We start from the raw sequence: 60948 nt of genomic DNA, 5'->3' as shown, positions 1-60948 counted from the left end.
GCATCATTATTATCTGGAAGCTTAAAAAACAGCATTATAAAGAAGCCAAATAAAACATTATCCTTGTAAAAACAAAAGACAGCAAGTAATATAGTAAAACATATCAAGTAAGACAATAAAATTAATAAAAGTGATAAACAAGAAAGTAAAAGACCAAACATTTCAAAATAGAAAATAATGAAGGGAATCGAACACGTGGGAGAAAACTTATGGAGAAAACCGATGTAAGATGTTTATATTTATATTTATTTTGATACCAGCCGGAAGTGAGTGTGTGTCACAGTGAAGTTCCTCCCCTCGGTGGCGAAACGAGCAGAAAGACGTGCAGCGTCTCATTCAGGCTGGCGTTGTGTTGTGGTGTTGTGTTGTTGTGTTGTGTTGAGGAAACTCCCGGGATCAGACATGTCTGCAGGTTCGTTTCTTCATCACCTTCAAACCGCCCGTCGTCATAATTTCTCCTCCTAAAACACGTGGTTTCTCCTCCTTCTCCTCCTCTTTCCAGATTTCTGCTCCGGAGAATCATCGCGTGAAAACACAAAGTGAAGCAAAACAAACCATCAGCAGGAGCCGCGGACATCTTTTAACCAGACGCCTGTTGTGGGTTCGAATCCGCGTGGTGCACGAGAAGCTCGTCATGGCGTTTTTCGTGAAGAAGAAGAAGTTTAAGTTCCAGACGCATCTGACTCTGGAGGAGCTGACCGCGGTGCCCTTCGTCAACGGGGTCCTCTTCTGCAAACTGCGGCTGCTGGAGGGAGACTTCGCCGCCACCTCCTCCAGGTAAAACGCGTTTAAATCCACCGGGAAAACTGGGTTCGAGTCCCGCGGTCCGTGCAGAGATCACCATTCCTCCTGTAAAGTCCACCCAGGACTTCAAAGGAGATGAATGATGAATTAATTTACTTTTTATTGGACTTAATAGAGTTTAAAAGTTGTCTCTCATGTGTCTGATTTCATATATAGTGATTTCTCATGTTTTCATCCATTTATCTTCATTTGATTTATCTCCCTTTTTAATATTATAAAGATCTAAAATAGACTTAAATCATTTATTTTGGCATCTTTGACAGATTTACGATGCAGTTGTGGTTGATTCATAAAGTAAGAGGCTGAAAGATCTAGAATAATACATGTTTTATTCAACATTCACAGCGTTTACAAAGGGCTTTACAAACATGACAACAAGAAACACACAAAGAGACTACAAATGGAAACCAGTTCCTGCAACAACAATGGGTGAAATAAAGCAAACACCTGATTAAAAGCAATATAATAATATAAACATTAAAACAGAGCAATGAAACAGACAAAAGTCAGAAGTTAAAAAACGTTTTAAAAGAGGATTCTGTGATTGACAGAGGGAGTTTTTGACATAATAATTTAGCCGATATACTTTAGAAGATGTTGTAAAATGTAATTGAGGCTTTATATTTTACAGTTTAATCATAAACTTAATAATAATCAAACTAGGAATACAAAGAAAACCCCATTGTGTTGTGGATGTCTTTGGTTTTATAAAGAACTAAAAGGGACTAAACTCTCAGTTTTGCATCTTTGCTGTAAAGTTTCTCTGAGTTCTCGCTCCTCACAGCTCAGACTGTTCCTGAGTCAGATTTAAACGCTGGGTGTTGCCATGTTAAGTGGCCTCGGTGTGTATCTGATCTGTCGCCTCCGCTGGACCAACAGACCAAACACGACCGCGTCTGTGAAACCAGTTCCCACTGGGGGATATGATCTCTGTCGATTGGCTCTAAACGACTTTCCAAAAGACGACTCTCGTTTGTTTCCTGGACGTTTCATCTCCTAACGTCACGTAACTCCAGATTCTCCTTTGACCTCGATAGCATCGGCCACTTTCATCTCCTCTCCCTTCCCTCGTGTCTGAATCAGCGGATGAGATAACACATCCTGGAAAGTGACTTCAGATGTCAGTTCCAGAGGTTTACGTCTTTGGTTAAAATGTTAAGGTCGGGACACGCTGCACATCTGGAGTCAGTCTGACCTCCGTGACCTCTTTACACCTGTGAACTAACAGCTGCTGAAAGAGGCTCCAGGCTGAAGCACGACAGGAAATCATGACGTCTTTCAAAATTGACGTCTTCTATGTGACTCTGCTTTTTTCCATCCTGAGATATTTGTATTCTTCTGATTTCACATCCATCGCATGTTAAGAAACATCATCACTCGCTCGCTGAGTCCAGATATCAGATTCAGGAAAAAGGTGAAAATGGTAAGGGAACATCTCAGCCCCTCTGGAAACTTTCAGGATAATGTTTGAAACGGCTTCATCGTGGTGTTTCTATTTATTCTAGTGCACCGGCTAGAATCTCCAAACGGCCGGTAGATATGGACCTGATGTCCATGGGTCTGGTTTTAGATCAGGGCTGAGAAAAGATACTCCACTTCCAACTGTGTGAGTGTTTGTGAGAGTGTGTGTGTGAGTGTGTGGAGTTAAACATGAGTGAGTTTGCTTTCCCGTTTTCTTTTTATTGAGTCTCGTCCACACCCAGTATGTGTGGGCCTGTTAAACTTTAAATCCCTGAGGCTGACAGGCTGTGGACGTGGGAGAATGTTTTTTTTCTCCTGCGTCCTCAGTGAACGCAGATCCAGCTCTGGAGGAGCTCGACCTCCCGGCTCTCACGCAGCACCGTGATGGAGTCTGGTAGAAGGGAAAGTAAACACAGATCAGGATCATCTCTATCAGGTTCTCTGTTCTCTTTCATCTCACTGATGAGAGAGGAGATCAGAGTTTAAGTCGCACAAATACTTGAGTGAGGCAGAGATTTGGGATTTTACTGTTTCTTAATGGTGTTCTCTTGTTGTCGTGGAACATTCAGTTTGTTTTCTGTCTCTACCTCAATGTGTTCCTGGGTTAAGATAAAGATAAGATACTAAGAGCTCATCATGAATCCCCAGAACTCACAACCATGTTTCCTCTTGTGGAATATTTCCCTGCATGAGCTCATTGGTTTAAAGCTACTTGGTTTGACCTTCTGTCCAGATGTAAAAACCATGTGGATCTCTGGGTTTGGTTCAGGACCCGATCCAAAGAAACCCCTCCTCATAGAAACACCCAAATCTCAGATCAGCTGAGAAACAACAAATTGAGTTCCTCCTCCATCCGTCTGAGGTCCTGTCCTCTCTCAGGGGTCGTCCTGCTCTCCGGGGGGGGGGGGGGTTATGTAACAGATCCTCCCTCCCATCGCAGTTATCATCTCTGTGACGGAGAACAAGGGCCTCTCAGAGGAGGAGGAGGAGGTGATGGCGCGGGGAGGCTCCGCCGCAGCAGACCCAGATCCAGTTATGGCACAGATCTGACAGAGCCAGTCTTTGTGTGGGGGGTTGTGTTGTGGTCGATGTGCACTTTGCATCACATGCTGCAAATGTGACCGTCCAACTCACTGACCCAGGGACTGTTATCATTTGACCTCTGTGAAATCTGCAGGACATGGACGTGACGGAGGCTCAGCTGAAACATCTGGAGCACATCGCCTCACGTCCAGTGTGCTCATCGCTCGCTGCAGATGTTGTGTGAACTCTCAGGGCTGCGGAGAGACATCAGTGTCTTTTGGGAAGTGAAGTCTTTAACTGGGTTTCACTGGTTGCACATCCTGTATGACTTCTGTGTGTCAGTTGTTTGCAGCCTCAAGGATCAATGCTGTTATATCAGGACGTGAACTAAGGTCAGCAGAAAGTTTAACAACACAGTTTTTGAGTCAGAAGTTCTCATCTGGGTTTTTAACATCTGACAGTTTGTCTTCTCATTCCATGCAAAGGAACAGATTTGCACTGAATCAGACTTGAGGACAAATACATTGAGGACTAAATGGACGTCCCTGGTTTAGACCCAGCTGTCTGGTCTTTGATGATGTAACTGACTTCATGCTGTCGCCACAGACACACAAGACCTTTTGTTCTCGGTCCCTGTGGCTGAACTTGTGTGTGTTTTTTTTTTTTACAGTTGTAGTTATATAACATCGAGCTGTACTGTTGTTTTATATCCTTTAAAAAAATAAAGAAGTATTTGAATTACTAACCCACTCCTGTTAATTGGATAAAGTTGCGTTAAAGGTTGAGAACTTCAGACGTTGTTTGAATCCCTCTGAACCACTTGAATTGGTTCCACGTGTTTTGGATGTAATTGCTCACAGCGTTCGTTGTGTCTCGCCGGCTGAGGCTTTTCTTGTCATTAGACATTTTTGTGTTGTGTGTGTTTGTTGCAGAATGATTCCACTTCAGTTTGACAGTGTGTTTTCTAGCTGGTGCCTCTGAGGATCCAGGTTGGGTCACGACCCAAAGTGTTTCAGACCCTGCAGAGCGGCTGGATCACAGACGGTTAAATAAGTTGGTTGTTCTGTTTATCTCTATATCTTGTCTTTTACTCAAGTCATGCATCTTTTAGGAAGCTGTGGTAGCTTAACTTGTGTTGCAGAGATCAAACCTGTGACCCATCTCAGTGGCCACATCCTCCACAGCAGCATGACTGGACTGGCATTTCGAAAGCTTCTTTAAATGTGGCAGCCAACTGCTCAACGAAGAGTTCAACCTTCTTGGGCCAAACTATCCCAGCGATGAAGCTAACAAGCTAGATAGAAAACCATGGTGAAGCTCTGTGGAGCAGGTCTCATCCCGGGTCAGCCTTCACCATTCATCCAGTACATGGAGTCCTCCAAAGGATGCGACCCCATGATGTGTTCCTGTGCTTGAACCCTTCATCTCTTCTTTTAAGATACATTTATTGATCCCAATCACACGCACAATCACACAACATGCAGAGTAGGGAAATTTGTCTTCTGCTTTTGTCCCATCTGGTGGACATCACAGGACACACAGTGGGCAGCCATGCACGGCACCGGGGGAGCAGATGTTGGGGGAGTAAGGTGCCTTGCTCAGGGGCACTTAGACAGTGGGGGTAGGGAGAGTGTTCTTTGGACTTTGGAACAGTTCAGGGCGTTGTCCTGGCAGGTATGTTGTATTGCACCCAAGGAATCGAACCAGTGACCTTCCAGTCCGATGTCCGTAACTTTCTGCCCATAGTCAAATTATCCTGCCACTAGTCGACCACCGCGATGTGTGTGTCCTTGTGTGTGTGTGTCTGTGTGTGTGTGTTGACTCCTCAAGGTGTGTTTTTGGTCAGTTTTCATTTGATCAGTGTAAGAAACTAAATTGAACCAAATCCCTCAGACACTGAAGTAAACTTAGCTGCAGCTGTTCCGCCTCCATGGAGCACAGATCTGATTCTTCTTCACTGCACATTTATCTTTAGTAACAGAACATCAGTGTAAAGTATCTGAAGCGATACAGACATTGGGAAACACCCACTGCCCCCATCCAGTCAGATCTGCTGATGGATCATGTGACTACAGATGGTCTCTGTCCTGATCCAGAAACAGTTTCACTGCAGAAACGATTTTTCCACCTTTTATCAGCTACGTCTTGTTTTTAGTGTCACGTTTACATTTACAGATCATTTCTTATCCACACACTCCTCCGGACATTTCCACACCACTGCACGAAGGCCCAGTTGTGAAAAGAGCGAAGACACAACCACTACACCCCTGATTGCCCAGGGAGGGGAGAACGAGGATTTCTGTATTTATTATAAAGGTCAACCAAAAAAAAGCAGGAATGTTGGAGCAGTAGGAGGCAGCGAGCGGCTGAGAGGACGAGGTGGTCGGGTTCAGAGAGGCAGAGGTGAACGGCTGCTACAGGCAGCGAGCGCCTCTGATGTGGCAACGTGGTAAGATTGTGTTAATTTCCTGTTCTGATGATGATTTAGCGTTGGCGCTGCAGCAACACACACACACACGCACACACCAGACTTTCACATATCTACAAAGAAGCTTTAAACACACACCCCCGAGGTCGTTTGTGTCCAACTGTAGTTTGAGAAGAGCTGCCTCTAACATTTATTGTCTATGCTAAGAAATTACATTTGACATTATTGTTAATTCATTTACTTTACCAACTAACCTATTCATTGATTTATCGGCTGTCAGCATCAGGTGTCAGAGGGTTACCGTGGCTCAAAGCGTTGAGGACGAGTAGATCTTCTTTATTTGGTTGTTTTCTTCTTGAAGTCATTATTTGTATGCGGCTGTTTGGTGTGGTGTTTTCAGACAGTGCTGGTGTCAGAGCTTCCCAGTTGGCAGGTTCAGACGCCAGTTCTCTGGACTTTCAGGAGAACCAGGAACTCTCGGGTGGAGTTGGCCGAGCTGCTTCCTGAACCGTCTGATGTCAGGCGGCAGCAGCACTTCACTGGTTTGACTGGTTGTAAACGAACTTGTTCAAACTTTTTGGTGATCCCTCCTCTTCTTTGCACTATTCAACGTGAGTCATGATTCATGCTGGAAATGATGAAGATGATGATGAAGATGAAGATGGTGGTTTTTTCTCTCTACCAGGAACTTGGTTGTTACAGGGAACCCCCTTCTGGGACCCGATTGGCTCTTGAGGGCTGAAATGAACAGCGTGTTCTGCCCAGTGTGCGTCACATCAGGAGGTTCACATGTCCCACATGTCTGCAGCTGGCAGGTTTACAGATGTGTTGCACGGAGCAGATGAGAGAGTGAACGTCACAGCTGCAAAAATCATAACTCCGGGTTTTTGAGTTCACCACATGAAACTTGTTTTGCTACATGTTTTGATCTGTTGTGGATTCTGATGATAACAAACAGGACCAGACTCATCACCTCTTTTCTCTCAAACTGATTCTTTACCTCCGACAAACTCAGGTCGTGCATTTATTTACATTTTACACATTAAAACTGTGTAAATGGTTTTCTGCTTATTATTCAAAAAAAAAACATTTAAAACAGTTTATTTACAAACCAATGAATTGATTTACATCTCAACTTTTATCGGTTTAATTTTCAGTCATTTTACAACAACCCACTTTTGTCTTTCATCATTAACCTTCAATTTAATTTGACTTATAGTTTGGACTCAAAAGTTTAAAATTATACAATATCACATGAAGAAAAATGCCAATCAGCTGCCGCTCGTCTGTAGGAACAGTCCCATCGCATCTACCAGCAATCATCCAATTAGAATCATGGAAGTGCAACCTGATGGTCTCGTGGCTCAGACCCTGACTCGGCCTCCACTTCATTGCCTGACCATCTTTCCACACATTTCCTGTCAACATGGAAACCATCTCTGATTTGACAGTTTTCCAAAAACAATGGAATTCATTTAATGTTGTTTTTGAGCTGAACAGTGTCACTGAGAGCGAGAGCTGTCACTTTACATCACCTGGTCAGAGCTCTCAGGATCGAGGAGAGAGAGGAGGATAGAGCCCAGTGGAGGAAGGAGGAAGGGGGAAGGAGGAAGGAGGAAGGAGGAAGGAGGAAGGAGGAAGGAGGAAGGAGGAAGTCCAGAGAGGAGGGACCTCTTTGTGGAGGGAGGGGTTTGAAATCGACCGGGACAAGCGGATCCTCAACAGCTGTTTCCTGTTTTCCTCTCACTTCAGCGTTCTGCTGGGATGTGAGGGGAGATGTGGTGTGGATGGGCTGTGTGTGTGTGGGGGGGGGGGCTCCCTCGTTTCGGTGGAACACAGAGTCAGAGCTTCTCTCTCTCTCTGAGGCCGAGCTCCTGTGTTTTATCTGCCTGAGTTTTCCTTTCGCACAAAATGAGGATAAAATTAAATCCTGTGATTAAAAACTAAACAGATCAAATGTCCCACTTCCCGTTGTTTTTCCACCTCAGTCATCGTTAACTGCTGCAAACTGTCACGCTGACTCCTTCGTTTTCACTGGTATGGACCTTGGTTTGGTCCTTGCACCATCAAAACACAAGATAATTGACCGGTATTTAGCAACCTCTGACCTCAACAGCAGGGTTACACAAAAAACGACCACACAGATTAGGACACAACAATCCTCCCCATGAAGGAAGAGTGTCTGTTAACCTTGTTCTTCTCTGAGCCCGGCCTGAGATCACTTCAGTGACATCACTGTGAGATAGTCAGCTTTATTTTGACTTTACAAAGCTCCTCTTGTGCCGCGCACGACATCATATCCCAGTTCTCACGGCTACGCATATTTCACCGACTTCAAATGTGTGAAATTGTTGGTTCTCCACAGAAGTTACACAACATATTGTTTGTTCTGAAGGAGAACTGGAACACTTTCAAGCCTTTTTGATTCGTGCGGCACATTTCCAGTGAAGTTGAAGAACGCAGGGCGGAGGATGGAACACACGGTTTGTTTTAAGGTCACTGCTGATGGCGAGGATCGACCCTGTGACCTCTTTGCGGACGGGAACATCCTCGTGACCCCTCGCCCCTCCTGCTGCTGACTGGTGCGTCCTGACGTCACCCTCCCCCCCTCTGCAGGGGGGGGCTGTTTGCTTCCTCAGCACTCTGCTCTCGGCTGGTTTATCTGAGCCCTTGATTCGACCCGACCCGGCCAGGCCTGCTGTTTGTGTTCCTGCTGTGAACGGGGGGGCCCCCAGGAGCCACGCAGCCAGGATGGGAGATAAGGATCCTGTACTGCTGCATTGCTGACATGTTGAGTCATCACATGGTGGGAGTGCAGTGGGGGGGGGGGCAGCTCGAATCAGGGCTTTCATATTTACACTTCGGCCTTTCAGCTGAGGGATGAGCCTCCACTGTGGTTCTTCTTCTTTTAGTCTGAATTTGGCTGCAGGAGATTATTTTTTCGTGTTTCCCTTCGTAAGAATCAGCTCGGTTACAGATCCACTCGGACTCCACTCGTCTTCTTCACAGACTTTTGTTTAACTCGTCATTTTGAAGCCAGATTGAAGATTATTCTTTTGGCTGCAGGAAGAAAATCTAAACAAATCTGATTCCAGTTCCTGTAACTTTTAGCAGCTGGAGGAGAAATGGGAGAGAGTCTGAAGCATTGGTTTTTCTATTCCCCGGAGGAATGATTTCACTTTTCTGTTAAGTGAAAACGTATTCTTCCGTAAGAGCTTCATATCTTTGTCGTGGTGGTTTTGGTGGAACGTCCTTTTCTACTCAGTTAAACTGTCCTTTTGAAAACTCAGGTCAGAATCCATATGAGCGGCGTGTTGCACTTCAAGCTCCCGACATCGGAGGCGTTTCCACCGACTAAACAGTTTGACTTTATTCCAGAAGTCTAAACTTTATGAGCGGCTCGGAGGGAGAGACAGTTATCGACATGAACTCGCTCCTCTCTGGGAAACCGACTCTTAGAGATTCACTTTTTAAGATTTACTTTCTTTTAATAACTCAGAATTGTCGATTGGCACAAAGTGAAGATAAAAATAAATCCTGTAACACGATGCACTAAGGCAGGTAGTTCGAGTAAAGATGCTTCATGAGCTGAGAGGTTCAGGTGCAAATTAATTTAACTGATATTGTTGAAATTGAACCCCCTTTAGGCTGCAGGGGGGGGGGGGGTAGCCTCCGACCCCTGGGCTCTGGATGAGCACGATTTCTATCCTGCGATGTTATGAGAACTGAACTGATTTGAAACCAGCTCTCCACCCCCGCTCCGGGCTCTGTTAGGAAACATCTTCCAGTCAAACCTCTCCCCTCGTTTCCCGACTGTATCTCCTCAAATCATAATCTGAAGAAGGACGCCATCTCTTCTCTTCTCCCTCTCCTCTGTACTTGCTGATAAATCCTCTGTTCCTCAGTTCTCTCTATAGTCAGATGAGGATTTAGTTGCCTTTGAGTCTCGTCCCTGTTTCTTTAATTTGCGTGTAATTGCTCATGATGCAGGAATTTGAGCTTGTTCTATTTTTGTAGCGTGATTCCATTAACTGGTGAAGCTTCGGGGGAGAAGTCGACCTCGCTGCAGACTGTTCGCTCTGATGTGTTTTCACTTTGAGGTTCTGAGTCTGAGATCATTGTTGGATGTCCTCTCGATTGGGGATTGTTTTTTCGACACAGCTGATTTTGTTTTTTAAAGAACATTTAACAGTTAAGTGACAAAGAATCGGAGGCAGATGATCTCCTGAGCTGCTTCGCCCCAGGGACACAAAATAAATCTGATTTGACTGTTACTGTCATCGGTTTGGAAATGTTTGTTTGTTGGACGCAGCAGTTTCTCATCTGGGTCAACTGTACAGTGTGATGAAAGCCCTGGCTGCAGGACAGGGAAGAGGACACAGACACACACGATCATGGCCTTTGTGTTGTTTTTTTCCCCCTCATGTCGGAGCTCAGTCCTCTGTCACTGAGAGTCTGCTGCAGAAGAGCTGCTTGTGCAAGTGAAGTCTTTACACAGCTTGTTGTGCAAACTAGAAAGTTCAGAGAAAGTATTTTGAAAGCAAGCGGTGATTGATAGATTCAAACATCCCAGAGATTCCTCTGAATTCTAAGATGGATGACACGTCTCACTTATTCCCATTGTATCTGAATGAAGCTAAAATATCCCGGGTGCAGGTAAAGCCATCTTGCACTTTTAACAATCAAGTTAAAGGCTTCAGTGTCAACAGAAGTGATCATTGAGTGGAGCCACAGCGGGTTTGGACCATGTCCCATCTGCTAACGTGGAGGAGGCAGGGTTATTATGGTCTATACTGCAGCTCGCCACTAGGGGGTGAGATGTTAGATCCACGTAGTGTTGGAGCCTCACTTGTTAAATATGCAGTCTTTGCCCGAGCCCCTGTACTTCTTCATTTCACATCAGAGTTGTGCTTTAACAAAAGAGTGCTAACTTCTCTGTGACGCTGGCTGTAAGCTGACAAACACCACTGGTGTACGAGTGGTGAACAGGCCTCCTGATCCAGTGTCAGGTTTTAATCTGGAGCAGATCAGACTGGAAACTGGTTGTTTTGATAACACGTGTGAACAGAGGCCAGAATAAAAGCTGTACCGGAGGATTTCTGTAACGTGTCGCAGCCCCAGCCGGCTCCAGCACAGAAAGAAATACAAGCCAGGATTAAAAGAGGTGCAAAGGTTGCAGGTGAGATTGGAACCAAGCGTCCGGGGGCTTATAAAAACGTCCGAGGCTGAAAGGGAGAGTGTTGGTACGAGCGCCTCCTCCTCCTCTGAGCTGCTGGCAGAGCGCTGGTGGGTTCGAGGAGTGTGAGGTTTCCATGGAGCCTGAACAAAGCCATCTGGGCTGAGGAATGTGGTGTGGGAACGCTCGCCATTACACACTGGAGAACCGAGAGCGTGCAGAGGGGGGGGGTGTTCTGATAAGAGCGGAGAGAGAGAGAGAGAGAGTGCGTGTCTGCATGTGCTTTAGAGTTTCTGCTCTTCTGAGAACATCACTTGTTTCCAGGGATTGATGCAAGAGGACATTTCACCTCCTTCACACCCAAGTGTCCGTTCAGGGACGAGAAAGAACATCTACAACATGACTCAGAGTCTTTCCTGTGTTTTGAATCTGGTTCTAAATCCCCAAACAGGAAAAAAGAACAAATCCTTGTGAGGTTAGGAGGAGGAGTGTTGAAACTAATGCTTGTTTGCATCAGAGATCGATAAATCACTAATTTGTTATTTGTCATTTAGTCTTAAAATGTTCAAATTAACAACACAATGCAGACTTTCATTCTAAGAACCTAAAGGACTTTTCAAATTGGACAATTTAACTAAGCAACAGCACTAAAACACCCTGTACATTATCCATATTTATTATTTATCAGCTGAAACCGGCTTCAATTACATTGAATACAACAGCTGACACACAAACAAAGGTCTCCTCAATGTGGAATATTTAATAAATACCTTAAATGCACAGGATGTCAATAGTAGAATGTGTAAATATCAGTAGAGCTCAACTGGAAGTCGTTCAGCATCAACGTGTTTTCCCAGAAAAGTGTTCAAAATGAATGGAGGTGATGGGAGGAAGAGGAGGAAGGAAGGAAATGAAGTGGGAAGAATCACACAACAGAGAGAGGGTGATGATGAGAGGGGGGGAGGGGAGTGTGAAGAGCAGCTGCTAGTCTGTAGTTCACAATGTGTGCGTCTTTGTGTGTCTGTTGTCGTGCACGAGTCATTTGCACCGCCTGCCCCCGAGACCAAAACCCCGAGAGCTGCCTTGTGTGCAGTGAGGTTACTGCAGGAACAATGTTAGAGTCCAAACAGAAGAAGAAGAAGAAGAAGAAGAAGAAGAAGAAGTGCCGTACAATCATAACAAAGGAAACAGGAATAGATGAGTTTCTATCTGAGCAGCTCTGTGATTTGTGTGAAACCCGGTGAACTCAGCTGATCTCACGTCTGCTCATCACGACGCCGAGCTGTGACACAACATCTACACAAATTGCGGTGCTCTCTAACCGGACGGCATTTAACTGAATCACCGTCATTTTGTCGACCAAAACGTTTTAAAGAGCCGTGTGGATTCGTTGTGTCGTGCGATTGAGACGTCTCTGTTTTTGGGACGTCTCCCTGTTTTTAGCACCAGAGGAATTTATAATTAACTTCAAATAACCCAGTGAAACACTCCCTGTCAGCTGCTGACGGAAATACACAACCGCTCGAGTCTAACGTGTTGTTTTCACAAAGGATAAACATGTCCGAGTGTTTTATAGACGTTTTATGTCTTTAAAACAAGGCCGTCATTTGTACCTTTTAGATTTGAAGGCTGTGCACACACGTTTTCTTGTGTGTGTTTGTGAATCTGCGAGGCCAAAGCTTTGTTATCTAATAATATTTGAGACACAACATTATTCAAATGTCAAAGAGGTTGTTTTGCGGTTCCCTAAATCCCAGATTTTTAAGTTTAACCCCCAGAGATGCAACCAATGATCCAATTAAACAAAGACAAATCCACTAATTATTTAAATAACAGATTGTTAGATCTGCTTCTTCAGCTCTAAACAAGTGTTGTGTTACTGTATAGTCTTGTGTGGCTGCATGGGATCACATTTTGAAGGGAACGTTTTTTGGGAACATGATAAATATCACACGTCATATGTTCTCTGTTATTAAGCAATTTGGGATGTTTGTGTGTTTTTAGTCACGACAACACAAATCCACATTCTTCCTTCTCGTGCTGCTGCCGTGTCTCTACGACATTTCGTCTGGAATTTGTTGAGCTGCCTTTCACTTCAGCTTTTGTGTTCGAGGACAAACGGATCAGTGACCGGCTCAGTTTTTTATTTTTTTTACACACACCCCTTGTTTACCCACCAGCGAACCAGGATGCACGGACACTTAAAGCTTTCCCACTGACACTTGCAGTGTTTTCTCAGAAGCTGCACTGGTTTCCTCGAGAGGTTTTGCTCTCCTCAGTGAAGCAGGAGGGGGAAACTCCTCGGAGACAAACCAGTTGACACCATGAAAAGAATAACTGCCTCATGTACCTGCTAGAAAAAAAAAATACTGCCACGCGAGTCCAGAGCTCGTCCAGAGCTCGTCCAGAGCTCGTCCAGAGCTCGTCCAGAGTCCAGAGTTAGTTTTGGAAAAAGTTGCTCACAACACGTTGGCTCTGATGAACGTGATCCCCCAGTGGCCACGCTGGTCATGAGGCTGTGAGACAGAGATGACATAACTGGAAAAATCCTGCTGTACTGGAGTCGGGCGGCTGGAGCGAATCAAAATTAGAAGTGGCCGAGTCTTGAGAATGTTTGGGTTGGACCTTAAAGTCGAGAAGAGTGGAGGGGAAAACTGAGCAGGCGATTTGAGTAGATGTCTTAGAACCAGAGGAATCATATTCTCATTAAGACGTGAGGATGTTTCAAAGCAGAATAACAAACTTGTCATCGCAGGGATTCATGTGTTTGTGTTGTTCTGTTCCTCTCTCTTACAGACAGGAGGTTCAGGAGAACTGCGTCCGCTGGAGGAAGAGGTTCACGTTCGTCTCCAAGATGAGCGCCAACCCCCACACGGGAGTCCTGGACCCGTCTGTGTGCAGAGTGTCCGTCAGAAAGGTTTGATTCCCCACGTCTGCAGATAAACTTAGTCAATACTGTTGTCTCACACGGGCCTGGGAATTGAACCCCTGATGATTAGAAAACCACACGTCTGCTGAGTTCACATCCATCAGCAGTTCTGAATGTACCAGAGTCCACTCGTCCATTGTTTTAGAGACAAGAACACCAGGGGAAGATTCCATCGGGTCGTTATTAATATGTACTATGTATTATTCATGTACTTTAAAGACATTGTATGTGCTCAGTACTTAGATTCAGGTACTCGCTGATGTTCGAACTGGCATTTTCTCTCCCAGTATTGGAGCAATTTCTGATGCTGGTATTGGAACATCTCTTGTTTCAATGCCTGTTACGTCGAAAACCCTCCAATTGTTCAATGTAGTTTTATATAAGACCAAGAGAAGATTAATAGGCTTTTCATTGCAGCTCTAATAATTTGGATGGCTTTCTTATATATAGGAAACAGGACCTATAGTAAATTCTTTTAAATTATGATTTAACCATAGTTTACCTTTTGGGCAGGTTTTTGTATAAAATATAAATTCTATGCCCAACTTAGAAGAACATAACTGATGAACAAACCTCAGAGTTCATCTGGAGAGCTTCTCACGGAAGCTTCCTGTGTGGTGCTCAGGAACCATGAGTGTGGCCCGGTCTGTAATTCCCACTCTGTCGCTGGATGCCTATAATTGGAGGCCTCTCTAATATAAAGTTGGATCAGTTGAATCACTGGGTTCATTCCTGTCTTCCTGTTTTTCCCTGCAGGAACTCAAAGGAGGAAAAGCATACACGAAGGTAAGGGCTGGTGTCTTCCCCCCCACAAACACTTAGCCTCAGATGAGTGTGTGTCTGTCGCTGTACGTCCCCGATGGCGTGTCATGTAAATATTAGCATTTTCTCACAGCCCTGTGACGAGTCTGCCAACATCCCGACACAAACACCAATCATAAACCTGTTCGGCCATTTTCACGTTTGCCCGGAATCTGCAAACCCCCCCCCCTCCCCCCCAACAGATGAGTCACGTCTCCTGAATGAAGCTTGAAGGTCAAACTCCTCATGGAGGTGAACCTTTGTGGCTCCTTGGAACGCTGCTGCCCAACAGGAACCGTTTCCTCTGTTTTCACCCGCTCTCTGTTTAGATTTCCTTTCGGCTAATTTTACCCCTCGCTTCCCTCCTCAGAAGTCGGTTTCCTTAAATACACACCTATGAAAACAGGAGCGCCCGAAAGAAAGGGAAACCTGGGAGGGAGAAGAACCGGGAACCTTTCTCCTGAGAGATGCAGGTTTAATTTAAAATAACAACACAGACAAAGGCAGTTCCCACGTAGACATAAGCTGCTGTGGAGATGAAGCTCCTGCAAACGGACACTTCTCTGTTATCTGAGGCTGAGGAGAAACTCACACTCAGCAGGTCAGAGGTTTTCACATACTAAGAATAATGACGCCTGTGATTTAAACTCACAAAGCCCCCTGATCCAGAACCAGCCCAGAACTTATCAGGTTCTTTCCTTTTGGCACAATCTTGTTATTCTCTCCAGAAGTAACCACATTTGGTGGAACCTCCTCTTTCTTCAACCTGCACCGATTGGACGGCACTAGCTGTCAATCACACGGTGTCCAAACCACACTACACGCGGTGCTCTATCGTCAATTCAACCTCAAACTGTAAAAACACAGGTTCCACATCTTCGTCTGACGCTCGAGGATCAGACTGACGTGTGGTTCTTTGCTCTCTGTCATTCACTGAACCTTCAGAAACTCAGAGCTTCAGGAGCCTGAAGGTTTCTCATGGGCTAATTGAAGGGTGTTGCAGAAACAGGGAGTCGGGGATGAATGCCGTCCCGTCAGCGGCTCTAGAAATAACTCAAAGGTCCCATCTTCCTCTTCCTCTTCCTCAGCTGGGCTTCACAGACCTCAACATGGCGGAGTTCGCTGGCTCCGGCTCCACGGTGCGCTGCTGCCTGCTGGAGGGATACGACACCAAGAACACCCGGCAGGACAACTCCATACTGAAGGCAAGGAGCAGGGCAGTGAGGGGGGGGGTGATACCCTCCTGGTGTAAACATGAATTTGAATGTGTGATAAATTCACTGGGTCCCAGAGCCTGAAGCCGGCTCGACCATTAACTCTGAACCTTTGACCTTTGACCCATGACCTTTTCATTGATTGCTTCCACTGCACAAATTGAGTCTGAGGCGAACAGGAGTTGAAAGGTTGATGTGGTTCTGAATTATTTTCTACTTTTAAATATATATATACTTTTTAATTTCTTACAGGTGATCATCGGGATGACCCTGCTGTCTGGAGATCCGTGTTTTAAAACGTGAGTAGTTCAAATCTAGACCCAGGTCTTTGTGTGTCTGTGTGTGTGTGTGTGTGTGTGTGCGTCACAGGGAGTTGTGATAAGGTTTTAAACCCTTTGAGCTCTGCAGTCTGTGTGACGTGTCACATGCTTCATATCTCTCACGTCTGTACAGCCGAAGATAAACGATTAATTTAAATCAATAGACCAAATGAGATAAGATCGATTTTCAAAAGGAAGATGGAAACAAATCTCTCCGATGGCCAATTACAGGCCTCCACTCTTTTCTCTTCCTTCTCTTGTATTTCTTTATCGCCTTGTTTTTCATTATTTAAACTATTAGAAGAAATATCTGGATTTTAAACCAGTAACTAAGATCAAAATAATTATTCCCATCTTTATAAACAACAGATTTCCTGCACATCATATTTGTGCTAGTTGACATAACAGCATGTGACTTTGTGCGTTTGAATTTACAGTTAAACGTCAATCGCCATGTGCCCTTTGTGTGTTTTGTGTATATTTCCAACCTGTTAACCAGATTGTTCAACATGTTTGATGTTTGTGCGTCTCTGTCCTTCGTTGCTGCAGCGACTCTGTTTACTCCCGGTCGATAAAAATGAATCTTATCTTGTTGGGTCGAGTGAAGCCGAGCCGCAGCTTTGTGCTTCGTTTAATCTGTTCCGTACTGATAAGTTGTGTTGTGTTCCCCCCCCCCCCTCCGCAGGCCTCCCAGCACAGCGAAGTCCATTTCCATCTCAGGACGAGAACACACCCTGCAGCTGGACTGCAAAGGGGAGGGAACAGCCGAGACTGGGCCCACTGGTGGGGTTTCACTGGGCCGCTCGGCCAAGCCGCGACCCTCCATCGTCAGCTCAGGTACGACTGGGTTGTGCTTTTATAGCAGCTCACGTTTAAATCTGCGTCAAAAATGACTGTGACACTTTGCTCAGGCCAGTGGCTCCAGTACTGACCCACTGCAAGACCAGTACACACATGACCAGAGGGGAATGTGGAAAGTGGAAACAATGTGGAGCAATGACCTTATGATGAAGATCAGTTCTAGCCAAAATAAGCCTGTGTTGTGTCTTTTGTGTCTAAAAGACTAAAAGTTTGTAATATTAAATTGTAGATATCAAAATATATTAAAAATCCTGTATAAATATTTAGAGTATTTGAATGTTAAACTTTCAGCTTCGCCAGAATAGATTTGATCGAGTGATTAAAAGGATTTAAATTTAATTTGTTGCTGTTCAGAATCAACAAAAATCAAATCAAATCAATGAAAGGTGAATGAATCCAAATTAAATTCCTTAAATGGTAAAAGTTTGAGGCTCACAGTGATTTCAGATGAAGTTTAGACGGAGATCAGATCAAATATGGTTCTTTGAACTAATAAGCGTCACGTCGAGTGTGTTTTAAATCAGTTCACCTGTTTTTAGAACCATTATGTTTGATATAAATGTGATAAATCAGATCTGGAGTCCAGTCTTTCAGATCTGTGTCCAACCTGCCCCCCCCCCCCCCCCCCCCTCAACCAGATGTGTTTCACATCTTCAGCCAAAATGTTCTGGGAGAAGTTCTTGAAACAAAACCTGTTTTGGTTCCAACTTGGAAACGAGGAGAGAGGTTACGTTTACTGATCAGCTGGAGTGAAAACCAACGAACTCTCTAACTAACGCTCATTGTTCTGCTAATCGTGCAGAAGAAGTTTCATCTCCAATCAAATAGATATGAAGTGGTAACATCTGTGTTGTCCTTCTGTCTCGGCCTCCAGGTCTCCTCGATGAATCCGAGGTGAATCATCCGTCTGGTTCTGCTGAAGTCTTCCAGTCGGGTCATTCCCGTAACTCCAGCTACGCCAGCCAGCAGAGCCGGATCTCAGGTTCGTCCCAGCGGTCTAGTGATGTGTTTTTAAATTTCAAATTTCAGAAAAGTGGAGAATTTAACCCTAAATCTTATGGATCTTGTGATTTCCTAATCCAAATTCTAGTTTAAATATCAATAATGAATATATATAAGGAAACCCTCCAGATTACACGAGCCAGTCATCTAACTTTCTCTGTGTTAGTTCATTGTTAAATTCTAACACAACCAAACACACAACTTGTGAATTCCTCTCACTTGTGTTGTGCTGATCCCTGCAGGCTACAGCACGGAGCACTCCTGCTCCTCCAGCCTGTCGGACCTCACCCACCGCAGGAACACCTCCACCGGGAGCAGCACCTCCGGGTGCCTGGGCTTCACCGCCGACACGCCACCAGAGGGCGACAGGGACGCCGGACGTCCTGAGAGACCCCCCCGACCCCCACGGCCCCTCCTACCCCTCAACCGCCTCACCAGGTACACGGGACTGTGGGGATTCATATTCATCTTTATTTAGATCCAATAAAAGGACACATCTGTTCTAATGCCATTGTTTCTTCTTCTCCTCTTGTTGTTGTTGTTGTTGTTGTTGTCCCTCAGGAGGAAGCAGGACTCGGTGGAGACTCACCCTTCTTGGGTCAATGACACTCGAATGGACGCTGACGACATCGTGGAGAAAATCGTCCAAAGCCAAAACTTTGCAGATGTCAACAACACTGAAGGTAAATCGATAAGGACACCAGCCTTTTGTGTGTTTGTGAAGTTTCTGAAAAACGTTGTGTTGTCGTTGCGCCTCGTTCGTTTTCTGTGCGACTCAGAAGAGAAACGTTTGACAGTGATTTTCACAAAGAGCTTCTGCCAGAGGACGATGTCGTCTCCAGAGGCTTGATGGGAAACGCAGTCTTAATTCAGATAAACACCAGCTGAGGTGAAATCAGTGTTGTGCGTCTCGCTGCTCGACACGGCCTCGCTTGTTTATAGTGAGTCTGTTCATGTGAAGCTTCAGATGTCAGCGTATTGCACTGACATCTAAATAAGCGGTGAACCCTGCTCCATGTTTGGACCGAGCTCTGCTCCACTTTCTCCGCTCTGGGGTTCGTCAGCTTCTTTATTGTCGGCGCGTTGAAGCCGGTCTGGTTTCTGTCAGACGGCTGCTGACCTGGAGTCTGTGTCTCTGCCCCTCAGACAGTAACCTGCGTCTGTTCGTGAACCGGGACGGAACCACGGCGCTCAGCGGCATCATGCTCGGAAACAGGTGAGACGCTCGGCTCCTCGCCACTTCCTGTGTCTCTGATCACTTCCTGTGTCTCTTATCACTTCCTCCTGTCTGCGTGTCTCTCTCTCTTCTTCTTTTTCTCACTTTCATTTTAACTGGATACAGATTGAGAGTTAGTCAGAGAAACATTTACTACTCAACAGAACTGTTTGTGATTAGAGAAGGAAAACCTACAGTGCAGACCGGTCAGCTGACATGAAACTATGAAGCCACCATCCTCCACAAATGAGGAAGATGGTGGCTCTTTGTTCAATAATCCAATTCCCCTTTGCACAAACCGTATTGTCAATATGTTCCGGTTCCACGTATCTTCATAACGGAACAACAAATCTGTTCTGCAGGAAATCAGATTATTTGGAGTGAAACAAAAATACTTTTGCTTCAGGAGCGATTCAGTTTAGAGCTTTAGTTCATTTAACAGAACTCAGAGTTAAGTCCCAGTGTAGGAAACGATCAGACAATTCAACAATCAACAGCAAACAGTTCATCTCATGTTGAGAAGGTTGTTAAGACGTTAAAGTGACTTTTTGTCTGAGATGTTTATTTGTCATTGGAAGTTATAGCTGGCTTATAAAAAAAGCCGAGTAGGATTTGTTTGTTTGTTTGTCACAGAAAACAAACATCTTGTCAGACTGAGATATTTCAGCATTAGTGAGTAAAACCTTTTTAATGTTTAACAAAAGGGATAAAATAGAATGAACAGGTTTGAAGCTGCAGGATGAAACGTCACATCTTGACTCACACAGTTAACACACACTGATTGTTGTGCCTGGTTGTGTTGTTGCAGGGTGTCTGCCGGCGGCTACGAGCCCGTGGTCATCGAGAGCCATTAAACCCGAGCGGCAGGAACAAGGCGGCGAGACGTCCCGGGGGAATCGTCCCGTCTGTCTTTGTCCCTGTCTGTCCCCGGAGCTCCAGCTGGTCTGGACGCCTCTGGGTGGACGTCCCTCGTCTGTTTGCACTTTATGTGAAATGCGCGGCAGCACTTGCCTCCACTCCGTTCAGACGTGTTTGTGATGCTGAGGGCGACTCAGAGTCCAAACATCACGCCATGGTTCCATGTGACCTGTGAAGTGTTTTAGATACAGACGCCAGAACCATCCATGTGTCCCCTGGTCCTGGTTCTGACCGGTGCTTCATGCTAGCACTTCAAGACACCGCCGTTAAAAAGTGTGAAAGAGAGTTCATGTAGCTCAAATTAAACCAGGTCCCGGTCAGAGGAGAAATCTGGTTACTGCCCTGCTGCTCAAAGGAACCAGGTCATTGCATGTGTGATCTCCATTTACAAGCACAACCCGGTTCCTCTGAACAACCTGCAGAGTCCAGAATGGCTCAATGTTTGTGTTTCTTTTCCAGTCGTGAGCGGCTCCTGCATTTCCTTTCTTCCTCTTTGTATTTTTAAGTCTGAGACTTCAGCAGCGTTAAATCTCCACAGACTTGAAAACCTGCTCAGAGTCACTGTCCAATAGGGATCCTGGACTCAGCTGCTTGTGTCTGCATGAAGCTCAGATCATTTCATATCGTCTGTGCTCCGGAAGTAACCAGCAGCACATCAGGGTCTCGGCTGGTAAAACACATTTAGGCCTAAATGTAAACTGAGTAATTTCACTAACTGGCACATTTCATTCTTCACTCGTTTGTTTTTATTTCAGGTTGTAGTTTTCTTTGGCACTTTGACCTAATTCTAGAAAACCTAACGCTCAGTGAGATGCACATTAATCTCATTTACACCAAATGGATGAAGGAGTTAAAAGCAGAACGGTTGTGACCTGATTCTGTTGCTGTCTGAGCTAAAATAGAGAGTGTCCGTGGAAAACTGCCGTGTGAGTTATGGAATCTATATTAAAATACATCTACAGACAGAGAACAATTCCCAACTGCTATTAATAGAGGAAGTGAGGCTGAAGCTGAGGCTACCGGACGATCAGGGGACGTGTGGATGATTCCTCTGTTTATTCTCCCTCGTGGAAACAAACTGGTCCATTTGTTTTCCACGTGATTTATTCCCACAGTGTTTACAGAGTTGACACGTCACCTCCGCAGTGTCACCAGCCCCCAGTGGTTCTCCTGTGAACTCCGGTTCCTCTGTGAGTTACAGTCACGTGGAGCCGCAGCTCACTCTCATGTTTTCTGACAGTCTTTGATTGTAGACTGTAAAATCAAAGATGGACGACTCCACTAACTCTCACTGTCCAGAAGCTCATCTCAGACACTTCACTACAAACATCAGTGTGATGAGAAATTCCTCAAATGAACAAAACCATCTTTTTTAAATCTGGTTCCTGTCCCGTGTGCGAACATGGAGGAGATGGAGTTTATGACTTGTACTGCAACCAGCCACCAGGAGGCGATCAAGACCCTTTTGGCTTCACTTTGGGGAGCCGTCAGGTCGTCCATCTTTAAAAACAGTCTTAAGTTGATTTGTTTTATTTTCAAACCGTCTCACGTTTCAAATCCCAGTTTGGATTTTCACAGGTTTCCCCTCAAAACGTCTAAAACCTGTTGATTCCCAGTCTCAGCGATCATAAACACCACTGACCAACCGACTCACTCTAGATCTGCCCTGTCCCCTGTGGATCGGGGGGCAAGCGGTGGAGCCACTTTGTGCCTGATGTTCAGTTTCTCTTAAATGACCCCGAAGCACGATGACGAGGGCGACGACCGAGTGCTGCGATGGCGAGGAGAGAAATGTGCGTCTCCTGTTTGTGTTTGTGTAGTTTCTTCTCTTTTTGGTTGTGTTGTGGTTAAAACTGTGCTTGAGCATCGAGCTGCTGCTGCTGCTGCTGCTGCACCGTCGCTCCGTCACCACTGAGACAACAGTCACATGACTTCTCCTCACTCCCTCGGCCCTCAGGGGTCAAAACCAAATGTTAAATACTCTCAGCTGGGAAACAACTCGATCTGTTATACAAACTGTTCTGTGCTCAGTGATGAGGGAGTTCCTGCAGTGGATGTCAAAGTCTTACGTTGCCCCCTGGTGGAGCAACTGCCTGCTGAGTCCAGGTCCTCCTGTGTTTGCAGGGCGGTCACGTTAAGTCAGGTTGAAGCGTTTCCACGTCGTCAGATGAACGAACGCCAGGAAGAAGGATTCAGTGTCAGAAACCAGCCGGCTGGTTGATGCACTTCTTTTTTCTTTTCTTAGTTTCAGAAGTTTGAGGTTTTATCTGTTTTTAAGTATTTCCGACAATATGGAAGCATGAGGATTTTTATTTTGAGTCTTTGACATTTATTTTTTTGAGAAAAGCCAGAACCGACTCATAGTTGTGGTTCTATCTGCACAAATCTGTTGAATTGGGTTAAAAAACAAAATCCTCCTTATGTCAAAAACCTCAAAACTTTAAATGCTCACGTCTGAGAACTTGGAACCAGCTAATAATTAACAATTAGCGGACGCAAACAAATAATTTCACTCTCAGTTTATCTGCATCAGGAGAAACTCAAATGAGCCTTTGATGGCAGATCAAATCTTTTTATTAACGATGTTCTTCTCCGGTGACGCAGCAGTTTTCTTTTTTCTCGTTTAACGTTTTTTCGCCACTGGTTGATTTTTACACATTGTTTATTATTCTCACGTTTGGGGATGAACCACTGATCGTATATATTCTGAATTTGAGTTTATGTCACCACAGCCTTTAGTTTCCTCTTAAAGCATTTATTTATATATGTTTTATTTCTTCTCATTTGATCTTCTGGTTGTCGGGAGGTTGGTTATAAGCTATGCACACGACTCGTCTCCTGGAGCTTTTTTCTTTGTGTTCTAATAGTAAATCTAACAAATTATTCTACGGTAACAAAGCTAGTATAATCTAAATCTACCCGAGTTGGAGATGTTCCTCCAATCACCTCGTAGATACTGCCATCTTCTATTTTTTTTGCAGAAATTATTTCTAAGCAATAAAAATCTAATCTCAGTTTGTTTCTGTGTCGTGTTTTCAATCTTCAGCGTTGATGTGAATGTCTGTAACACCACAACAAGATTTAATATATTTAAAATACCATTTTTAATACAGATATTTGAACTTTACTTTACTACTTTTGAGTTCATCATGTCCTGTGTAATATTTCAGCGAATTTGAGGGATTTAATGGTGTAAAAAGGAAACTATACAATTATACACATTTATTATTTCAGATTAATATATAAAAATGAAAACATGTTAAAGGGTTTCAGTCTTGCAGGAGTTTATTTAATAAAAAAGCAGATACTTACAGACCTTTTACAAGTTTCTAATTAAACCATCATTTGAAGGTGAGGTACACACTCACCGGCCAATTTATTAGGAACACCTGTTCAATTGCTTGTTAACACAACAGCTAATCAGCCAATCACATGGCAGCATCTTGATGCATCTAGACGAGGTGAAGTCGACTGGCTGAAGTTCAAACCGAGCATCAGAATGGGGAAGAAATGGGATTTAAGTGACTTTGAACGTGGAATATGGTTTATTGTTCCAGACGGGCTGGTCTGGGTATTTAAAAAAAACTGCTGATCTAACTGGGATCTCTGGGTTTTACAGACAAAGGTCCGAAGAAGAGAAAACATCCAGTGATCAGCAGTTGTGTGTAGAGAAAATGCAAGATGTACTTTATAAAGTGGACGGTGAGTGTACATCCCCAGTAATCTTTGAGATACTTGTAATTCTGTCCTTTCAACAGTAGAGGGCGCTGTCACAACGTAATTGGATGGAAGCCCGGGTGCATTTAGGTATGCAGTTATTTTTCTTCTGATCATTTTTTAAAAACATCTCTACACCACAGGCTCAGTCTCTGGTATTTGGCATTAATCATCTAAACAAACACAAAACATATTATTTAACCTTTGTTTTGGAGCTGAATCGTTAATCTTCACATTATACACAGTTTTCTTCTTGCAATGTATATAGTAGTATTTTAATGATTTGTTTTAATTTGTTTTGGGTCGTTTTGCTCCTGAGTGTTAAGAACAGAGGATGTTGCTCCTGGTTAACATCTTGGAGACTAATTCTGATTAGTCAACGACACAAATGAAACTTGATTGATAAATATGAGACCGTGTTATGAAACGTCCACTGTGAATAAAGATGGCCGACCCGTCTCCACTTCCCCCTGTTGTACAGAATTAAAGCCAAAATGTTCCGGACACCGGCGACGCCATTTTTTCACTTTGAGAAATGTTCAGATCTGCAGTTCAAACAAATGAAAGTTTTAAAGTCTGAGAAGAAAGGTAAAAGAAAGTGTAGCTTGTAGGAATGATTATTGGAAAATAGAATTCATATTTCTCTGCATGCAATAGATAATCTGCAGCTTAATCATGTAATGAGTGGGCAGCAGTTGTGTTCCATCGAGATGAAGCTCTGTGATTCAGACTGCCACCCTCTGCTGCACTCAGCCCTCTTGTGGTTCACACCTCTCAATCATCGTCTCAAATCTTTACGTCTCTCGTGTTCGAAGCATTAAAACAAAGCAGCTTTTCCCCGGTGTCGTGTGAATCAACAACCCTTCTCGTTCTCACCTTTAAACCAACGGTTTACAGTAAAATAAGACGTGTGAGCGCTGCAGCGTGTGGTTGAGAGTTTCCTTAAAGGCAAAAAGTGTTTTGTTTCCAAGTAAAGCAACTACAAAAAGTGTGAGACTGTGATTGAGAGAGTTGGAGATTTATGAAAAAGGGGGGAAACACTGGGAATCGAACCGGGACAGAGTCTCTCCTCCTTCCAGCTCCTCTGGCAGATGATCAAGATGCAACTTCTAAAGTTAAGAGATTAAGATTAATTTATTAGTCCCAAACACATGCACAGACAAAGGCACACTCATGCAGGTAGGGAAATGTAACCTCTGCTTTTAACCCATCTGGTGCAGGACACACAGAGCAGTTAGCGACCATGTACGGCGCTCGGGGAGCAGATGTTGGGGGAGTAAGGTGCCTTGCTCAGGGGCACTAGACAAGGTAGGGAGACTCTTGGATTTTTGGACAGATCAATCCAGGTTCATCTTTTGTTGTCTCTCCGTTGAGTTGAACCAGAGACGAACCAGAGACCTTCTCTGCCCATAGTCCAAGTTTCTGCCACTAGACCACCGCCTCTACAGAACATTTCAACCTTGTAGATTTAATTAATAAACTGATAAATGCCTTAAAACCCCCCTTAAGGGAAAATAGATTTTTTCATGCAAACTTTCCGTTTTACAGAAATAGGTCTTGTGGCTGAGTTTGATCTCGCGGGCTGAACACTGTGTTTTGCTGTTGAAAGTCTGGAGTTTTTCAACCAGGGGTTTCCTTTGTTTCCTTTTGGGTTTAAGATACTGGCAGAGTGTGATGAAATGACAATGAGCACCCTAATATTAGAAGATGGCATATTCTGAGACGGGCAGTCATGAGGAAGTGTCTGCAGTGGGTGTGGGTGCAGGGGGGGGGGGGGGGGTAACTTTCCTTTTCTCAGCTGAATACTTTCTCTTCTGCTTCAGCGAAACTTCTCCTCGTGAATTCTGAGTTTTGTTTTATCTGGAAATTGAGGAGAAGTGAAATATAGTTTGTTTCTTCTTCTTATATATTTAGGGTCAAAGGAAAGTTTACATTGACAGTTGATCAGTTCTTCTCTTGTTTACATCGTTTACAGGCGCCTGGTTTTTGTGTCTGAGCTTCACAGGAGTTAGTCGACTGGGTTTCTCAGATCATCTCCTTCTCGTTTGTTCCACATCCAACATGGTCACTGGTCACTGGTTACTGGTCACCAGCTGCTCCCCCCCCCCCCCCCCCCCTCACCTGAACCCTCCAGAGGTTTCTGTGTCTTGGTGAATCCATCTGAGCTTTATTCACGACCTCTGCTGAACGTCTGGACCTGATTCTCTGGAGCTCATGTGTGAAATCATTTTTTGAGATAGGGCGAGACGTTGAGACGCCCAGAGGGAGTTGAGACATCCAGAGGGACTCGAGACGCCCAGAGGGAGTTGAGACATCCAGAGGGACTCGAGACGCCCAGAGGGAGTTGAGACATCCAGAGGGACTCGAGACGCCCAGAGAAAGTTGAGACGCCCAGAGGGAGTTGAGACATCCAGAGGGACTCGAGACGCCCAGAGGGAGTTGAGACGCCCAGAGGAAGTTGAGACATCCAGAGGAAGTTGTGACCCCCAGAGGAAGTTGAGACGTCCAGAGGAAGGGATGAACAGCTGAGTCCACAGTAATGACGCCCCTTACCTGTTCCCCTGCCCCCGGCTCCAGGAAACTACCTGAATCTTTTCTCTGGTGCAACATCTTACTTCTTCCACTTTCTGTGCTGGAGTCTGCTCCTCTACTGTCAATTAAAAATGCACATCCCTAAATATTATTTCCAATATTTCATACAGGACTCAGATTTAGAACATGGACTCTCCGTGTTAATTTTTTTTTTACGACATATTGTTTTAATTAAGTGGAAATATAAATATTTGTGGAAATCATGCAGGAAAAATTCACCAGAATCCTGTGCTGGATGATCAGGGGGTCTTCAGTGTGGTCTCAGCAGAGGTCAGTATTTAATTCACATGTCAATCAATCAATCAATCAAATGTTATTTGTATAGCCCATATTCACAAATCACAATTTGTCTCATAGGGCTTTAACATGGTGTGACATCCTCTGTCCTTAATCCTCAACAAGTAAAACTACTACAAACCCTTTTAACAGGTAAAGAAGGTAGAAACCTCAGAGAGACACTTGTGAGGATCCGTCTCCCCGGACGGACAGACGGGAGGTCATCTAGTTCTAAATCTTGAAATATACATCACGATTATTGTCATCAACAGGAACAAAAGTAGATAACTTACCAGAAAGGATGGGGAAGAGAACAGAAATACCACCCCTCTTGCTTCTCCAATATGTAAATATTTGTCTGTTCCTGATTCAAACTGGGATGAACGCACAATCTGTCCCCGGCCAAACTTCACTGTCTCCAGTGGTTAGAGTTTCTACAACTGTAGAATTCAATGGTTCTTTAATATTGAAAAGTCTTTTGAAGTCTTAAAACCTTCCTTTTGGATAAAGCTTATAGTTAGAGCCGGTCCAGGTTTGTCTTAGACCTGCTCTTTGTTCTGCTGATGTAGGTCTGGAAGGTCGGGCGACACATGACACACAGAGCTTCTCCTTCCTCTTCTCAATCGTTATGATATCAAAGTAATTCATATCTCATCAATACATGTTACTGATTTGAATTCTGCCCCGGAGTTCCTTTGCCTTATCGCCGCATTGCCAGAGCCGAGGCTGTGGCCACATCGTGGACCGCGTTTCAGAGGTCGTAATGGTGGATCCAGTATTGTGCTGCCTGATCGTCATAATAATGCCGGATCTTTTATCGTGTTGGCATCAGATAATGGTGAGGGACCACACCCGAGGTGGCAGCTGAAGGTGGATCCAGTGGACAATGACTGTGGGCTATAGTGGATCCGATCCTGATGGTGGATCATGATCTTGCTGGCTGCTGATCATGGACTATGATCACTGCAGGACTGCCTGACACGTAGTATTTTTCCTCAGATACTCGACCATTACTGACAATAATCCATAAATTCAGGGACCTTCAGTTATGCTTCAAAATGTTAACCCTTATCGATGCTGCTGAAACTTTTATCCTGATGATGTCCTCCTCTACCCGTCTGTCCGTCCGGGGAGAGGGATCCTCACATGTGTCTCTCTGAGGCTTCTACCTTCTTTACCTGTTCAAAGGGTTTTAGTAGTTGTTCCTTACTCTTGTTGATGGTTAAGGACAGAGGAGGTCTCACCATGTTAAAACCCCATGTGAGACAAATTGTGATTTGTGAATATTGGCCATACAAATACAATTTGATTGATTGATTGATTTTCTCACTAAAAGCTTAAAAAAGTGACTTTTACAGACTTAACTCAACCTGAAACTGCAACCAACTAGTGATCAAATAAAAAAAAAAATGTAAGAGCACGTTTTATTAAAATTGCAGAGATGGGTACCGGCCCACATGAGGAAAACTAAATCCAGCTTACTCAGCAAAAAATTGCCTGGAAGTGATCATTTTTTAGATTCTGTCGAGTCAAGAGGAGTTTTTTCCTCCCCACACTTCCTTCTCTGCAGCTTTATAAACCCAGAGCTCCTGTGTCACATCCTCACTGGTACTGAGCGATCAAAACAGCCGCCAAGATGATGATGCTGCAGAAACCACTGCTGCTGCTGGCTGCCCTGACTCTCTGCTGCTGCATCACCTCCCTGCAAGGTAACAGCTTCCATTACTGTTAATAACATGATGACCTTTTATCTGTTTAATCAACTCTAGGAGATATTGTCTTGATTAGTTTAATATTGTTGTACTTTTTAGTAACCTTAATGAAACAATAAGGTGTCATCTGCATAGAGGGATATTTTTCTACTTTTAAGACCTGTTTATTTATAGTATATTTATAGTATTGCACACAGCTATTGTTCCCATTACTAATATAAACTATTTTCTTTTTAATTATTGTGTCTTGAAAACAGGGTTTTTAATGAATAATACTGTTACATGCAACTTATATAAATAAAAGTCCAAAACCTAATTAATCTTGTAGTTTCTGCAGCTTCCAGTAGTTCATCAGACCCCCTGTGGACCGAAGTTTCTTGAGTTAACTCAATTTTAAATTTGAATTTTCTCGCAGCTTATCGCAAGCGCGGGTGTCACTGCATCCAGATGACCACCAAACAAGTCCCTCGATACTGCATCAGGAAAATTGAGGTGATCCCTGTTTCGGGTCAATGTCGCCAGACTGAAATCCTGTGAGTAGTCGTGAATGATTTCAGATAAACTACTAAATAATGCCGCCGCAATAAAACTGTGGGTATCAGAAATAAAGAGTTTTATTTCATGTCATCACAATGAATGAATGATCTGCTGTTGTGGAGTCTTACTCTCACTCCTGAGGAAAGTTCATCACTCTTTCATTTCACTTGTCTCTCACCAGGATCACAAGGAGAAACGGCCACAGGGTGTGTGTGGACCCAGAAGAGAAGTGGGTCCTCGACCTGCTCACAAAACTGTACAGGTGAAGATTTTGGTTTCTATGAAAGGATTAAATGATTGATTCAGGTTTCAGAGTTTATAGATAAGATTAAAAAATAATCATTACAATTTATTTTTAAAGTCACGTTTAGCTGTTTGTAAGTTTTTTTAAGGATGTTCCTCTCAGTTCATCTTCAACAGACACAATGATGATGGTAGTGTTTGTATCCAGGATGTTTTGGTTTCATTTCTTTATAATGGGAGGAAGTGGGATGTTATCGTCCATCTTTATTTACAATCTGTGTGTTCAAAGGTCGGGTGCATCAGTGGGAGGGCGCCCTCTAGTGCTGACCAGTGATAATTGCAATAGCAGAAATGTTGCCCTCTGTTATTGTTTAATACCGTATTTATTTAACATTTCATCCCCGATCACAACACAATAACACATTACTACCTGATCACTTAATAATTAATTGATCTCTTTTTGTTTTAATTCCAGTGAAAACGAGACCTTGAGCAGAACCAACGCTTCAACCAACGCTTCTTCAAAACTCGATGCCTGATCACATCCTGTGGTTTCGTGTGACTTGAGGGATTAACTTCAGGAGAGTGGATTCGTGGTCCAACTTAAAAAAATGAATTTTTCTACTTCAAATTTGCCAATTTTGCCATTTTATTATCAGAAAATGTAATTTGATGCAAAAAATGGATTATTTAAATAAACATGTGATCTAAACATTCTATAAAACTGTGACTCTGAATAATTCCTCTTGGTATAAATGAACAACACAATCCAGTTTGTCCACAACGTGCTGGTTACTGCTGAGTGTGGTTTTCAGGGAAGAAATAAATCACAGACGAAAAGTCTCTTCGAAAGTGACATGTTTATTGCCAACATGAGGAGAGTGAGTGTGTGTGTGTGTGTTTGAAGTGAAAAGCTCACATGTCAGATACAGCTGTAGCCTTTGTAGACGTCCATCACTTCATACATGTAAATATCAACTCATATTTCTAGTGTATATATATAATGAGTGTTCAATTAGCAGTTCTTAATCAGTTTTTTGTCATTTATGCCTCGTTCGGATCTTATTCTAGTCATATTCATACAGCAGAGGTGCCTTACAACCAACTTAGGAGCAGTGCAGGGGCCCCCAGGAGCCACCGAGCACCCCCCCCCCCATACATCTAGTACGTAAGTGTTCTCAGTGGAACAAATTGCCATCTCCAATGTGGCATCTGAGAGAAAACTGTTTTAATTGGATTAAAGATCACGAAAATGTGTCTTAATTATCTAATTATTGTCTTTACTGTTTATATTTGGCATTTCTTTATAAAAAACGCTCTTAACTTCAAGAAAAGAAGGAAAAATAACATCATAAAAAGTTAATTCACTTATTCATACATTTAAGTATTTGGAATCACCCTGTAGGATTTTAAGTAAAATATATTTCATGTCCAGTTAAATTACATTTTTATAAAAAAAACTTAATTTAGGGACTTTTCATTGATTTTAAATCTCTTTATTTATATATATTCATTCATTTACATGTATCAAGTTCTTTGGGTGAAGTTGTTAAATGACCTGATGACACAACTGAGAACAACTTCATTCGTATGCATTAGACTGCAATGTGCAGCGGGAACTCGGCTTTCAAAATAAAAGAAGGACCTCTACAAAGGCTAAACCTGTATTTTCTTTGTCCTGTTGTCGAGTCAGAGAAACACAAAGTCAGCGCCTCCACCGACACAACACAACAACCTCCACTCGTCCCCACAAGCCAACGCATATTTTGTCTTTGTGACGTTTAATCGCCAAAACACGATGCACACATTGAATCCACAGAACAAAACCCGCTGTGTCTGATTCAGCTCGACTCCCCCCCCCTGACACCTCCCGTCTGTGGTGGAGGCCGAGCGACTGAAAACCAGTTTGGTGAAATGGAAACTCAACATGCGAGACACACAGATCAGGTTTGAGTGCAGCTCTTTCAAATCCTCTGGAGGAGTAAAGTAGCACCTGGAGTTGGTGACTGCTGGTGGCGGCTGAGGGACATCACCCGGTTTCACTTCACTGCACTATTAACACATGGATAAAATAAATCTGCTGAAAGTTGCTGGGAAGCAGCGACTTTAAAATACTTAAAATGTTTGCAGGGGCAGAGAGTTTACAGAAATACCAGCCGGGGGGGTTTCCTTAAATCTTCTCTCTCTTAAAATTGACAGATTCCCAAATTACAATTTTTATTTATAAAGTCAATCTGACTTTTAAAACGTTTTTACCTTTTCTCGTTTCCCAAATCCGAAATATATATTTTTTTATTGGCCAGATTTCCACAAATTAACCAGAACACCAACCTGTGCATCGTCAGTGTTGTTAACGAGACGTTGACATGATGAACAGGACACACCCTCTACACAGCAGCATTCTAGAGGTCGTTTCAAACTCAGTTCAAGGTCATAATCTCGGTTTTATCAGTCTTATCTGGCTTCAGTGTTATTTACAGGTTAATACACTGCGAGGGGAAAACATTTACACGATATCCTTTGAATTCATGTTTCCCGGTTTGGCTGCAGCGAACCGATTGGACGCCGTCAAACACGTGAGAGCAGCTTTGAGACAACGGACAACTCTTCAGATAAATCCTGATGGACGCGTGTGTCTCAGGACCACGCTGCTGTAAACCTCAACAAACGTAACAGTCAAAACAAAAAACAAAAACAAAAACCAGGGCCAGGTAGTGAACGACAGGATTCTTCTTTTTTACATTCAGAACTTGCATGCAATGGCAGTTTAGATAATCCTGTGGAGAACACAGCTCGTTTATCTGCAGCAGAATCAGCAAAAGAAAAAAGGAACAAAAAACACAAAACGGGTGAAAGTGTGGATTTCAGATCTGCGGCAGAAATGAAGGATTTGTCCTCAAACTCTGAAGTGAGCGATGATTCTTCAGTTTGGTTCGGGAAGGAGTGATGGATGGATGGATGGATGGATGGATGGATGGATGGATGGATGGATGGATGGGTGGATGGATGGATGGATGGATGGATGGGTGGATGGATGGATGGATGGATGGATGGATGGTGGATGTATGGATGGGTGGATGGGTGGGTGGATGGATGGATGGATGGATGGATGGATGGATGGGTGGATGGATGGATGGATGGGTGGATGGGTGGATGGATGGATGGATGGATGGGTGGGTGCATGATGGCGCTGGGTTACTCTGAGCGTCTTCGTCTCATGGGCAGTGCTGCTGTTGGAGGAGTTGTACAAACTAGGCACGTTGTTTGTAGAAAGGTCACGTGACGCTGACTCTACAGAAACGAAGCCGCGAGGTATCGATGGTTAACGGAGGAACTGAAGGAGCCGAGCTGATGAGGACGCGTGAGGACGAAGCCAAATGAACACGTCAAATAAAAATCAAAATCAAAATCGTCTCGAGAGAAAAAGCTTTGAGACGATGAGAAATAAAAGCCATCAACACAAACTGCTTTTAAACCTAGAGCTTTGATTTTCCTCTCGAAGACCCGGTGATACTGAGTCGTACAAAGTGCCAGTTGAAAGACTAAGTTCGACAGAGGGACGTTGGTTTTTGTCTTCAGGGGTTTTCCAGACGGGTGGAGGTATGGTATTCACATATGCACATATGCACTGGGAGAAGGAAAAAGTATAACAAGTACATCTACGACTTGTGACGAAGACAAACGCCCCTTTGTCTGGAGAATGGTACGTTCCCCTCTCGACATGTGAAAGACGCCCCGTCCCCAGAGACTAACCCTAACCCTAACCCAGCGAAGGGTTTCATTTCTGTACAGCTGTTGTACAAAAAAACAAAAAGTCAGAGAAGCCCTGTGAGGTGAGTTCAGGAGTGAAGTATAAGCCTCAAAATGCTCACGGGGATCGATCCCTCAGGAACCAGAGGCCGACTTGTTCAAGTCAAATCACATGCAACCCGAAGCAGCAGCCGACAGCGCCCCCTACAGGCCAGTTCAACTGATGTGAATACAAACACTCGAACCTCAGCTTCTTCTCTTCGTACCAATCAATATGATTTAGAGTTTTCTTGATCGCTGCCTCATTAATTATCTCACGACGCTGATCTCACATTCTGGAGCCACTGGTTTATACTTAACTATTTTAGAAGTTTGGCTTTGAATTAGTTTTTGTTCTTTAAATAAGTATAAATAGGTCCTGGAACTAACCATCTGATACTTGTCTCAAACGTCCTAAAACAAAACCAGATGACCAAGATGTTTGAAAACCTTTAAAGAGTCTGAACCAAATCAATTTCTACACTTTTTTGCATCGTACTCGTTTAATTTGCCAGATTTGGGGACTGGATCATATGTGCGCCGGTGGTTTTATCAAAAAGCACCAGGACATGGGACTTCTACTTCAACAACATATATGCATGTACGCGCATACCTGTGCTTATAAAGGATTTTCAGAACAGCTTCCTGAACGGTTTTGCTCGTGTGACGCGACTCAGAGAGTCTGGAGTTTGAGAGGTACTGCTCGATGCATAGAAGAGCCCTGAGTCCCAGTGTACGTAGAGGGCTCTGGGTTCTAGTCCCCTGACACAAAGACACAGAGTGGAGAGGAACCTTCTGGGAAATACATTCGCCTCCTGCTCTCGAATCAGAAGCAGATTCTTTGCAGGAGCTTTTAATTTTTTTGCCTCTGGCAGCAATAATTAAATATAATCTTAATATCTGCAGAGTGTAAGTCACTTGTTGTGTGTGTGTGTGTGTGTGTGTGTGTGTGGGGGGGGATCTTTGGCCAGTCAGGTGCTGGGAGTCAGGACGATGCTCTGAAGACGCCGCTCACGTGCAGAAGCTAAAGGGCATTGTGTGTCTGCGTCTGGACTGAGGTGCTGATATATTTCCCGTCTTAAAAACAATTCAAAGTGTATCAGGTGGCGGGGGAGGGGGCAGGGCGTGGGGGGGGTGGGGGGGGGGGGTAATTTGGTGGCAATGTTAATCACAAGTTGCATCTTTTACACTCGTCCAGATTAACACGATACGTCTGTGACGATCGAGGAGAAGGTTCAACATTCATGGAAGTGAATGGACCTGAGGGGGGGGGGGGGGGGGGCAGTCTGAGTGCCCCCTGAACTGCCCCCCCCCTAGTGCTGTATTCACCAGTGGTTCATCAACCTGTGGCGTGAGGTGATTCCAGCTTCTAGTTCCCATGAAACAAACCAGTTTAGCGTTACAACAAAGTTATCTTGTGGTTTTTTTTTAAAAAGCCTAGTACTTTAAAAAGTATTTTCTCTCGTATCGTCGGCTTAAGTATTTTAGAGTTTTCTTGGCTGTTCAAAAATATTAAAACATACACTGATGTAAACAAACCTTTCACGTCCTCCTATAACAATCTGAACTTATTGTGGTGATGTGTTTGTAGTGTGTGTTTGGGTGTTGTTTAACCCAAATCAAATTCAGAGGATAATTCTTAAAAAGGTCGACGGCAAAAAGAAAGCAGCTTCATCCCGAGCCCAACATTTGATTTCTAAGGGGGAGTTGGGGGGGGGGGGAGAAAATCAAATACACAAAGAGGAGCAACAACCAGGGCGAATACTTCACTCCCTCTGGGTCAGTGTGTCTCAGGGCTGGAGAGGGTTGGATGGAGTCTGAGGTCTATCGTGATCGGTAAACTGTACAGGGTCCTGTAGAAAGCTGGAGAGGGGGGGGGGGGGGGGGGGGCAGTGTTTAAAAGGTGGGACAGGACGGGTGGGCGGGGCCCCGTCAGGCTGCACTACCTGTTGACGGGCAGGTGCAGCCCGTTGAGGGGGTTGAGCGGATGGGGCAGGGAGGGGCGCAGCTCCAGCTGGGCCAGCAGGGAGAAGTGGTCCGAGGGGATGTGGGGGTGGGGGCACCCCGTGATGTTGTTGTCGGTGAGCCACTGGCTGTCCAGCGGGCCCAGGAGGCCCAGGACGCTCATGTGGTTCCTGGAGAAGAAGATGTAGTCGATCACGCCCTGAAGACACAAACACACAGAGTCAGAGAAACGGTCATATGGTCGTGAATCACATCAGAGAGCAGGGATAGAACTTTTCCTTTAGAGCAAAGCGGCTGTGTAACTTTATCTAAACACAAAATAAAAAACAATGGACAGGGATGTGAACATAACCTGAAACTGTGGGTTTGATATTTTGTTTTTTATAAAGATGAATTCCTCTGAAACATATTTATCATGTTAAAATGGATAATTCAACGATGGTTTTAACAACCTCTCCGTTTTCCGTCTCCTCTCACACACAGCTTTGTGTGTTCGTCTGTCAGATACACAAAAGTTTCCTGTTTTTTGTTATTGTGATGTCTTATTAATCGAAACTCATTCTGTTGTCAGAGTCTCCAGCATCACAGCGGATGTCTTCCCACCAATGAGTCGACTCATCTCTTGTTATTAATCATCGTGAATCATGATCTGATTTGTCATCACTGATGTAAACGCCCACAAACCGACCTCAGTGATCATATATCTGTAAGGACGCCGCGGTGAACAGGAAACTCCACAGAAAACACTGTTGAGCTGCGGGTGGTTATTAGTTCAACGCCCTTGACACTTGTTTCCAAACCTTTGACACAGAATGGGCGAAGTGTGGTTTCTACACTTCAAGGCCACAAATCAACATGAAGAATCCCCCCAATTTCCATTATTTGCCATCAAACTGAATTTGAATGTATTCTTAAAAAAAAAAAATTCCAGTATCTATTAGTATCTATCACCATCAATCTATTAACAGCCTTTTGAAAAGTGCTTACTCTGTAGAATACAATACAAATGGTCCCAACTTATTAACAGACTTTCTAACGTACTGAAATGACATCATCTGGCAGCTTCTGGCAGAAGAGCAACTGGAATCCGAGAGTCTCAACACAACAGAACGTACAATTTGCTTTGATAAACAACCAGCACATGAAACACGTTCACCTTGAAGTCGTAGGTGTAGTTGGTGTAAGGCATCAGGTTGCTGTCGTAGGCGCTCTTCAGCTGGAAGCTGTGAGTGATGCTCCCGTCCGAGGTGCCGTTCTTGCCGTTGCAGTTGAAGTTGGTCAGAGAGTCGCTGTAGAGGAGCTCCTTGAAGTCCTTGTGGTTCTCAGCCACGCCTCCGCTGCTCAGGAATTCAACCACACCTGCACAAGAGTAAAACTTCCATTGCAAAAGGTGCATCACGTGAATCCGTCTTAATTTAATACAACCACAAAGAGACTGTGTCGATCAAACTGTTAGACACAGTTTAAACACAACAAGGGAACCAACCAACCAGAGTGGGAGGCTCAAATGTTACAGGGGCTCGGGGCCTACCGGAGTCGGGCAGCGAGTTGAGGTCGGCGCACAGGACGATGGGGACGGAGGAGGGGTCGGAGGTCGGCGAGCCGGTGGAGCCCGCGGCCCTCTCAGCGATGCTCTTCAGCTCCGACAGGAACATCATGGTTTGGATCAACTTCACGTCCGAGTACTCGGGGTCCCAGTGCATGTGGGCGTTGGCCACCAGGATCAGCTGCTTCTCCTGTGGAGGCTTCATGCCTGGAAACAGAAGAACCCACTGGATTAGATCGGGGGGGAAATCAGGACCTGGACAATTACAACCGGATAAAAAGGCTCAAATGTTAATGAGCAAAAGTGAAAGGAATTTGAAAGGCGCTATAAAAAACATCCAATCCCGATAAAGCTTTACATTTACGAGAATGAGGAAGGTATTTAAAACTAAAGCCCGAACGTGACCTTTTTTATGCAAGTTGAGAAACTCAAAAGTGCTGAGACAGTAAAATAAAAACCATTACAAAGAGATTTAGGGAATTTCAATACATAGAAATCAAACCACAAAGAGGAAGTTCTGGCTATAAATCGAGTTTCACATTGTCAAGTGAAATGAATGAACTGATAACAATTGATCATGTGATCAAACCCCAACACAAAGAGATCTGTGAAACAACTGCCCCCTTGTGGCGAAATATAGAATAACATATTAGATTTATCTGCCACAGTGCAGGTGGGTAGATTAAATATAACTCATAATATAAAGATATGATATTTTGAAGACAGTTGAAAGAGTAAAAGTTGATCTGTCTTTTAAAATGTTTAAATTTAGACAAAAGGAACAAAGATGACATCACCTGGAGATTTGAATATGTTAAACAAATAATTGAAATAACAGTTGTCAGATATATTATTAACAATTATATATATAACACTGGAGCAATCTGGTTAAACTGGGGAGAAGTAGGGTGAGTGTCTGTGTAGCTCTGAGGCCTAAAGGGTCTCCCTCTGGAGCTCAGAACCAGAACCAGAACCAGAGCAGTGATGTTCCCTCCTGGGTTCTGCTCTGCACACAGTTCACAGAGCGGCTCTTACCACCGGAGAACATGTCCTTGTTAACCTCGAGCAGCACGGCCACGCCGATGTTGTCTTTGGTCATCACTCTGTTCAGCATGACCTCGGAGCCCTCCGAGTTGGCCATGGCCACCTGGTTGAACTCCACGGTGTGTTTCTGGATCAGCGTGAACCTGCAGGAGGGAACACCACCAAGCATCAATATCCAGGGAGGAGAACTTTGAAAACTCCCATCATTCAATAAATCATTTCAATTCCTGCTGACACCACCTGCAGGCACAGTGTGGTCGGATCATCTGAGTTCGTTTTCTACCGATCTGAACGTGTTGCACAGTGTAAACTCACTTCTCAGTCTTGAAGAACACAGCGCAGCCGTCCACGTGTTTCCTCTCCTGCTCAGAAACCAGTTTGGCGCGAGACTTTGGACAGAAGTAGCCGTCGTAGCCGTGCTCCTTTAGCGTTTCCAGAAACATGGCGTAGTACTGCTCCGTCTCCACCTCCTTCACCGACACGGGGACGAGAGACGACAGGAGTGAGTGAAAGGAACAGGATGTGTGAGGGAGAACATTTCTTATTTTCTCGATGAAGTTACTTCCTCCTTAAGATGCATTTTCATAACACTAGAAAGAAAGTTTTAATATCCACAGATCAGCTCAGCTCATGAAGAGGAAGATTCACTCTGGAAAAGCTTTAGACACTTGATACACTCTGCTCTCATTGTCGTCTGATTAGTTTTCTTTATTCCTGCAAAACTAAATTCAGCTTAATATTGCAGATGTTCCAGGAGCCTCTTTCTTTACCTGGAGACTGATGATGTCAGCGTCACAGCCGGTGATGTCCTCCATGATGCCTTTCTTCCGGTACTCCCAGTTGAGGGCCCAGGACGGACAGTAGCCGTACAGCTGCCGCGTGGCGTACTTGTCACACAGCACGTTGTAGCACATGACCGTGAACACGGCTGCAGGACGGACACGTGAAGGACACATTAAACCGGATGACAGAATAACGTGTCACTTACAATGAGACTGTAAATGTGGTCTTGCCTCCAACAGGCTGAAGGTGGTACTGCTCCCGTCTTACCTGCCGGCATCATCTGGTCTCGCTCCTTCAGCGCGATCCAGGGTCTTTGGGGGAGCTGCTCTGGGTGCACTGGAAACCGGAGGAAGAGGAGGATTAGTGCTCATTTGTCCATGACAAACACAGCAGTACACCAGCTGTTGTGTACCTGTGGTGCTCAGGTGTACAATAAACCGCATGGTTAAATATGCATGAGTTCCAGTAAGCACTGGTGAGGTGAGGTGAGGGGCCCGAGCCGCTTACCGGCCAGATTGTCGAGCATGTAGTTCAAAAGCTTCCTGGTTCCGTCCGGCTCCTGGTACAGATTCAGGATGTCTTGGGACAAAGGATTTCCTGCACAACAGTCGCATAAAGAAATTAACTAAATATGAAACATGCAAAGAAGGAAACACACATTAATGTCGGATTTTACACCGAAACAGTGCAAAGTCCAAAAGTTAAACACAGATTAAACCAAGTTGTTTTTCCCACATGATGGAACTAAGATCAGAAAGCACTCACCTTTCAGCCCCAGGGTTTGTAACTGGAACAGCCTCCCAAGCTCGTAAGGCAGAACTCTCAAAAGATTGTTGTTTAAAAGCAATTCCCTGCAACACACAGGACACACACGTCAACCTCTCTAACACAAAGTGGTGAGTCCTCGTCTCTGATGCAACTTCCATCGTCTTTCAGTCAAAATGCTTTGTCCCTGCTCCTCATATTTGTTTTTGTGTTACATTTTTGAGGTGAGTTGTGTTTCGGAACACTTTCGCAATCTCACCCACAAATATTTGTATCTTTTCCATCACGTCTCTTCTATGCTTTGGGAAAGTTTGTCCCATAATCCTCTGAATGAACAATTTATCTTTAAAGAAAGAACATGCACCGTTTAGTAAAATGAAAGTTTTAGATCATAAGTGTCAAATTTGAAGCAGGGGGGGGGGGGGCAGGTATGATACCTGGAGAATATCTTGAAAATAATTTTGAACATTCAGGATTAACACATCATCGCAGTGAAAGGCTGTTTGGTTTTAATGCAGGCCGTTGCTTGCGGGGACGCTCATGTGTCCCTGATGTCCCTGAAGGTGTCTCTGACCAACCTGAGAGCGACCATGTTGCCCAGTTCGGCGGGCAGGCTCCGCAGCTTATTGGACGACAGGTTCAGGTAGACCAGGTGTGGCAGCTTGGCGATCTCCGGCGGGATGCGGCTCAGGTTGTTGTCGTTGATGTGCAGCGCTGTCAGGTGAGTGAGCGTCCACAGCGAGCTGCTCAGACTCCTCACCCGCCCTGCGTCCACACACACACACACACACACACACACACACACACACACACACACACACATCAAGTTCACAGCTTGTTAGAGGAAAAACCTTCTGATCGGCTCAACACTAAACAGACTGTTTTCATTTTTTGACCTTTTCAGGACAGAACAATATCTGATTCAGTTCTTCATTTGGCAGATTGATGCTTCACACAGGGAAAAACCACATGAAACAACAACCGGAAAAACATGTGACTGAAAAACACACAATTAAACCAGGCTGAGAGAATCCAGCAGAGAAACCCGACACTGGTGGAGAACTTTGGGACCAGTTTAAACAGCTGAATTAAACCAGTAGAAAGAAAAGAGATAACGTCAGTAGCTTCATTCAGAAATAAATCCTTGTGTTTACACCGGATTACAACAGAAACCTGATGAGCATCTACGCTAAATTATATTACTAACCCGTCTGATCGATTGGAAGTTCATCGTATGGTTTACACATGTTCCTCGAACCAGTAGGAGGAGAATCTATCTTTTTAATGGGGGCTGAGAATCAGCATTATTTATTATTAGTCGTTTCCTCTGAGCAAGAAATCAGACAATTCAGCTCCGCTTCAGTTTGAACAGAAACTAGAACACTTATCTGACAACTGAATTTATTCTGAATAAAACATTAGTCCCATTACGAAGTTTACGAGAGTTTCTAATCGAATATTCCAATCATTTCCCTGTTTATGTCTTACAGTCAGATTATGACTCATGTCGACGTTCCCGACACGATTTTAAAACCACAACCCGCTCAGCCGGGATGTTTCTGTGGAGGCAGAACCAGAAGGGAGTGAGTTAGACTGACCAGAGATCTCCAGCTCAGCCCAGTAAGACTTCTTCCCATTGGCTACGTCCTCGGATGACATGATGGTGTAACATCGGCGGGGATCTGGAGGGTCATATTTTTCCTTTGGCATACCTGTTAATCTGAGAGACGGGGGAAGAACAAAGAGGTTTTTAAGTTTTAATTCAGAAACCGATGAAAAGCCACGAGCAGGAATCGGTTCTGCAGACAAATAATAATAAAAGAAATTAAACAAAGAATAGAGCCGCAATGATTTATCAATGAATCAATATCAGATCGGCAGACTCTGGATTGTGGCATTTATAAACTATTTTCTGAAAACATACACCAAAAACAATGAATCAATAAAACAAAAAAATTACTACAAAATAATCAACGGAATAACATTGAAAAATAATTATAGCCAAAAATAAAAAGGTTTACACTTAATAACAACCTATGTGGTTTAATTAAGATTTTTTTTAAATATTATATACAAAATAAATTATTTGAATGTTAGCAGAACATATAAAACATTTTCTGGTTGTGTAATAATGACGTGTTTGGTCTTGGGCATTGTTTAAAAGAAATCTGCAAAAACATTTTGTTTGAAAAACGTCTTAAATTTCACAGTTTAAAAGTCAAACATCCAAACTTTTAAGTTTAAAACAGATAAAGGCAAAAAATCCTTATTGTTGTATAAGACTAAATACAAAGTTACAATAAAATACAAATAAAAAATTGCATGGAAACTTGCTCAGGTTGTTGACTGTCAAGATGAATAAAGAAAAACCAAGATACATCCTCTGTCCGAAGAGGACGTTAATTTAAACCTTTATCTACAAACATCCGATTATCAGATGAACCAAATATCAATACTTATTGTTGTATATTAACAAGATTCATGAGAAAAGAGTTTTCAAAGTATTTATACATAAGAAAGTGTCTGACGATGAAAATAATAATACAGGTGGTATTTCCAATAGTACTTAATTTGAGATATGCTGTGAATCTCAGTGATCAGGTTGTAAACACAACGCACTACGATACACAATGTGTGCGATTCTGGATCTGCAGTGACACGTCCAAAGGAAACAAAAAGTATAATAACAATGAACTCTAATTTTATACATATATATATATTTAAACACGGGGAAACACTGAACCTGCCGCTCATGCATGAAGAGTTAATAATGCTATATATTACACATGAGACACATTCTCTGCACAATGTGTACTTGTACTTTTAAGTACTCTGGGGTACGTGTTGCCCTGTACTTCAAAGCGGGGGGGGGGGGGGGGGGGCGTACTTGTGACAGAGTATTTTTACATGAAGGATCCCAGTGGCTCGTATTGGAGCTGCTCAGTGGGGGGGTGCAGAAGTTTCTTATATAACCTGTTTACACGGGACCGGGTCACAAGTTGGCGGCTGCGGGCGGACACACACACACCGAACACACAACCCCACACAACCACACACTGATCACATGTGAGGGGTTTAAACTCTGGGACACTGAAAGCTAGAAGCAACTGGGAGCCTGCTGCTGGGAGAACTGGGCAGCTGCTGTGGTTTAAGACGTGTGTTGGTACTAGAACAGCTGAGAGGCTCCAGACACAGCTGTCATGTCAGAAGTGACAGGGCCCCGTGCGCGGGGGGTCTGAGCAGCTGTCACGCCGGGGTGAGCGCACTGTGGAAGGGGGGGGGGGGGGGGGGGGGGGGGGGGTCCGTCTCCACGTTATCTGACGGTACACGGTTTTAAAGACAGCGGCGGTTCCCGGTGCGAGCAGCCGCCCGGTGAGCTCCGATCCCCGGCGCCGGGTGAGTGCGGCTCGCGGCGGCAGGAGCGCACACCGCCCGGGAGCCAGCGAGGCGGAGCGCGGGGTGGGGGGGGGGGGGACACACACGAGTCAAGCGAGGGAGCGAGGGGGGGAAAGCGGGGTTAAGAGCGTGACTCTAACCCGGGACAGTCCCGGGTGAAGGGTCCCGGACCCGAGGAGAAGCTGCGGAGGGACGTTACCTGCATGCGGGGCCGGAGGAACACGGGTCACTGGCGGAGCCGGAGGAGACATAAGCGTCGAACCCGCGCAGACCCTCAACGTCCCGGAAGCACGGGGAAGAACAACAAATGCAACTTCCGCTCGTGCCCGCGGCGCGCCACACCGATTTCCACCCCCCCTCCTCTCCTCTCTCTCCTGTCACCACCTGTTCTTTCTTCTTCTTCTGTTTATTTCTAATATTGGAAATAATAAAGTGAAAACATGGGGCTGACAGGCAATAATACATATAATATATATAATGAATACATATAATGATTAACCTCTGATGGAATTAAACTGATGCTTCACTGATGGAACACACTTAAAAGTATATAACTACTCAGGTGTATCATATATCTAGGGTATTGAACTAATATCATAGAGGTATTAGTGTTGCACAAAAAAATGTTCATATACATTTATACTTAGTATTTAGCAGATTTTTTGTACTACTATATTCTACTGAATAATCATAACACTTAGAATATATGTATATGACTGTACTAATGTGTATCATATTTCTAGGGTATTATACTAATATCATAGTGGTATTAGTGTAACACAAAAACTTAAACACAAAACATTAGAAGAGTTTGCTGCCTCAGATTTGATGGAGTTATAGTTAGTTAGTGGAGAATCCGGCACAAAGAGATTTCACCAAGTAAAACATTTTCAACAAATGTTCTTTAATTGACCTAAAACTTCATTGTAGGGTATTAAATCAATTTCCCCCATAACTCGAAAGAAGCAGATGACCCTAATGTGACCCTAAAATCACCACATAGATAGTTTTTATTCATATTAAAGATGTATGTGTTTTACTTCACACGATATGAGTAAAGTCTATACAACTTAAATTCACCATCTATTATATTAGATGATCACCCTTTAAGATTTGTCCCTCCTCGGTCGGAACCATTCTCACAGCCTCGCTGTTTCCACCCGGAGCAGAGAAGTTCCCAGACATGGCATCCTGCACGCGGACTGTGTGGAAAGGTCAGCTGCTTCAGTTTAATTCACTTTAGTGGAACTGGTTTTAAACCAGTTAATTTATAAGATAAGAGAATAATAAAATGTCTATTTGTGTGTTTACTTCTGTGTTCGCTAGCTCACCTAGTTGACGAACACAGAATGTCCGAGCCCCATCGGGGAAATGTGATATTCTGACTTTCCTCTAATTTACTGAACAATTCCACAATTTGAATAACATCGCGTGAGGTCATTTCAGAGTAAGTGACATGTTTTGTTTAATTCGGCGTTAATAGAATCAACACGGCAGCTTTTAATTCACCGCTAATAGTCGTTTTGTGGATGGAGTGCCCGGTCTGTGCTGTGCGTTCCTGAACCACAACACGTCGTGGTGGTCGGCGGAGAGAAGTGCTAATGAAACAAGAATAGTGGAAGTTTAGCTACATTAAGATCACGTGTCATTGATCATGTGCTGCCGAATTGAAGAGTTAATACAAATGATTGAACTTGTCATTGAAAATGTGTAATTTTAATATGCGTGTAATTGTTCATAAGAATGTTTGGCTTAAACAGGCAGATTTCTGAACTAGGTTTCGGGTTTAATAACTATCAACGCGAGAGGCTGTAGTTTCAGCCTGTTGTGTTTATAGGAGCCATCATTTACTTTATTTACTACAGATAAACAAACTGTTAATTTTGCATTATGATCTAATTTACAGATGTCAACATTTCCTCATTATAGTTTGATTCAAATCCACAACAACCTCCTGAATCTGGCTCTGCTGCAACGCTTCACATCAGCTGGCTTTCCTTTTTTAAATTCTAGCCTTTGTTTCTTTTGCAGTTTTGTCAGGATGTCCGAGGCCTCTGCTTGGTGCTGCTGGTCCCAGCTTCACGGGCGTCTCACAAGCTGCACAGAGGAAACTCCCCGTCAGGACCTTTGCAGCCATCAGGTGAGTCTTCAAGATCTTTTCATCCAGAGTTTGGAGACGTTGTCCGTCTTCCACCTCGAACAGTCTGGAAGTAGAGCTCGTTGTTATCACACAAACCATAAAATGAACACAAGGCCTGACGAACCTAATATTTTTCGACTTGTTTGTCAGGACGCAAAAGAAAGACAAGAAGGAGGAAGCGGAGAAGGAGGTGAAGAAGGAGAAGAGGATAATCGATGATGCAGACAGACACAAGCCCTATGGCCGGACGGCGTGGGCCCCTGTGGATGACGTGTACGTTTTGAGGCACTACCCCAGGACCACGTACAACCCGGTGGAGGCCATCGAGCTGCTGAAGAACTTCCAGGTGTTGGACTTCACTCCGCTCAGCCAACCCGTTTACATCGACCTGAAGCTGGACATGAAGCTGGAGAAGAAGGTAACGACGCTGTAGCTGCTCTCCTTACGATTCTGGAGTGAAAAATTACTAGACCTCAATTAATAATTGACAAATCAATTAGTTGATTCACAGAATCTATTATATGTATTTTATTTAAGCAGGAATATAGAAATTGACAAAAATACACAATAATGGCTGATGAACTGCTGCTTTTCTTCAGTATTGTTGTAAAGGGTATTTTTAACCTAATAATTACATTTTATAGAATAACAAGAGTATAAAATAGCAAATATGCTAATTCACATCTGTCGTTCATTGGCAGGTTAAAGAAAACTAACATGAGCCAGATACAGAACACATAACAAATACAGAGTCCAGTATATAAATACACAAACAGAGGACTGGACATGACACTGAAGCCCAGATGTAAAGTGACGTCCCTTTGCTGACAGCACAGTCTGTTCAAATGGAAACAGCTTCCTGATAATCTCCTGGAGAAGCAGCTGGATCCTCACTATAGACGCTGTGGTCCCGCCTGCGTCTGATCAGCTGCCAAAGTGTCTGTTAGAGACAAACGGTTTGAGACTTGGCAGGTTCGTTTGGCTCCTGTTCCCCTGGTACTGTTATCAGACCTCACACCTCGCCTCCACAGCAGACGGATATTCACAGCTTCAATTTCAACAACACAGGCAGGTTCAGGTTAATCAGCTGAAACAGCTGTGAGACGGAGGAATCAGAGGCTCAGGAGTTTGTTGTTTCCACAAAACGATAACCTGAAGTTTGTTTGTGATTGGCACGTGTCCTTCTTAGTGTGTTCTCCCAAAATTGTGTATTTTCTCTGAATAAATATGTTTATTATTATTATCAATATCATCCTCACAGAAAAAAGTGGACTCCTTCGTGAGCACCGTGCACTTACCTCACCCCTTCAAGACGGAGATGAACAAAGTTCTGGTCTTCACTGAGGTAACTCTCCTCTCTCTCTCTCTCTCTCTCTCTCTCTCTCTCTTCCTCTCTCTCTTCCTCTCTCTCTTCCTCTCTCTCTCTCTGTCTCTCTCTCTCTCTCTCTCTCTCTCTCTCCACCCTCATTGAATCTTAATTTTATAGCCAATTGATCGTGAGTTGTTGATGAATTGTTTTAGTATCGTCTGAGCGTGATTCAGATGTGCAGCGTCACCTTTTCATTTGTCACCCGGCTCGTCGGTGCTGAATGGGGCCGGGCTGGTGGCGGTTCTGGTCACAGAGACCCGCACCACAAGATTAATATTCCTGACAAGCAGCACAAGTTGTGGCTTTGAGACATAGAAGTGCATTTTAACGACCGTAATGAACGAGGCTGTGGTGGTCGGCCAGACGCCGGCAGACCCCAGGTCAGATCCACATGGGTAACAACTCTGCCTCTCTCTGCAGGATCCTAATCAAGCTAAAGTTGCCCAGGAGAACGGGGCCATTGCTGCTGGAGGAGCAGAACTCATACAGCAGGTGAGTCGGACATCACACAAGAAGTTCCTATGGAGACTCATTTTACGTTCTCACTTTTCTATTTGTCGGATTGTAATGAATTTACTTTTAAAATTTGTCTTTCCAAAGTCCATGCAAAGTTAAAATGACCAAAGAAGAAGCCATAAATGTTGTTTGGTGTTGTAGGACAAAGCAAATAGTCGTAAAAACAACAGTTCATCCCAGAGATCATCAGTTTCTTTATTTTTTATGTGCAGGTTTATAACATTTAACTTAAAAACGATGATTCAAACAAGTTGGTGCCTTGGTATTTAGCTCGTGTCGGACCACACAGTGATCACTAACTGCTGCTCAAGAGCACTGAGAGGAATTCATCTCGGCAGCGACTGAAAAAACAAACTTCAAACTTTCTGGCAGCCGCGGTGACGTTGTTAAATTCAACCTTAACAGTGGTCATCACTCAAAATGCTGTTATCCTTCGTCTGTGTGGGGGGGGGGGGGAGACAGCGCTCTGTAAGAGACGTATGTGGAGCTGGAAACGATGAAAGAGACGTTCATCATCTCCTGACGGATTAATTCTTAACTTATCCGTTAAGAAATCCCTGGAATAAGATCCAGTAGAAGAGCTGAGGACTGAGGAGCTGCGCATCGGAGTCTGTGAAGTTTAATTTAATCCGATCGGACTTTTCTTTTCTCCAGATCTTAGACGATGAGATTTCAGCCGACTTCTACGTGGCCGTTCCCGAAATCCTGCCGAAGCTTCTGCCGCTAAAAAACAAACTGAGGAAGAAGTTTCCAAAGAGCAAGAGAGGTGCGAGAGGCGGAGCGTGAAAAACACCTCGTCCTGTGTGTTGACAAATTGAGACTGAACTTTGAAGAGGAAGAAGTTCGAAGGTTTGTTATATTAACTCATTAGACTTGTGAATTCTCTCTCTGTTGTCTCCCAGGTTCCGTTGGCGTGAACATCCCCAAGATGTTGGCGTTGTTTAAAATGGGTCACGAGTACATGGTGGAGGGCGACCGCTTCGTCAGGACCCAGATCGCCACGGTGAGTCGTAATATATCTGCTACCAAATACAACAACAAACAAAATGAACCCACAACATCTCAGATAAGAGCGCTGTCGTCTCAAATGCTTTCATATCGAGAACATTAAGTTTAAGTTTCAGTATTCAAACTTTCTCTCCTCCTGTTTTCTGGCCCCTGTGCAGCTGGACATGCCCAGAGAGCAGATCTTTGCCAACCTGCAGAGCATCCTGATCGATGTCTGCTCCCACCGACCGGCCAACATGGGTACGCCCACTAAAACCAGTCCACACAACATGCTTGACCACTGACACAGAACCACTGCTCCCCCTTTGTCAACAGGAACTGACTGACAGCTCTTTAGAATGAAACTACACCCGGGTTATTGATTTCCTTTTGCTGCCAGAGAGGAAACGCGTTGAGCTCACACCAGCGTTTGTTTACTGGTTTTGATTTCCCTCTCTGGTGGAGCCCAGCAGAGTCAGTCCCTACATGAGGCTGCAGGGGGCGCAGTAAAAGAGTTCCACAGCTTTGCTTTAACAAGGAAAATATAAAATCTAGGTGATTTGTAGCTGCAGAGTTTTCCTGTAAACACAGATTTGAAACGACCTCAGCTCGCGACCTGCAGGGGGCAGCAGGCTGAGCGAGGACTTCATTCTTTTCTCTTCATTTTCTCCACTTTCCTTCAATAACCCGGCGCCGAGGCTAATCGTCGGTTAATGGAGCCTCATTAGAGCGAGAGGCTTAAATGATCTAAAAAATAATTGATTCTGAGCTTCGCTAAACAAAACGCCATTAACCGCGCCCCGACTGGAGTGAACTGCGGCGCTCTCAGTAAGTCTGATTGAGGAGGCTCGTGGAGCAGCGGCCCTTTGTGACCGGGAACTCCTCACATCAAGAGCTCTTACATTTCCCATTCATCTCAAGTCCCCCCCCCCCCCCCCCCCCCTCTCTCTCTCTTGAGGACCAGATTGCCGTTTAAGCTTGTGTCTCTTCAGCAGAAAACTGGAAATCAGTGACTCTGGACTTTCGTGCAGGTTGAGGGCTGGTTACAAGGGGGGGGGGGGGGGGGGGGGCAGCTTTCCCAGCAGCCCTGCTGTCTGTGCTCAGATGTGTTTACTGCTTTGTGCTGTGGTGGCTTCACATATGTTGTCCCAGCTGCTCGCTGTTTTGAGGGATGCTGGGAAAGTGTGGCGAGGTGGTGTTTGTGCAGGATCTGTCTCGTCCTCGGCCACATGGGAAGTTCCAATGGGTAAAATCTTTCTTCACATTAGATCTGCACACATGTGTTGAAGTCTGGTGGTTATCCCTGTGGGAGTTCTCACCGCTCGCCCTACAAGTGTTAACGCTCTACTGAACCCGCCGGGACGCACTGTGTCCTCCAGGTCACAGTGTCCTCCACACCACAGTGTCCTCCAGGCCACAGTGTCCTCCAGGCCACAGTGTCCTCCACACCACAGTGTCCTCCAGGCCACAGTGTCCTCCACGCCACAGTGTCCTCCACACCACAGAGTCCTCCAGGCCACAGTGTCCTCCAGCACACAGTGTCCTCCAGCACACAGTGTCCTCCAGGCCACAGTGACCGGAACGTCCCGCTCGGTGCCTCGTTTCCACTTCTGTAATTTGAAGCTGGTCTGTTGAACCGAGCCCCCCGGGGCCCGTCTGATGGAGGCTGACTCTCTCTGAGATTGGGCCAGCGACCATTACGCAGCAGGTCCCCCCCCGACGAGAGGCCAAATTTGTGAACTTGATTTAACTGCGTGAAGAACTGAAGTAATTTGCATCAACATCTATTAAAGAGCGGTTTGGACAGAAGCTAATGGCTGCAGCAGGAGCAGAACCAAGAGGAAACCTCACAGATAAACACTTAAAACCGAGAAAGGCAACGTGTGGGTGAGGAAAAGTAAAAAAAAAACAAGTTGCCTTGTTGGAATTATTCATGACAAAAGCACTTATGCACTCTGATAAATAAAGACCCGGGTGCAGAAAACAGTAGACATCAGGGGAAATGCTGCTGAAATTAGGATTCATAAGTAAAGACGTGGGACACTGCAGGGAATGGGAGCTTGTTTAAAAATGAAAGAGAGACGGAGGGTGTGTGGGGGAGAGACACTGGAAGCAGCTGTTTAATAGAATCACATTCAAATTCATGCTCAGCCTCATAATGGGACTTTAAAGTTTTCAAAAGCCTCCGAGTTGTTTTGTTTTGATCGTTTCCAGCTTCGGGAACAAAGCCGGGATTATTTCATGTTGTGAAGTTTCTCCTCAGTCTGGATTCAGGTTTATCACGAACACAGCAGCTTAATACGAGAAGGTAGAAGAAGAACTCAGTTTCTCTCTGAAAACTGCTGAAGAGAAAACTGTTGATTTTTAATATTTCACCCTTCTTTTATTAGCTCTTCATTAAAAAGGATTAATTTATTCAGTCAAACTTGGTTTCTGTCATTTTAGTGTTCATGTTTCTTTCTTAAGAATATTCTTGTTTTTGTCCAAGTTTTGAACATCTTCTTCTCTCCTCCTCCTCCTCCTCCTCCTCCTCCTCCTCCTCTCTCTTCCTCCTCTTCCTCCTCTCAGGACCTTTCATCCAGCGAGCGATCATCGGCAGCCACACCAGTGAAGCTCTGTGGTTCAGAAGTGAAGACGTTTTACCCAAACCAGTGGAGAAGAAGGAGGAATGAGACGTGTTTCCCATTGTATATAATCATTGTACTGAATAAAGTGTTTGTTCTCCTGAGTTGTGATCCAGTAACTATTTTCAAAAACAAGGACAGAGGACAGAAGGTGACTTTATTCATATTCACCCACAGGAAACTTATAAATCAGCTGATACTGTTTTACATCTGGAAGTCCAGTGAGGTTTCAGTGTGTGAGCTCTGAATTATTAACATATTCAAATCCAAATCTTCCATTCCCCCTCGTTCAATCAGGATCATCCTCATTTTGACCAGTTCATTTATTTTTACTCTACATGTTTCTAATACTAACGACAGTATAAACTATCGTGGATCCTTTCGTCATCCTATAGTTTGCTGCCCTTTTATTAAATATCACAAAAGTTATTCAGACGTCACAGAAGAACCACTCTGTTCATCATCATTCAGTTTGAAACTGTTTTTTCTATAAAACGACAGAAAAAGCCCAATTTAAAATATTCACCTCGATTAGTTTGTGAACAGTAAAAATTCCAAATCAGAAACTAGCAAATATTCATGTTTGAGTTCTCACTGCAGCTGGTAGAACCCAGGTGTGGTACTGCCGGTTGAACACCAGGTGGCAGTGTTGACTGAGGCCGTGCTGCTGAGCTCATGTAGAATTGCACCGAGGATCTTCCTGTTGCAGCTGAAAAATCTTCACATTGTCACCAGAGGAGAAGCAGAACATCTCGAAACTAACATCCACATTTACTCAGATCTATTTTATGATTTATGAGAGAGAGAGAGAGAGAGAGAGAGAGAGACTTCTTCCTTCTTCTTAAAGTAATTCATCCCGTCTGCAGGTGTCCATATGTTTCATTAACTTTATTTATTCTTATGCCTCTTGTATCTTGTGTCTGATTCATTTTGTATTTTGTTTCTGTTCTGTTCTAAATGAATCATCCACAGTGGGATTTAAATAATAAAGTAGTTTGAATCTAATTTTTAAAAGCAAAGTCCAGCTCTACATTTAATCATCTCTGTTTATTTATAAATCCTCGACTGTTGTTTAAATCTATTTCATTCCTTCATTAAATTATGAATTCATAAGTTTACTTTTCACTGTAATACCTGACTTTTTATCTCTGGTTTTAATCATTATTCTTTTAGTATTTTATTATTTTAACTTTATTATTTTATATTTATTTAGCTGCCTTTCGCTTTTTTCATTTCAAATGTATGAGGTTCATGACGTTTCCTCACTTTCTGTTAATATTGTTTTGTTTGTGTGTGGATGGGTGGTCTAATCAGTTTTTATTATTTATCATATTTGTACTGTTTAAATTGCTGTTATTCTTTAAATCACTTTGTGTCACATTCAGATGTGTTGTACCACTAAAGTCTGATTGATTGATTTACTCCAAAAAGTTTATTTCACTTCAGTTTTCATTTCTTGAGTTTGAGCTCCTCCAGCTCGTTTGGTGTCAGAATCTCAAACCTGACGTTAAACCAGTGAATCAGAGTTTCAGCTGAACAGGTAAGTTTTACATTCATGTTTTTCTATCTGTCTCTCCAGCGTCCACACTGACCGTCCTCTGACGCCGAGCAGCTGGATATTCAGTTTAATATGGAGATCAGTTGGAGCGTTTATTGGTCCCAGTGGGGAAATTAAGCTGCAGTATCAGAGAGAGGAGAAGATGAAGAAGGAAATAATCACAATAATATAATTTACTCCACGATTCTCCAGATTCTGACCCTTACAGACCGGAGTTCTGTGCATTGTATTGTCAAAGTATTGTAAAGTTGAATGTCCTCCTGCAATTAGAGGGTCAACAGATTCATGCTGTGGTCCACACATGTTCTGATGTTATTTCTAAGTTTGATTTTGGGATCAACCTCGTCAGGCTCACGGCCTCTGAAGGTTCCTGAGGAGGTTCGGGGCCTCGCAGCGTTGCAGCCATATTGAGTTCTGTCACTTAACTCCATGAAACTTAAAGAAACTCTGCAGAAGATTGGATTCCATCACAGATTATGGTCTCATCTGATTGGTCAAGAGCCAGAGTCTTTAAGAAGTTTCCCTCAGGGTCAAGAAGAGGAAGGACTCCTGCTGCCGATGATGATGATGAAGATGAAGATGACGTGAGGCCTCCACATCAAGTCTCCTCTGATGTAAGTTTAAATCGTCTTTAAAGAGGGAAAATGTTAATTATTCATGTGTTTGTCCGAGTTGGAGTTCTTCTGACGACAGACTGGAGCTCAGGGTTTACCCCAAATATCTTAATCCCCCCCCCACCCCCCCCACCCTCCGCGTCACCGGATGCTGGTTATAAATAGAGGCAGGGTGCAGCCGCAGTTAAAAGCAGCAGAAATAAAGCTCGTTCAAAAGCAAAAACTGATCTGATCCCTGCTTTTGGCAGAGGACAAAGGGGCTGAGAGCAGATCAGGTTACTGCCATGTGACACTGAGGAATCTCAGGCCTGCACCGCCTCTGATTCAACATCACACACACACACACACACACACACACACACAGAGCTGCACACGTCTAATAATAAGACTCCAGGAGGTTATCAAACAGGCATCAGCGGAATTACACACTCCTCACTTATTATAGATGAAAAATAAGCCCAGTGGAAAACACACTGTAACACTCCATGAATGCAAAGTTCTATAAATACACAAAAAGGTCACAGTGAGAAAACTGGACAAAGTCCCTGAGGAGTCATTAAAGTGACACCAACGCTGATAAAATTAGAAAATTCAGCGCCCACGAGTCATGTGACCAAAACTCCCTGTTAGTACTGTAAACTTTATACTTTATGAAAATAAATATAGATTATATAACTATGGAAACAACAGGAGGTAATAAGTGAGATAAACTAATTAGCTTCCACCTTATTGAGACGTTAAAGAGTGAAATGTGTTAAATTAAGAATAAACTGATTCAATAAAGTATTTTACATGTTAAAAGACATCACAGATATAAATTATAGTAAAAAGTTGGATATTTAGCATCTCATATACATTTTAAAGTTCCTAAATTTGAATATTTCAGTGACTTTGCTACTTTTTCTTGATTAAAATGAGTTGTTGACTTAGTGACTGTGAATGAAAGAGAAAGTTTCCTCTTTCATTTCCACTCAAGAGGAATATTATCAGACAGGTACGATAAGGTGAGGTTATATAAGATATGTAAACAGAATATAATCAATGCTCAGATGAAAGTTACAATGTAAAGGGGATATTGACAATATACAAGTCAATATATACTCTGTAAAGCTAATCTACAGTGTAAAGATAATATATTCAGTGTGTAAACAGAATGTGACATACACAGAATAAAGAGGTTATAAACAGATTTTATTTGTACTAACCAGAGATTTCCTCCAGTAAATGGGATTTAAATGAGGAAACTATATATATATTATATATTTATTTATATACTGACTTTCTATTCCTTCACTAACTCTCCCCTTCATCTGTGAATCCTCAGGGAGACTCCTGCATGTGAGGAGGAGGTGGGACGTCCTCCTGAAGAGAGGAGGGGGGTGGGGGGACGAAGAAGAAGAAGAAGAAAGACAAGAAGAAGAAGAGGAGGGAGGAGGGAAGGAGTAAAGAGTGGGGGGGCTCTGGGAGGAGAAGAAGTGAGTTCAAACCTCCGCAGCAGGAGCGCGTAAAGTCCGCTGGTGTGTCCGCCTCCCGTCGTCATGCGCTCTTAGAAGCGTCCCGGTCGCTGCAGCTGGAGGAGCAGAAGAAAAGCTCCGTCCAGCCTCCCGTGTTCCCCCCGTGTTCCACCCGTGATCCTCCCGGTTGCTCCCGGTTCCTCTCGCACCCACAGATCCGTGCTCACCCCGCGGAGCTGAGACCAGGCGGAGTCCGCAGGAGACGCAGCGGCGGCGGCGGAGACTCGTCCAGCCCCGCGCTGCTGCCTTCCAGCCCGGAGCGCAGCGCCCAGGAGCCGGAGCCGGTGCGCCCCGCGTCCCCGCTCGTCCTCCCGGGGAGGACACAGCCCGGATCGCCCCCGGATCTTCTTTAATACACTCAGAGAGACCTGCTGGAGATTCACACCCCAACACGTCGCGTCTTTTCTCCCTGGATTTGGATTTAACTCCCCCGGTTCTGCCGCCACCATGGCTGGATGGTGGATATTTGCCGGAGCTCTCGCCGGGATCCTCAGCGTCCCCCGCGGGATCTATGGTTGGTATATGTCGGGTTGTTATGTGGGTCAGGGCTGATCAGGGACCACATTAGAACCAGATCCACTTGAACCACAACCTGTCCTGGTTGCACTCTCACTGAAAGTTATTCCCTCTCCCGGTGGAACAGTTTGCATTGATCCACCAGTGAGTGGGACTCATTCCTCAAGTTGCTGGTGGTGGTGGTGGTGGTGGTGAGGGGGTTCCCATTGGAGCCGCCTCGGGGACCACAGCAGGGGGCCAGGACCCCGGGGAGGGATCCACTGAGCAGGGGTTTGTTCACCAGGCTGAGAGATGAGAGAAGTTTGTGTGATTCCTGCTGAGATTGTGAATTTAAAATGTGAGTTCTTTTCATATTTGAAATATTTTAATTGAATGGATCTCAACTTCCTCAGGTGGTGAATTAACGGTTTATGGTTTAAATCCACCCTTTTGTGTTAAACTTCATTGAAACACATGTTTAATTGTGTCAGGCTAATTGGAAACGTTAAAGTTTTTAAGTGTTGTTTAAAGAGCCCCCCCACCACCAGGTAGAAACTTGGATTCAACAGGAAGTCTTTTCCCTGTTTGATCTGCAAATCCCCAAATCTCCGGAGTCAGAACCCAGCGGCTCGGCCTCTGGGATGAAACCCTGCAGGCTGTCAGTCATTATCACACCCAACAGGCCCTCAGGTGAGAGAGGCTGAGATCTGTGAGAAGAAGAATCTCACTCCTCAAACTGTGGAGTCAGAATCTTCTTGTGACTCAACCTCGTCTGCGTTTCCATCAAACATCCAAATCACGTCTGTGAAATCGATTCTGCTCGCTGGCCCTCTGAGCTCTTTAAATTTTCATAACTTCATCAGACCCAGAAGGTCGTCCCCCAGCATGCACTGCAGCCTCACTCCCCCCCCCCATCAGTGGAGCTCATAATGCATGTAGAGATCTGGCAGGTGAGAGGTCCTCTGCAGAACCTGGACCTCAGGCTCCTGCACCAGGACTCATTAGCGTCTCTTCAAGTCGGAGTGAGTCCAATCTGCTTGGCAGCACTCGACCAGATTCAAACTTTCGTGGAAAGCGAGAGACGCTCGCTCGCCTCCTTTCAGCCGGAGAAGGAGCACGTTGGCGTTTGGAGCGAGAGATTTGAAATGAGTCTGACATTAAGTAGAGCGGAAGGATGACGAGGAGGAGATGAACTTTCTGTGTAGAACAAGTTCTTTGACAGTTTGTTCCTGTTCTCATCGCTGCCTCACACATGAGATCATCCACTGAATACTTTACCATAGCCCCTCTTGACCTCCTTCCCATGATGCATTGCTTTGGAAACATCGGGTCAGAAGATATTTGGACTTGCAGTAACATTTTTGGAAGAAATCAGGTCTTTAAATGTCTTAGAATAGTAAAGCTCCAGCTCGAACAGCACTAAGATGAGGATATAACAAGTTTAAACATAATCACGGACAAACTTCCACCTTTTGAAGATTATTTATCCTAAATTTAAAAAGTTTTAATTCCCTTTTCACTTGCAAATCACAGTAAAAGTACGAAGTTTCACTTTCCCTGCATCACAAACAGTTAAATCTCCACTTGACGCTTAATAACTGGAGCAAAAGAGAATCTCCGGGGTGGAGGGGCCTCTTTCAGAACCTCTGTGAAATGAGCGTCTGTGTGATTTGAAAGAGACTCGGGGGTTAAGGCAGAGAAAGGCTGATTACAGCTGATTGTAGAGCGACCGCATCAGTTCTCTGCAGATTCATAATGATTCACGATATAAGATTATCATTTAAATATGTTATCTTGTTATCTGGAGATATTGAAGTTTTAATCGTGTGCTGGGGACATTAAATGTTGATCAAATACAGGATGTAGAGGGCTTGTTAATTTCTCAGTTTTGCAATGATCTGCTCTTCAGGGCGGTTTCCTCCCTGTGATGAAGCTCATCCATATTCAAGGCTCCATCACAAGAAAACAGCATTTGAATTCTCATGATTCTGCTCATTAAAGAATCTTCTGGTGGGAAATTGGCCTTTTGAAACACGAGTACGAGCAGCTCTTCATGTGTCAGGTTCCATGAAACCTCCGTGATCCTCCACCAGAACCAAACTTCCAGTTAATGTCCATTTGTTTTTAGAAATATTGAGCTTAATTTACATTTCTTTGTAAAAAAAAACAGTATCTGTTGCACACTAGTTGCAAATATGGCAATAACTCGATAAACACTTCAATGAAAACATCTTTATCGTAAAATTCGGTGTATTTTCAGCTTCAGTCAAAATGTTTTCGCTGAAATGTGCATTTCGATTTTTGATAAATTGCCATAATGCTCCTCATATAATTTAGAAGTGAATCCCTTCTCACGTCTCAAACTGGTGTACAGTGAACTCCAACATTTGACGTGTTAATTAACGTCACTAATTGACTGTTGGTGGTTGTTGATGTCCACGAGCTTCTGGAAAAAAAACCTTCAGCAGGTTTGATCCACTTGTGAACGTCGGCCCTGAGCCGATCCAGCTGCCACATGATTCTTCACTTCACTCTCTCTCTCTCTCTCGGCCTCGGTGCATGAGAACAAATCTGCAACCGAGCTCTTGTTTCCCCCCCCTGCATCATTATGGTAAATGTTAAACTCTCTCTGCACTTTGCCCTGAGGCGGCTCGGCGAGGCCGCGCTGAGGCGTGCGTCTGCATTTCCTCAACATTTAACCCTCAAATCGAGCAGAGATAATCATCAGCGTCCTTCCGCCTAAAGACGCAGTGTGTCTCTGGCTTTTTAAATGTTCCAGGCGAGTGGAGATATGATGATGATGATGATGATGATGATGATGATGATGATGATGATGATGATGATGTGCTGGATGTAAACAGAGATAAGTGCTGAAGTTGCCACAGGTGAAAACTCACACTTTTGTAAACTCAGTGTGAGAAGTCCTGGAATGAAGTTTTTAGAAAAATGAGAAGTCATTATAGAATGATGAATCTATCCATTCTAATTGCAGACTATGATACAAGTGGGCTTTTTGACCAGTGGAAACCATTAATACGAAGAAAACACAAAATACAAATAAATATATAGAAACTTAAATGAAGAAAGTACACTTAGATTTCACGTTAATGTATAAATCCTCGACAAATCAAACAATAAAGGTTTTCCTATTAACAAACTAAAAACCCTGACATCCCTTCCACATGAGATCTTCACAGTTTGAGGATTTCATATCTCAGCTTCTCAGAGATATGGAATATTTCCCCCCCAGTATTATCCTCCTGCTGTAAAGACATAATGACCACGGCACAGTGACTCTCACAGAAACCCACATCCTGGAGTTTGGAGGGAAATTGATTCCTCGGCCGTCTTGAGTCTGATTTGCTGTTTGACCCGAGCGTCTGCAGCAGTTACACTCACAGTTTATACATAATCCCCCAGTAGAAAAGGGCTTTGTGACATATCAAATAAGAAAGAGTGATCCTGACTGGACTGTCTGATGCTAACGCTCTCTCTCTCTCCCTCCCCCCTCTCTCCCTCTCTCTCTTCTGTTCAGGAGCTTGTATCTACGAGGGAACTCTGCACGCGGTAGGTGACCCCCCACCCCCCCCACCCCCACACACACACATGTTATCCTCCTGTTGTACCTCCTCAGTGTCGCTGGTTGAAATGTCCTCCGTGTCCGCTCACTGAATTAGGATCTTCAGTGTGATTGTGAAGCCTGATGGGTATTTGGCTCATGTATTATTCAGGTGGACATCAGCGGGTTTGTATGAGTGACGGTTGATGCCATTAAGTGTGTGTGTGTGTGTGTGTGTGTGTGTGTGTGTGTGTGTGTGTGTGTGTGTGTGTGTGTGTGATGTGATAGGTGGTAAAAGGTGTACGAACTATCAGTAGGGATTGCTGCACATCCTCTGTTGGCTGAGACGCAGCCGAGAAGATGCCCCTCATCTATAATGCATGCCGGATACTGACTATGTGGATGATAATGGCGATGAGAGAGCTTGATGCGGTTCGGCGGTGGGCCCGGCGGGGGCGGGCCCTGCTGCAGGAGGAGGAGCCTCTGGATCCCGAACATCCAGGGTTCTGCTCTGAGATTTGATTTTTGTGTTTTCTTCTGTTTGTGGATCTTCAGATTCTGACTGGAGACGTACTTTAAAGTTTGATGTTGTGGCTTCAGCATCTTTTCTCACTGTGTAATCTTTTCTACTTCTGTTGAACCTCCAAGTTAGCACTGCCAAGGTTGCTGGTTCAGATCCCGGTGAGATTGATTGGAGACCGTGAGTGTTTCTGAAAGTTTGACCTGCGTTTTGATGATGACCTGATGAGTTCATATGAGTTCTATAGATAATGAACGGATGGACATTACATGGTCTCATCTATCAGATCCTCAGAACTCTTTCTCTGGTGTTCAGAGATGAGGCCTCAGTTCCAGTTCATCACAAAGGTGGACGGGGTTGAGTTGAAGAACCAGTACACACCAGTCTTACACCAAACTGTGAAGAACTGATTCCCTGTGCACGGGAGTAGGGTCGTGTTGAAACAGGAAACGGTCAAAGACAAGTTTTGTCTGAAATGATTTAAGTTCTACGACAGAACCACAAGAAATCTGTACTCATGAGTGTTTGTATATTTTTGGCATTTTGACTTTGAGTTTGATAATGTATTTTATCTGTTTTTATTCTGATGCAACATAATGAAGAGAAACCTTTATTCTTATAGTCAAAGTTTTGAACATTCAGCTCAGGAAGCAGCTCGGAGTGAGTCACAACTGGAGATATCTCCTCTGGGCTCTCATTGGTCGAACCTGAGTTACAAGGAATGAAATTGCTGCCGTGCACTTTAGAAAAACACCACTTGTGTCTTGCTACAACTGGTAATCTCTGTTAAAAAGCGTTAAACACGGCCCTGAGCGGCAGAGTTGTGGTTCCCAGGCGGAATAAGGAGCAGCTCCTGCTTGGCTCCTGCTGTGTTATCAGCGTAATTACAGTCGAGCCTGAACCAGCGAGCGGTGACATATACCTCCAATCCCGTAAATGCACAGGAACACATCCTGCCTCCCCAGCGTTAGTCTTCCCCTTCGCTTTGAAAACGGGATAATTGTCGGAGCGAGGATGTGAAGGAAGAAACAGTTCAGGCGGGAAGATGGAGGGGGGGGGGGAAGAGAAGGAGGCGGAGGAGGAGGAGGAAGGAAGAGGGGTTTTGTGGGAAAACGGAGACGGTAGAGAGACAGGTGGGACGGCCCTGCATGTTCGGACACGGCCGGGAAAAAAGGCCCTAGTGGAGTTCAAAGTGAAGACACCGCCCCCAACACCTGGAGCGGTGGGCAGAGGGAAAACACAGATTAAAGTGCAGACCTCGGAGGAGAAGACGCCCTCGGGCCTCTGGGTGGATTGTGACTGAGGTGAAATCATAAGAGAAACAACAGCCTGGTCACAAATCATCCGTTTCCTCTCTCTTCTTTCTCCAGACGCTAATTTCTTTATTAGATTCGATTTGGGGTTCAGCTTGATTTACGACAAATTATGTCTCCACCGAGCCGTGAGCACAGATCGTTCTGATCCTCCCTCACGGATGAGTTCAAGAAGACATCGAGGACATTAGGACGGCAGAACAGTCGTGTCCCTCGGGTCTTTCCAGCTATTCTAAATTGTTTTTAGACTTCAAAATAATTCTGTCTTGCATCTCCACGTTTCTCTGCACCGTGTAGGAACCCTGGATCATGTCTTTAGTGTAATACACTGACCTGAAGCTGGGGAAACACTTCTATCAGATTCATCTCAACTTTTATTCACCCACACTCCAAACACAATAAACAGTTTGATCTCTCTGTATCAACTAGATTTTTTCTCAATCTTTGCATTAACGTGTGCTTCAGGAAGCAAGTTATAATTTTGTCAAATATCTGAAGTTCAAGAAAAACATAAAAAACCTGTCATCAGGATGTTTGATTAAAGAATAATTACTCTCCTGCAGAACCCTGACCTCTAATGGCTCGTCTGTGCTGCCTCTATGTACAGAAAACGTATGGCTGCACAGAGAATGCTGGGAATGTGCAGTGCACGCTCGACTACAGTTACCACAACACTGTGCCTGAATAGAAACCAAAGGGAGCTCATTTAGAGCGGATCCTCTTGACAGCTGCCATGTGGGAAATCAGACTCAAACTTCATGGCAGCCGCTCAAAATGTCTGATGCCAGAACTCTGTCATTGTTTAGACAGTTGGGTCGTTAACCGTTCAGGCGACTGATCGGGGGTTTTCTCCAAACACGGCTTTATCGGAGATCGAACTTTGTTTTGTAGTGCTGCTCTTGCACTCATAAAGCTCCTGCTACTTCTTAGATCTGATCTGCTTGCTCTCAAAGGTTCCGTTGCTTGCCCGAGGAGTTCCTGCCCTCCAGCTTCAGCTCTGCTCAGGAAAAAAAAACGACAACCCTGTCATCACTGGTCAACAAAAAGAAACAATGCCCTGTTTCTTTTCCTGTATTTTATGGGAACAAGTCTTCAGAAAAGTCTTCAGAAGTCTAAAGTGATCAAAGCCTGTGTGATTGCAACATGTGTGAGTTAAACAGTGAAATATCCGTCTTCTTGTTCCCATGGCTGAAGCAGTTTGCTTTGTTCAGACCTTCTCCT

General features: G+C 44.2%; 4 protein-coding genes across 4 annotated transcripts; 3 read left to right on the top strand and 1 right to left on the bottom strand.

Moving 5' to 3' along the window:
• Positions 1-321: 321 nt before the first annotated feature.
• eeig1a (estrogen-induced osteoclastogenesis regulator 1a) lies at positions 322-23167 on the top strand. Its single transcript, XM_062381342.1, has 12 exons — positions 322-412; positions 503-777; positions 13689-13809; positions 14578-14607; positions 15711-15827; positions 16089-16135; positions 16842-16993; positions 17892-17999; positions 18262-18457; positions 18581-18702; positions 19166-19235; positions 20044-23167. The coding sequence occupies exons 2-12, from the start codon at positions 635-637 to the stop codon at positions 20087-20089; spliced, it is 1152 nt and encodes a 383-aa protein (XP_062237326.1). The 5' UTR covers positions 322-412; positions 503-634; the 3' UTR covers positions 20090-23167.
• A 5125-nt stretch (positions 23168-28292) lies between these two features.
• LOC133936836 (C-X-C motif chemokine 10) lies at positions 28293-29843 on the top strand. Its single transcript, XM_062381355.1, has 4 exons — positions 28293-28447; positions 28866-28983; positions 29169-29249; positions 29706-29843. The coding sequence occupies exons 1-4, from the start codon at positions 28375-28377 to the stop codon at positions 29767-29769; spliced, it is 336 nt and encodes a 111-aa protein (XP_062237339.1). The 5' UTR covers positions 28293-28374; the 3' UTR covers positions 29770-29843.
• An 858-nt stretch (positions 29844-30701) lies between these two features.
• Positions 30702-42812, bottom strand: cnot6l (CCR4-NOT transcription complex, subunit 6-like). The gene is made up of 12 exons (XM_062381341.1): positions 42718-42812; positions 40721-40842; positions 39701-39887; positions 39123-39208; positions 38865-38954; positions 38625-38693; positions 38345-38502; positions 37890-38044; positions 37566-37717; positions 36516-36737; positions 36141-36343; positions 30702-35183 (listed from the first exon to the last, which is right to left on the bottom strand). Exons 2-12 carry the CDS (start codon positions 40830-40832, stop codon positions 34962-34964), a joined length of 1656 nt encoding a protein of 551 aa, XP_062237325.1. The 5' UTR covers positions 40833-40842; positions 42718-42812; the 3' UTR covers positions 30702-34961.
• Positions 42813-43650: 838 nt separating this feature from the next.
• mrpl1 (mitochondrial ribosomal protein L1) lies at positions 43651-50258 on the top strand. The gene is made up of 9 exons (XM_062381346.1): positions 43651-43732; positions 44550-44658; positions 44809-45076; positions 45920-46003; positions 46448-46519; positions 47198-47309; positions 47446-47546; positions 47710-47791; positions 50099-50258. The coding sequence occupies exons 1-9, from the start codon at positions 43702-43704 to the stop codon at positions 50200-50202; spliced, it is 963 nt and encodes a 320-aa protein (XP_062237330.1). The 5' UTR covers positions 43651-43701; the 3' UTR covers positions 50203-50258.
• The last annotated feature ends 10690 nt before the right edge of the window (positions 50259-60948 follow it).

The sequence above is a fragment of the Platichthys flesus genome, chromosome 3 (genome assembly GCF_949316205.1).
Source record: "Platichthys flesus chromosome 3, fPlaFle2.1, whole genome shotgun sequence".
Lineage (NCBI taxonomy): Eukaryota > Metazoa > Chordata > Actinopteri > Pleuronectiformes > Pleuronectidae > Platichthys > Platichthys flesus.
This window is presented reverse-complemented; position numbering and strand designations above follow the sequence as displayed.

Bases quoted from the DNA above. Each gene is read 5' to 3' on its own strand.
- eeig1a (XM_062381342.1), top strand. From the start codon at position 635: ATGGCGTTTTTCGTGAAGAAGAAGAAGTTTAAGTTCCAGACGCATCTG. The intron at 778-13,688 runs GTAAAACGCGTT...TCTCTCTTACAG, and splicing joins TTCGCCGCCACCTCCTCCAG to ACAGGAGGTTCAGGAGAACT. The intron at 13,810-14,577 runs GTTTGATTCCCC...TTTTCCCTGCAG, and splicing joins GCAGAGTGTCCGTCAGAAAG to GAACTCAAAGGAGGAAAAGC.
- LOC133936836 (XM_062381355.1), top strand. From the start codon at position 28,375: ATGATGATGCTGCAGAAACCACTGCTGCTGCTGGCTGCCCTGACTCTC. The intron at 28,448-28,865 runs GTAACAGCTTCC...ATTTTCTCGCAG, and splicing joins CTGCATCACCTCCCTGCAAG to CTTATCGCAAGCGCGGGTGT. The intron at 29,250-29,705 runs GTGAAGATTTTG...TTTTAATTCCAG, and splicing joins CTGCTCACAAAACTGTACAG to TGAAAACGAGACCTTGAGCA.
- cnot6l (XM_062381341.1), bottom strand. From the start codon at position 40,832: ATGCCAAAGGAAAAATATGACCCTCCAGATCCCCGCCGATGTTACACC. The intron at 39,209-39,700 runs GTTGGTCAGAGA...TGTGTGTTGCAG, and splicing joins GGCAACATGGTCGCTCTCAG to GGAATTGCTTTTAAACAACA. The intron at 38,694-38,864 runs GTAAGCGGCTCG...TCCGGTTTCCAG, and splicing joins CATGCTCGACAATCTGGCCG to TGCACCCAGAGCAGCTCCCC.
- mrpl1 (XM_062381346.1), top strand. From the start codon at position 43,702: ATGGCATCCTGCACGCGGACTGTGTGGAAAG. The intron at 45,077-45,919 runs GTAACGACGCTG...TCATCCTCACAG, and splicing joins ACATGAAGCTGGAGAAGAAG to AAAAAAGTGGACTCCTTCGT. The intron at 47,310-47,445 runs GTGCGAGAGGCG...GTTGTCTCCCAG, and splicing joins GTTTCCAAAGAGCAAGAGAG to GTTCCGTTGGCGTGAACATC.